General features: G+C 26.8%; 8 protein-coding genes across 8 annotated transcripts in view; 4 read left to right on the plus strand and 4 right to left on the minus strand.

The window, feature by feature from the left end:
• The window catches only part of LOC124929416 (probable E3 ubiquitin-protein ligase XBOS32), a 3,251-nt gene extending 856 nt beyond the window's left edge, over nt 1–2,395 (minus strand). Inside the window, exons 1-10 of the mRNA XM_047469772.1 lie at nt 1,973–2,395; nt 1,665–1,873; nt 1,540–1,599; nt 1,385–1,456; nt 1,128–1,303; nt 887–1,047; nt 747–805; nt 629–675; nt 404–550; nt 238–323 (exon numbers count right to left, since the gene is read on the minus strand). Of these exons, the coding sequence (XP_047325728.1) occupies nt 238–323; nt 404–550; nt 629–675; nt 747–805; nt 887–1,047; nt 1,128–1,303; nt 1,385–1,456; nt 1,540–1,599; nt 1,665–1,859 (1,003 nt within the window). The 5' untranslated portion in view covers nt 1,860–1,873; nt 1,973–2,395. The remainder of the gene's footprint in view (nt 1–237; nt 324–403; nt 551–628; nt 676–746; nt 806–886; nt 1,048–1,127; nt 1,304–1,384; nt 1,457–1,539; nt 1,600–1,664; nt 1,874–1,972) is intronic.
• A 6,813-nt stretch (nt 2,396–9,208) lies between these two features.
• Nucleotides 9,209–10,798, plus strand: LOC124932778 (RING-H2 finger protein ATL13-like). Its single transcript, XM_047473456.1, has one exon. The coding sequence runs from the start codon at nt 9,287–9,289 to the stop codon at nt 10,625–10,627; it is 1,341 nt and encodes a 446-aa protein (XP_047329412.1). The 5' UTR covers nt 9,209–9,286; the 3' UTR covers nt 10,628–10,798.
• A 3,231-nt stretch (nt 10,799–14,029) lies between these two features.
• LOC124929869 (putative EG45-like domain containing protein 1) lies at nt 14,030–14,543 on the minus strand. The gene is made up of 3 exons (XM_047470254.1): nt 14,447–14,543; nt 14,110–14,374; nt 14,030–14,036 (listed from the first exon to the last, which is right to left on the minus strand). Exons 1-3 carry the CDS (start codon nt 14,541–14,543, stop codon nt 14,030–14,032), a joined length of 369 nt encoding a protein of 122 aa, XP_047326210.1.
• A 3,710-nt stretch (nt 14,544–18,253) lies between these two features.
• LOC124929872 (putative EG45-like domain containing protein 1) lies at nt 18,254–18,785 on the minus strand. Its single transcript, XM_047470256.1, has 3 exons — nt 18,677–18,785; nt 18,330–18,591; nt 18,254–18,260 (listed from the first exon to the last, which is right to left on the minus strand). Exons 1-3 carry the CDS (start codon nt 18,783–18,785, stop codon nt 18,254–18,256), a joined length of 378 nt encoding a protein of 125 aa, XP_047326212.1.
• A 5,394-nt stretch (nt 18,786–24,179) lies between these two features.
• LOC124932975 (RING-H2 finger protein ATL14-like) lies at nt 24,180–25,115 on the plus strand. The gene has a single exon (XM_047473696.1). The coding sequence runs from the start codon at nt 24,482–24,484 to the stop codon at nt 24,911–24,913; it is 432 nt and encodes a 143-aa protein (XP_047329652.1). The 5' UTR covers nt 24,180–24,481; the 3' UTR covers nt 24,914–25,115.
• Nucleotides 25,116–25,845: 730 nt separating this feature from the next.
• LOC124931357 lies at nt 25,846–27,271 on the plus strand. The gene is made up of 3 exons (XM_047471805.1): nt 25,846–25,895; nt 26,011–26,076; nt 26,169–27,271. The coding sequence occupies exons 2-3, from the start codon at nt 26,053–26,055 to the stop codon at nt 27,180–27,182; spliced, it is 1,038 nt and encodes a 345-aa protein (XP_047327761.1). The 5' UTR covers nt 25,846–25,895; nt 26,011–26,052; the 3' UTR covers nt 27,183–27,271.
• An 11,205-nt stretch (nt 27,272–38,476) lies between these two features.
• On the plus strand, nt 38,477–42,131 carry LOC124931513 (probable alpha,alpha-trehalose-phosphate synthase [UDP-forming] 11). The gene is made up of 3 exons (XM_047471995.1): nt 38,477–40,596; nt 41,272–41,545; nt 41,662–42,131. Exons 1-3 carry the CDS (start codon nt 38,654–38,656, stop codon nt 41,980–41,982), a joined length of 2,538 nt encoding a protein of 845 aa, XP_047327951.1. The 5' UTR covers nt 38,477–38,653; the 3' UTR covers nt 41,983–42,131.
• A 2,264-nt stretch (nt 42,132–44,395) lies between these two features.
• LOC124929496 (protein SUPPRESSOR OF MAX2 1-like) lies at nt 44,396–47,910 on the minus strand. The gene is made up of 3 exons (XM_047469872.1): nt 46,310–47,910; nt 46,009–46,213; nt 44,396–45,889 (listed from the first exon to the last, which is right to left on the minus strand). Exons 1-3 carry the CDS (start codon nt 47,497–47,499, stop codon nt 44,534–44,536), a joined length of 2,751 nt encoding a protein of 916 aa, XP_047325828.1. The 5' UTR covers nt 47,500–47,910; the 3' UTR covers nt 44,396–44,533.
• Between the last annotated feature and the right edge of the window lie 24,179 nt (nt 47,911–72,089).

Genomic DNA, 72,089 nt, shown 5'->3' on the forward strand with positions numbered 1-72,089 from the left:
AAGTCCATAGGTTGCTTAAAGATGTTCTTAGTGGTAATAGAATTAGAGCCTTGCTCTACAAACATCTACAAGAAATGTCCTAATAATCCTATCTATGTTTGGTTTGTAAAATTTTTAACAGGTCTCCTTTATGGTTCTTCCACAGTTTGTTTAGTTTTAAATTTATCATATCAGATAAAAAAAACAGAAAGAAAAAGTTAGTATACAGATTTTAGTTTTTCTGGTGTAAAAATCTACCTTGTGCAGCAACGGTACACTTCCTCTCCAAACAAACAACGCAGGGATCAACACATCCAACAGAATCACTCCGCCATCCGCATTCCCTACACAAGCAGATTCATACAACAATGCTATCAATTTTAAAGAAACACAAAAACTAAAACTAGTCGGTTATTTTTTTTACCTAGCAATTTTCACAATGCTCGAAAGAGGAAGAGACAGGAAAGGTGAAGGAATAAGTTGTTGAGGCCGAACTTGTGCCCTTGTTGTGCTAAGGATCTGCTCAAGCCAATCTCTATTCCATGAACGCGATACCATCAATGGAGTCCATCTGTTAAAATATAGTTTCAATACACGCGCAATTAAAAATATTCAGAATCAAAGTTTAATCAAGAGAAATCAAACGTACCCATTCACATTTTCATCCGTTAAACTAGCACCCCTTGCAATCAAAATCTGAAATTTGATTGAAAATCAATAAAAATTTCAGTTGAAACATAGAAAAATATGATATGATAAGAACACACCTGACAGCACTGAGCATTTCCACCACAAGCAGCATAGTGAAGTGGTGTACATCCTGCACCTGTGATTAAATCAACGAATAATTCATCTTAAAAAACACCCATTTTGATCAGAATCATCAGATCACGCGTTTTTTTTTTACCTATTAAGTCAATTGTAGTTCCATCTCCGACAGTAACTTCAGAAACAGAAGCTCCCAAATCAAGTAGCAATTGCAAAGTTTCAACATGTCCATTAAGTGCAGCCATATGAAGAGCAGTTATACCTCCATCAGCACGTCTATTGATTATCTCAAACAAGGCACTAAAAGAAATACAAAACAATGCAAATATTAGTCACTAATAGGTGAAAGGTAAATCATTTTTCCACATTTTTACACACACCATTTGTCAAATTCTGAGTTAGAATCCTCTTCCTTTATTCTTCCAGTAAGAACATCCCAAATATCAGGATAGCTAGGAATATAATCTGTTAATAGTAGCCGAATGCATCTTAAATGTCCATTCAGTGCAGCCAAGTGAAGCGCATTTCCTCCATTGAGATAATCTGCTTTGTGAATCTAGCATCCAAGATCACGTTGTTACAATAATCCTAATCCAATTCCAGTACCATGAAATTTGTAAGAAGAAGAAAATCATACATTGGCTTTGAAGAGAATCAAAATCTGAACAACTTCCCAGTGACCATACTGACAAGCTTGCATCAAAGCAGTCTGTTTTAAGCCAATAATGAATGAATGAACGATTTACAGGAGTTCAAACCAGATTGAATGAATGAAAATGAAATAAAGAATACCTGTCCTCTGTAGTTTCTCAGATTAATATCAACTCCAGATTCCAGTAAGAGTGAAACGATCTAAAGAACAATTTACAATCAATGAGCATATTCGAATCAAAAGTAGCTGTTTCAGATTGATATACCTCATGGTGACCTTGAGCTGCAGAGTAATGGAGAGGTGAATTGCGGACTCCAAATGTAGAATACCTAGCAAGGCGGGGATTATAATCCAACAAGGCTTTGGCTTCTTGAAGATCGCCATCTCTAGCAGCTGAAACTAGACGCTCTCCAGATGCAGAACAGCCAAATGAATTTCCCATCAAACTCAAGAATCTCATGTTTATTCTTTGATCTGTATATATATAATTTAGATTAGATAGAATTTCACTGTCAGCTGATAAAATAAACCAGACAAATGAATCCAGATAGAATGTGAAAGCTGAAAACTTACTTTTTAAAACAAATAAGAAAGCCAAAATCTCTCTCAGATTCACGAAAGAAAGAAAGGGTGCCTTCCAAGAAAGCGAAACATTTTCCCAGAGATGAATTTAGCCTGTCAGGCCAAGATCTTCAAAATTTCGAGGTAAACAAGTTAGTTCTATATCGGACGATTGCTGATCGGATCAATCGGCGGCTGAAAAGGTTTTACTTTGGATGGATGGTCGCGATTATCTTGGCATTTATGATTCTGACGGCGTCGAACGGAGACGCGATATTGTTGAATGGATAGAATCGAAGCTGATGGTTTTGTTGGTTTGAGAATTGAAGATAGAATAAAGAAAAGCTCAAGACTTTTCTGTTGATTGAGTTTTGTTGGTTAGACAGCAGCTACTTTCCCCGGCAATAGAAAGAAACCCACAGGCCCCGCCTGCGCCATAGAAGAGATGAAGATGAAGAAGAAGAAGAAGCGTGCAATTCATCATTGATTCTGATTAACATTAAATTATGTTTACAAATTACAATTAACTTGAATAAATTAATTTTATTTTATAAAAATTAATTTTAATAACACATAACTAAATAATATTTACAAAATAAAAATAATTAACCAATAACTAAGATATGAAATCAATTTTTATAAAAAACAATGAAAATATTCAAATGATCATGATAATACAAATGGAACAAATCAATTAAACAGTGCTAAAAAAAAATTACAAAATTTTTTAAGTAATATTTAAAATTATTCTTAATCGAGATGGTATGATAAATAACGTCAAATAAAATTAAGCTAAATTATAATGAATCATATACATGGCCGAAATAATAAAAAAAACTTATATATATGACAGGATGATACTTGTAAAATAGCCTCAATATGAAAGATCATTTACACTACCTTATTGAAAAAATGAAAAATAATTTCAGATTCGATAATTTCGTCTCATTTATTGTTAAGAAAAAAATGAACATTAACACAATCAGCAAACAACTCATCAACGGTTAATACTATTATTCAAATTATAAAATTTTAGGACGAAAAAATCGATGTAGTAAGATGGTGAACCTAATAAAACGCAACACAAACTTAAATTTAAGAGATGAAAAGAAAAAAACAAAATAAAGTCTTATACTTAAACAATAATAATAATAATAATAAAATAAAATAAAGGATAAAAGAAAATTAACTTCTCTAAGTTATTTTTGGTACAAAGATAGTTAATTCATTATTTAGTTTTCTTTTATGAATAAAATATTTTTATGTAACTAATTACAAACTTATTATTATTATATTTATATTTATTTATTTATTTATTGGTTGTGAGCTAAAAGATTCATTGGCCAGCCATATTGTGGGGTCATAGGGAATCTCCATCACTTGATTTTATAAGATTTAAAGATTATAAAGATATGAAATAAATTTTAATTAATATAATGTTTATCTATTTTAATAAATGATCAAATTTAGAATCAAAATAATGTTTTTTATACAGGACTAATATTTTTTTAATTAGAGTCTGCCATTAAACAATCAGTTTTCTCCAATTAATTTATGTTATACTAATACAACATATCTGAAAAAAAAAATATTTTCTTGTTGGTCAAAATTAAGGATATTGAAAGAATAATATGCTTTTTTTTATCCATAAAATAATGTGAATTGTAAATGAGAAAATAAATTTATAAAAATACATTTAATTTGAAATTTGAAATTTTGAAACAAAAATCATAACTGTTATAAATATTAATTTTTATATAAGATAATAAATGAATTAGTAATTAAAATTTGAAAACTGTTTGATGATACTGCTGCACCTTAACTAATTAAATTTTATTTTAAACAAATTAGACATCATGACACCCACCTTTAGGTCTTAATCCGCTAATCCTTTTATTGGTAAAAATTATGCCTTTTGAATAATAATATGATAATAGATTGTCAAAACAAAACTAAACAAAAATTAAAGGTTTTGTTGGACTTGGATTCTTTCATAAAGTAGAAGCCCATTACTATATCAAGGAATATTATTGCTTTCAAGCCCATTAAGAATGTAGGCCTTGTATGTCATGACTCATGACTAAGTCAAACTCAAAGAGGTTATTTGTGAATTTTTATTCAAAAATTATATATCCCTATCATATTTATTTATAATTATCAAATTATTGAATAAGATAAATGATTTAGACAACGAACCTATAACAAAAGTAAGAATATGAATTTTCAAGATATTAAAAATCAAATTTATTTAAATATTTTTATCTTGAACATGACCATGTTCAGAATATTTTTGTCCAGAACATTGTCATTTTTTTGTTTGATTTTTTATTATTATTTCTCTCTTGCACAAGTGAAAAGTCACGTAGAGATTCGTGGTCTTACTTTCATTCACAACTTCTTTGTATCTATCTTGACTCTTGAAATAATAAACTAAAATATCTTTATTTATTTTTATAAATATTAAATATAAAAAAACATTATAATAATTCAACCAATTAAAATTTTAAATAACCTGTTATTTGTTAGAAAAAAAATTAACTCATTAAAAAAAACTCCAAATAACCAATATCAAACAAGCCCTAACATTAGATGATGATTTATTTGAGATTTTTATCCAAAAATAATTTGACATATTTAATAGAAAAAATAAGTTATTTGAATTTTTATATTTAAAAATAAAATAAAATAAAGGTATTTGAGTTAAATATCTTACTATTTGTTTGGAGTTTATTCAATGACAGTATAATAAGTTCATAATATAAATTTAATTAAAGTCAACTTATGTTGACTATGCATATTTTATATGAAGTATTTTTTGTTGTTAAAGTCATCATAGAATATGGTAACATGATATAAGAAATTATCTGGAAGGCACATGTGATGAGTGCTTAATTAGCAGGTAAATGAGATTAGCTTTAATTGTCTTTATTAATAATAATAATAATAATAATAATAGTCTAATTTTGCTTTGATATCATAACAATTCTTCTTAAATTAAGCTAAATCACATATTATGCATTTTTTACTATTCATTTTTATATTGAATATCATAAGTGTTAATTATTTCTTATATGAATTTCAAATTAATGTTCAATGTAATAAAAATTTAACTAAGCTAATTAGGATAATTCAATATAAAAGAGTCTTATTTAAAAATAATAATAATAATTAAATCAGTTTCAGTTTATACAAAGAACACTTAGATATAGAGTAATGAAAGTGTAGTACAATTTAATTTTACAAATAATTGAATCATTGTTTATTTTAAAGTTTGTTACTATTTATGGTTAGGATCCAGATGAGCAAAGTTGTTCGTGTTCGGTCAAAACATGACTTGAACTTGACTTTGATAAAGTTTGATTCGAGCTCGAGCCAACTCGTTTAAAGTTCGAGCTTATATAATCCTTACTCGATGACTTGGGGAGCTTTATCGAGTCTGATAATAAATAATATATATTTTTATTTATTTTAATATTAAAACCTAAAATTTAAAATAAATATTTTTTTTCTTCACAAATATTGAAAAAATAATTTCGGTTCAAGTTTTCGAGCGAAACTTATAGGTAACTAGTCGAGTCAATCTCGAGTTCAAATTTATAAACTCGTTCGAACTCAAGTTCGAGCCGAACAGCCGAACTAATAAATATTTAATTGAGTCGAGCTTAAGCTTGCTTGACTCGTTTACCTCCATAGTTTTAGTTTAGGTTTTTAAATTGATTTTCCTGGCCGGACAAATATCAATTTTCTTAACATTAATGGATAAGATAATGTTAATTGGTTAATTGATATTCATTAGTTAATTAGGTGGTTAATTAAAAATTAACACAGAAATGAAGAAATTGTGAAAATGGAAGAAAATAGTTGATTTGTTAACATGTGGTACAATGTGGTTAAATTAAATTAAATTAAATTAAATATAGACGATATTTTTAAATTAACACACAAGATTAAAATTAATATTACCCTTTTTAATCTTCAAAGAAATAAATATTCTAGCAAGTTGAGTATTTGTGTAATTGGCTTAAATATCCAATAAAAATAGTGACACCTTAGCTATATTAATTAATTAATCTAATCAATGATCGCCCTCTTCTTTATTTTAAAAAATAAACTAATTAATTATTTATTATTTTTTTAATTTTAAAATTCACTGTTCTGATATTGTAAGGGAATAGCGAATATATGTATAAGTTTATCCGACAAGTTTATCCGAGTTATAGCACGTGTAGTTAATGTCAATATCGTACCTAGTTTTCGTGGCTTTAAAAAAGTAATGAGTGATGTTAAATTGTTTAGTTATTGTAAGTTTGATATAATATTAAGAAGGTCATTTTAAATATTTTATTAAATAGTTTTAGATTAATTTTAAAATATTGTCTTAAAACAACTCTATTTTTTTGGATTGTTTATTTCATTTGCACTTATATGTAGTTCAAAATATATAAAGTAAAATATTAAACTTTTATCCCAAATATATTTATATTTAGCTATTAAACTTTTTTTGAAAATAGTCCTTAAATGTTCATAATACTTGTTTAATTATTTTGAAAACCAATTTTATAAACAGAGTTAAGTATAAAATAAAGATTTTTTCATTGGTTTCAATTTGTAAAGAATTATGCCTTCCATCTTTATTACATTATGTTTAAAAAATTTTAATCGCATTACATTTACCATTTTTTTAATCTTAAGGCTGGAAGATGTACGAGTTGATTAGTTGATTATATTATGATATAAATTATATTAAATAAAATAAGTATTTCATTGAAATCTTTCCAAATATATATATTTTATGCTTCTAGCTAACTAGAAAGGTGTTCAATTCCATCCAATTGATTTAATTTAAGACATTATTATAAAACAATTGTGATAAAAAAAACATTTCATAAAATACTAATTAATTTATGATATTGTCTTTTAATTAATGGCGTTAGGCTCTATAATGTGGTTATGACATTTCCCTGAAAATGGGCTAATTGACTCAATGTCAAATTCAGTTCATTACAAAGTCAACATTAATTTTATTAACTTCAAATGTTCATATTGCCATGCATTTTGCACATAGAAAAAAGTGAGAAGTTTATATTATTTAAATATATAATCTATTATTAGATTTTCAATTAAACGTTTTAATTTGAAGTGAGTTTATAATTGTTCGAAATCGTGATATAATATATATAATCGTATTTTGGGACATACAACTTTTTTAAAGTTAAAAACCACATATTTACTCAAACTAGATAAGAATATAATTGTGATATATTATTTTGTGATAATCTACTACAAATTATGAGAAACCTTTATAATCTTACACTTTAGTGAATGATGTCATTCAACTTGACTTTAAACTAGTTCATTAACTTTTACAAAATTAGAACTTTATCTACTAAAGTTCTTTAAATTTATTCATACGTTATGACAAAAAAGCAGCAAATGAGATCGTCATTACGGTTTAACATTGCACAAAAATCCAACTATTAATGAATTTTCCTCATTGTCATCAATTTATATACAGTTGTCACAATAAACTTAGAGATATGTAAGAATTTAAACATCAAGTTTGAATTCTGGTATACAAAATAAGTTGGAGTATTTTAAATTGGAAAGGAGGGTGATCATGTTAAATGGTTATAAAAAATTATTATTATTATTTTTTCAAAAGAAGTAAATTAATAGTTTATGAGATGATGACATGAAGTAATTATAAAGGATAAGTAATTTTAGCAGTAAATTAGTGAACATGTTTGCCACCTAAGGATTAAATTATTAGATCATCGATATTAGTAAATCCCTGATTTGCATACGCACAAATCTCTATATTACATTATTATTATTATTATTATTATTATTATTATTATTATTATTTATTAATGGATTCCATATTGCATCATTAAGGGGACATAACCTAGTTAGGAGACCCTTCTTCTATGTGGCTTGACTTCTCCATTCCATTAAGACCTTGTTTGGTTTGAATATTGTTTAATAACAACTAATCAACAAGAAACCAAGACAAATGGATCATTAAAACAAAAATCAAGATCAAGCTCTCCAAACAGGTCTTACTAATTCTAAATCATTCACCAAAATATAAGGTAATGGAAAACCATTAATGACTATGTATATACAATCCAATATATCCTTAGTAATAGCCATCCAAATATTGTGAATACGTAAAGATAATGTAAGAGAATACGATAAACTAATTTCCTTAAATTATAGTCTATATTTAATCACAATAATAACTCCCTAAGAAATACTCTTTTTATCCTTACAAATTCTTTAAAAATGACATTTTATCATAATTAATTTTAAAATTATCAAAATTAAAAATTAAATTAATTTTATTGTATTTTATATATAAAAATATGATTTAATTGAATAAATATTTTTAGGTAAAAAGTTCATTAGAAGAAAAAAAATCTTTTAATAAATTATGCTAATTTTATTCTGTTACTTTTTTTTCCAAATATATATCTTTCTTTTTGAACTTTTATTAAAGTGAAAAACTAAACAAAATAGACTGTCTGTCTTTATGAATTTATAACTTGCCTTTTAGTAATATAGGAATGGAAGAAATAACTTTTATTTTTATTTTGAAATAAAACTTAAACTCAAAACCCTATTAGATTGAAATCGAAAACCGTCGAAAACGTGATATATTGGTTTTTTAAGTTGATTCTTACCACTAAACTAGTTTAATAGTGTTATTTTTCATTTTTAAACATGGCTTTACATAATCTTTATTTTGAAAGTCACTTAGTCTAGTCAGATTAATAATAATAATAATAATAATAATAATAATAATAATAATAATAATAATAATAATAATAATAATCTATCTCTCTGACTTGATAATTTTGTCTTTACATTAGGTAAAGACTAGTGGAATCAGAAGAAAAAAAGGAAGAGAATAGAACTCTTAAAAGTCTAATAATGAGATTAAAATAATCAAAGCTCTAATCCCCATTAAAGAAAAAAAAACAGGTTTAATTTATTTTAAACAATGTGAATTAATGGCGCCATTGGGGTATGTGCAGATGGGTTTCATTAAGTCAACTGAAGAAGAAGTTGAAGATGAAAGATCGAATTTAAAAAAAAAAAAAATCATCAATTTTTTTTTTTTAAAAAAGCTCAAACTTTTGTAAATTTCTCTTGGTATTACTAAAACCCATTAATGGCTGTATAATTGCATTCCCTTTAATGAGATCCGAGATGCAATTAATGCTTCAAATCTCCCCCTTTTCAAATATCAAACATTGCATTTACTTCCTTCCAACTCCCCCATTTCATAAAGATTGAATCTTTAGGTTACAATTCGTGGAAAATATGAGTTGGGTTTTCCTTCAAATGAAAGACGGAAGCTTTCTCTCGCCGTCGCAACAAGCATCTTTATCTTTCCGGCAACCACCTCCTCCTCCGTTAACTCAAATGTCGAATCTTCATTCAAACGGATTCAATTTAGACCAGAAGGTAAGCCCGAGTATATTACTCATCATCGTGATTCTCGCAATCATTTTCTTTGTTTCCGGATTACTTCATCTCTTAGTTAGATTCCTTTTAAGACCTCAAAATAGAGACCCAGATGATTTTGATAACGTAACCGCCCTTCAAGGTCAGTTACAGCAACTCTTTAATCTTCATGATGCCGGAGTTGATCAATCGTTTATAGACACTCTCCCTGTTTTCAATTACAAATCGATTATAGGTGTTAAAGACCCATTTGATTGCGCTGTTTGTCTTTGTGAATTTGAGGCTGATGATAATCTCAGATTGTTACCTAAATGTAGCCATGCTTTTCACATGGAGTGTATTGATACATGGTTACTGTCTCATTCAACTTGTCCTCTTTGTCGGGCTAGTTTGATTTCTGATTTCTCACCAAACGCTAGCCGGTCTCCGATCGTTCTTGTGCTTGAATCCGGCAGTGGGGAGAGTTCTAGAGAGATTCTTGACCCAGATAGGGAGAATTGTCAAATGGGTATTAACAATTCCATTGAGGATGATTCGATTCAACCGATTCCTGTTGGAACAGGGGAAAAAGTGGTGGCGGTTAAGCTCGGAAAGTTTAAGAATGTTGACGGTGCTTCTGCTGCCGGAGAAGATGAACAAGAAGGTAGTAGTGTTGTTAATAGCAGTACTGTTGATTCTAGAAGATGTTTCTCTATGGGTTCATTTGCTTATATATTAGATGAAACTTCATCTCTTCGTGTACCCATTAGAACTCCGATTAAGAAACTATCAAGCAAGAAACCATCTTTACCGCTGGGCGGCGGCGGCGGCGGTCAGAGATTGGCTATGTCGGAATGCGATTGCGAATCAAGAAGAGATTTCAATGGATTCGAAAGTTCTATAGGTAAGAATTCAAGAGAAGGAGAAAGAGAAAGAGATAGCTTCTCTTTTTCTAAGATTTGGCAAAGGACGACGAAGGAGTTTGATAGATCGGCCGGACGGGCGTTTTCGTTCAGGAATTCGGTTGCCGGAGATGATGATTTTAAACGCAAGAGCGTTGGCGGTGGGAGTAGCGTTTTGGGTTGCGACGAGGAAAACCAGAACCGGTCTAGTTTTGCTTCTCAACCGAGCCAACCGTCTTTTGCTAGAAGGACTTTACTTTGGCTAGTCGGTGAACAGAACAAGGTTGTTCATTCATCTTCTTCCCCAAATGTTTAGTTTTAATTTTAATTATATGTTTTTAATTTTCTATTTATGATTTTTATACATATTTCTTCATTATCAAATCAAACAAAATGTTACAAATATTTTTAGTTTGTGTTGTACCTCTTACTTTCCTATACTCAATTTAATTTAACCATTTTATAAGATTAAAATTTCAATTTCTTATATATTTCTTCGAATTTGTGATTAATATGTCGGTAAAAAAGTCATATTTAAGTGATTTAATTATTTTAAGACGTTTTAAATGCATTTTAAGTTAAATTGAATCAGAGACGGTACCATGATATAAGTAAGTTGGACGAACCAGAATAAATAAGATATAAATGTATTTTATGAGATTAAAATTTCAATTTCTTATCTATTTATCCAAGTTTGTTAATATATTAACAAATTGACTCATTATAAGTTAATTCAAGTGAAGAGACAATTTAGTTCTTTTTAAAGCGTAGTCTTTCCTTCTTTTATTTGACTCCTAATTGGAGGTGACTTTTTATATAAGGAAATCACCTGAACTATTCTTAAGACTGCCAGGCCCTCTCGAATGAGTTCTACTATAGAAGTTCCCTCTCGAATGAGTTCTACTATAGAAGTTTTTAACGTACACCCGGGGACAAATCTTTCACTTACTGAAAAGTGAAAACCTGTGACTAGATCGTCTTGAAGACGGATGCGACGGAAAGAAGTGGCATTTGGCAGTGTTGCTGACTTAACATTTAGGTTTCGGCATAACAAAGCTTGCAGTAATCGTTGTTGTTCATTGGATGAAAGTTGCATTACTTTTTTTCTTTTAATCTCAAAAAATCATACCATTACAAAAGTAAATTGGACAAATTGGGCTAAATAAGTTATAAATGCATTTCAGGAGAATAAAACTTCAATTTCTTATATATTTATTTGAGATTGTGAATATTTTAACATATTGACTCAATAAATTAATTCAAATGAAAAGAATATTGTTTACGAGTCGTTTACTTTCCGAAGAAGCGTTCTAAACAATTGGAAAATTGAGTCACCGACTGTCTTTCGATACCCTTACTTTTTTTTCTTTAATTTAAAATGATCGTAACATTACAAAAGTAAGTTAAACCAACCAAGATAAATACGACATAAATGCATTTTAAGAATTAGATGGTGTGGTCACCACTAGTAGGTATGAAAGGAGTAAAGAGTTTTGGTGTCAGATATCAATTGCAAAATAAATACAGACTGACTAGTGACTACTACATCTAATTAATAATAAGTTAAATATTTTAATATGATAAAAACATTTAGTCTCGATTTAAATATATTAACAAACTACATGTGCTAATTTGATAATTCAGAATTTGCAATTATGAATTATTATTATTATTCACGGATAACAGGCTGTTTTGCATTTAGTGTGAAGAGAGAAGATAAAATACATTTATGAGTGATGTTTTCTCATGTGGTCACTACATTGACCTTTAATGATTATTTTTTATTTTATTTGTATTAAAATTCCATCTTTTTTTAAATAATGTTGTTATATTAGCACATGATATAAATTTTATATGATATCTCAAAATTGATTCTTAAAAATATTATATTAGAGTGAGATCATCATCAAAAAAAAAAAAAAAAACCTTTGATTATAACATATATATCATAGGGCTTAATGTAAAATCTAATGGGCTGGAATCTTATTTTAATTGGGCTGAGTCTGATTTGATAAATGAGGAATCTTGATGCTCATTTATAAATAAAAAAAAAAAAAAAAAAAAGTCCCAACTTAATTCGTTTTTTTGGGTGGAAAGTACGTAGATAAATAAAGTTTTTTTTTTTATAAATTTTTAGATTATACTACATAATTATTTTTATCAATTTTTTAAAATTAACTAAATAGGTTTTATTTTAAATTTTGACAAAAATATAAATAAGTAAAAAATACATACGTAACTGGAATTGTGATCAAGTTAATATTTTGGAGAATTTTTCGGATTCAAATAGAAATGAAATTATAAATTAGGGTAAATATGTATAATAATTAATGTACATTTAATTAAGTTTTAAATAGGACTAAATTTCGCTTCATTTCATTGGTTGAATCTAAATTTCACTTCATTTTATTGGTTGAATAAAAAATATTTATATTTAAAGTTTTAGAATGTAAGGATTTTAATGGAGTGATTTTTAAAAAACATTAAATTCTCGGCCAGTCTACTTTTTTAATTTTATTTTATGTTTCAGGTATTGTGAGAATTATAGTGTGATTTCATGCATATAAATTATTAATGTTCTATTTGAAATGAGTTGTAAAATAAAGAATTAAAAAATAGTAGAATAATTGTTTAAGACTAAATTGAATTTTATTTTTGGTTTGAACTACCTCATCCATGAGTTTGTTCAGCTTATTCTAAGTCGGTTTTAGACATATTAATAAAGGTAAAATTAATGTACTCAAAATTAATAGTCTTAAAATCGCAGTCTTTTTAAATTTTGTATTGTTTATATATTAGTTTTCTATTTCAAATGAGTAGTAAAATAAAGAATTTAAAAAAAAATAATAGAATGATTGTATAAGGCTAAGTTGAACTTGAGTTTCGGTATTAAATACATATAGACTATCCAGCTTATCTTAATCTAGTTCTAGACATATTAATAACGATAAAGTTAATGTACTCAAAATCGAGAATCTACTTAATATCGTATTTTAGTTGTAAACTCATAAAATAGAATTATTCATATATATAATTAAATATTTTATACCCGTCATTTTCAAAAAAATATATAATTAAATATTAAATAAATTATATAATAATAAATTAAAACACCATAAAAAAATACATTTATAAATTAATTCAATTAAAATATAAATTCACTTTTTGGGTCTCGCATAATCGTATAAAATCGTAAAACTAAAATTATTTATAAACTCATAAATCGTAAATAAGTCTATTTTGGCTTTTCTCGATATTTTAACTTGATTGGGTATGGTAGTTGGTTTTGATTTTGGAATGAATACGACACATTTACATATTAAACGAACAATACATTTTAACCAAAACATAAAATTGATTATTTTAGTGATTTAAAAATTAGTCGATGAACATGCAAACACACAAAACATCACATTTACAGAAAAATATATGTCAATAAGTGGAGCTCAAAACTAAAATCTAAATTTTAGTTCTCATACAATAAATATAATTTCTTTTTGATCCATAGCTTGATTTTAAAACTTTATCAAATGTATTAAATAATATACCAAATTGGAGTTGTTGATTCAATTAATTCTCATATGCTTAAAAAAATGTAAAAAAAATACTGAAAGTATGTATCACATGTTGAATAAAATAATGTTTTATTATATGACAGCAATTACATTAGGAGTAACTCAATTTCCACTATTATTTATTCTCACATGTGCAACTCAACTCAAAGCCTGAAAATTATTCACAAACAATCAATTAACAATAATATAACCAATAAATAAAAATAAATAAATTTTAACTTACAATTGGTAATCTATATCGATGATGATGGCTTCATCAATATTAACAATAGACGTGAAGGCAGAATACGAGAGATTGATTCGAGGACCACAACCAATACAATGAGCAATAACCTTAACCGTCACCATTTTCGATCCCTTGCAGCCCTTGGCTGCGGTGCACCTGACTTGGATCTTCTTCCCGCAAATGGTACCATTGTTCCATAATGAGTCACCAACCGATGCTACCATATTCCCTTCTTGTGTTTCGTTTTTGTAGCACGCCGATGCTATTCATCAATAAAAAGAATTTATTACAAAAACATATTACACAAGGAGAGGGGCCGGGGAAGTGTACTTACGAATAGATTTTGTGTAGAAACTCGCTTTCCCTGGTATGGCTGAAGTAGAATAGACTAGGCTCAATGCGACTACGAAAACAATGATTTTATAGCCCATTTTGATTTATTTTAGTGGAGGATGCATCATCGACATAATTTTATAGGGATGAATTGATTCACTTTAGACATGTTTGAGATAAAAACAAGTTTGGTTGGTGGTTGTTGATGGATTGATATTAGTTTTTCTTTTCTTAAGAAAGAAACTTTATTAATAAATTTACATATATCTAGTATTCCAAAACCTACTTTTTATTTGTACTTTTGTTTTAATAATACATGGTGATCACATTTGTGTATCTACCTATTGACATCTATTAAAAAACAGAATATCCCCCAAAACATATAGGGGTAAAATATTTTGTCAAAAATAAAGATTTTTTTTTATACTCAACTTCAACTAAAAACATTTTAGTTAGAACTAAATATGTGTCATTTGAACTCTTAAATAAGATCTTTGTCACTTAAACTATTTTAGTAAGTGGTATCAAAGTTTTTTTAATAGATAGTTAGATAATATTTCATAGGTATCTAGAACCAATGAGATAATATTTATCTACAAAAATGTAAATATATTTTTATAAATTAATTCTTTTGAAAATAATAATAAATATATCTTATTATTTATTTTATAATTTAAATAGATATTTTGAGAAGACTCATGTTTAATTTAAATAATTCATAAAAAAAATAAAAAAAGATTGCATATAATTTTCCTCATTCTCAAAATCTTGTCACATATAATCCATTGTCCTAAAAGAATTATGTTGATCTCGACATTACCCATACAATACACTCAGGGAAAGGACCTAAGAATTCGACTTGGGGTGAGCTTGAATTTAAATAATAAATTATTTAAATATAAGAGATGTTATAGTATAATGTTTAAATAAGTTGAGGCTACCGAGAACTCATCTAAAATAAAATATATATATATATATAATATCCTTAGTTAAATCTCGTTTAACATATAGTGTCAAGTAGTCGATAGTAATTAAAATTATCTTCAATTTTATTGTGAAGTTTCGTCTTCACATTTTAATTGTATTCTCGATGAATTATTTGACACAACTCAACACTTCTTCAAATTCCGCATCATACCAAGTTTATAATGTGGAAACAGTTTTGTCGTTTAACGATGTTCGTAGTTAGAAAAGAAAATTAGAAAAGTTTTACTATATTGATTTTGAATTTTAGAGACCGTGGACGGAGAATTTTCACTAGTTTGAGGATCTCTTTTAAAAATTGAAGATATTAATGTTTTTCATTTATTTGCAATAGGTTGATGTTTCATTTTTTTATTTATCTATACATAATTTATCATAAAATGTTATTTTAATAAATAACTGAATGTTTAACTCACAAAATATGTTTATATTAATTTTAAGATAAACTTAATTACTCAAATTAAATGAGAATTTTATCGAATAATTAGAAGGTAAAGATTACAAAACTAAAGAAAAATAAAATTAGATATTTTTTATCAAACAATTAGAGTGTAATTAGAGTGTGACGAAAATTTTAAAAACAACTAAGTAATACTACCCTGATAAATTTTCAAGGTTGTATATTAATCAAACATGCATAAACACAATTATAAATATCTTATAAATAATTAAGTTGACGATTATACTAAGTAAAATGTTAAATTAGGGAAGAGAATTAAAAAATAAAAATAAAAATAAAAGAGAAGAAAATTCTAGGTCTTTTGAACATTAGTATCAGTGTAAATAATTAATGAAATACGAATTAGTGAAATAAAATAATATTGATGAAAATAATTAGTGAACTAAAATATTTGTTTGGCTGGGAATGAAATGGTAAAATATGAAAACAAATTATAAAGAAATTATAGAAGAATGAAGATAAAAGAATTAAAATTAAAAGAATAAACTATGAAATTATATCTATGGAAACATAAATATATAATATAATGTAATTTTTTATTTGATATGGGCCCACGAGCTCACACGTATGTACGTCAGACCTGAATACACTATGTGTAGTTGTGTACTATAAGATTTTAGACAAAAATAAACAAGTTAGAGAAAAATATTATTATCTATTCTTGAGATTTTTTAAAGTTATATTTAATGACTATCATGTTTGTTTTTTTTATAACTGTCGTAAAGTTATTAAAAATAAATACATTTTTGATTGGGATGACTGATGACCAACTATTGTCAAACACATATTCCAACTCAAGTTCATTAGAATATATAGCAATGAACTTCATTACAATTATTTATTTCTTTGGCCATCACTTAATTGGATGTCACTAAACTACTTTTTCTCAACCCTTTCCATTTTTATTTTATTTGTTTTCTTTTGACAAGCACTTATATTTAATGTAATTATTTTCTTATAAATGAGAGAAATATCATATTTAAATGTATGAACAAAGAACATATTGTCTCCATAAGAAGGTTTTAAAATATGTCAAATTTATTTACAGATATAAATCACAAACGGCATTAAAAAATTATGACTAGTTATGGCGTAACATTTATTTCACGTTTTTTAAACACATTGGCGTGCTTGTAACTTTCTTTTATGTTTTAGTTGAGTTCAAACTCGATTGATATTGGTTTTGATGTGATTTGTGGTTGGAATATGTTAGAATAATAGATCTACACAACTTATTTTATATTTTAACCTGTCTAAATTTCGCTTCATTTCATTGATTGAGTAAAAAATATTTATATTTAAAGTTTTAGAATGTTAGTTTCGGCCAATTTTTGTAATTTATTTTATGTTTCAAGCTATTGTGAGAATTATTGTGTGATTTAATTCATATAATTGTTTATATATTAATATTCTATTTTAAATGAGTAGTAAAATAAAGAATAAAAAAAAAGAGAATGATTGTTTAAGGCTAAGTTGAACTTGAATTTTGGTTTGAATATCTACATGAGTTTGTTCACTTATCCTCCAGTTCTATACATATTAATAGAGTGCTTAAAATCATTTTTAGTTATAAATTGAGAATTTATTTTATAAAAATATTATATTATATATATATATATATATAACTAAGTATTTTATACGTTCATAGTCTTAAAAAATATTTATAATTAAATAATAAATAAATAACACTATAAAAAAAATTATATTTATAAATTAGTTACGTTAATTCAATTCAAATATAAAATCACTTTTTTTTTGTCCCGCATAGTCGTATAAAATAGTAAAATCGAAATTATTTATAAAATCGTAAAATCTTAGTATGGTAAATTTTAAACTTTATAGTTTGCTTAGTTTAGAAGTTTGTTTAAATGAGACTCTTTAGGCTCCTCTTAGAAATTTTAAGATTGAGCTCGAAATTTTATCTTTATTTGGTACAATAGTTGGTTTGATTTTGGAATGGATACAATGCATTAATATTAAACAAACAACATATTTTAACTCAAACATAAACTTGATTAGTGCATTGATTTAAAAATTAGTCTATGAGCACGCAAATATCATAATTAAAAAAATATTTTTATATCAATAAAGCTTAAAACTTTTTGTTCCTATACAATAAGTATAATTTATTTTTTTATCCATACTTAATTTTAAAACTTTATCAAATGTATTAAATAATATATTAAATTGGAGTTATTGATTCAATTAATTCTCATGTTCTTAAAGTAGAAAATTAATCAAAAACTATGTATCAAATGTAAAATGAAATAATGTTTTATTATATGGCATCAATTACAAAATGAGTAAGTAAATTTTCCACTATTACTTATTATTCTCACTCCCAATTTTTCTGATCTATGCAACTCAAAGCCTGAAATATATTCACACAATCAATTAACAAATATAATCAATAAATATAACTAAATAAATTTGAACTTACACTTGGTAATCTATATCCATAACGGCGGCACCAATATCACCAATAGACTTGAAGGCATCATAAGAGAGTTCGATTGGATAATTACAATCAATACAATGATCAACGACCTTAACCGTCACCATTCCCGATCCCAAGCAGCCCTGGGGGATTGCAATGCACTTGACTTTGAGCATCTTCCCGCAAATGGCACCATTGTTCCATAATGAGTCACCAACAGATGCTACAAAATTCCCTTGTGTTTGGTTTTTGTAGCATGCGGATGCTATATATATATTCATCAATAAAAAGAATTTAATTAATACAGAAACATATTTTGCGATCGAGGAGACAGAGAGAAATATACTTACGAACATATACTGTGTAGAAAAACGCTTTGGCTGGTATGGCTGAACTAGAATAGACTAGGCTCAAGGCAACTACCAAAACAATGAGAGAGTAACAAATTTTGCAGTCCATTTTGATTTATTAATTTTAGTGGAGGATGAATAATATGATCCATCTTTGACCTAATTTTATAGGGAGGGTGGATGTTGAGGATTGATATTAATTTTTCTTTTCTTAAGAAAGGAACTTTATTTGTACTTTTTATAATAAACTTCATTAATTAATTTTGCATATATCTAATCTACAAAAACCTACTTTATTTGTACTTTTTATAATAATACATGGGTATCAAATTGTGTGGACATGTCTGTTAATATTTATTAAAAAATTATATATTTATCTCTCACTCTTTAATTAACTCTAAAATTACTTATTTATCCTTATCACTTTTTTATATCTATCTTTTTTATTTTATTTATTTTATTTTATTTTATTATTAAGTTTTTATTTATAAAATATAATTAATTAATTAATTTTTAATATATTTTTTAAAACTTTATTTATTTAAATAAAAATACAAAATATTATTATTTTTATATTATAATTATTAATATATAATATTATTAATTAAAATATTATGATTAGACTAATTATTATTTAATAAATAATTTTATTTATAAAATAAAATGAATCATTTAACTATTGGTTTTATGTATTTTAATATATATATATATATATATATATATAATTAATATAATAAAATATAAAATATTTATATTTTATTAAATCAAGACGCACTTTAATATTTTATATATTTTAAATTATTATAATATAAAAATAATAATATTTTGTATTTTTAATTAAATAAATAAAATAAAAAATATTAAAAATTAATTAATTAATTATATTTAATGATAAAAAACTTAATAATTAAATAAAATAAGTAAAATAAATAAAATAAGAAAGGTAAATATATAAAAATGATAGTGGTAAATATTTAATTTTGGAGTTAATTAAAGAGTGTGTTTCATTTAAAAAAAAAAATACATAATTTGTTAGACAAGACCTATATAGTGTGTACTAAAAGAGAGCCACATATTTTAGACCAATAAAAAAGTAAAAAAAAATATGATTAGTCTATTCCTTATAATTTTTGAAGTCATTAAATTTTTTTTTTTTTTTTTTTTTTTTTTTTTTTTATAACTGTCTTAATGTTATTACCATTCCTTTTTTTTATCTTCAAAAATACACTTTTAATGACCAAATATGGTCAAACACACACACTATATATATATATATATATATATATATATATATATATATATATATATATATATATATATATATATATATATATATATATATATATATATATATATCAATGACCTTCACTAAAATTATCTAGCTATTTAAATGCTCACATTGGAATTTTTTTGGTTAATATTATTTAAATAAATCAAATTCAATAAATATTTTTTCACTTGGTTTTCAGTTACATTACTTAATTAATTAAACAAGATACTTATAAAATACTCTTAAATTATTAATTTTTTATTTATTATTATATATTAATACTTTCTAAGTTTTTTTACTTAAAATAAATAAAAGTATTTAAAGAACTTCTTAATTGAATGTCACTAAACTACCTTTTCTCAACCCTTTCCATTTTTATTTTATTTATTTTTGACAACCACTTATATTTAATATAAAAAAACAAATTATAAGTGAGAAATATCATATTTAAATTTATGAACAAAACAATATTGTCTATATACAAAGTTGTTAAAATCTGTGTATATTTACTTAAGCATATAAATTATAAACGACAATAAAAAAAATCATGACAAGTTTCGTGCAACATTTATTACACGCTTTATAACCCACGTTGACATGTTTATAATTTTCTCTTATGTTTTAGTTGTAATCTATTCGTTTTGATGTGATTTGTGGTGGAAGTATTGAACTTTAATTTTGGGTTGGACTATACTAACGATGAGTTTGGACTTACTTCAATCTTGGCATGTTAATATTTGTAAGGTTAAGGAACTCAAAATAGAATTTTTTTTTTTAAAACAGTGTCTCATTATAAACTCGTATAATTGAAAAATTATTATTATGGTAAAGAAATAAACTTACAACTTTTATAAAATATAATAAATAAATATATTGGTAATTTTATATATTTAATTATGTTTATAGTATTCGGGGCAAAATCAATGTGAGATCGGTGGATCGAGACAAGTCGGGGACACAAATATCATCATCAATCAACTACCGAGGAAAAATCGGCCCAAACAGGATAATTCGGTTCGATTACCGCATAGCGAATTCAAATTGCCATCCTTAGTCACTACGTTTTTGTCCGCCCTTTCCATTTATATTTTATTTGTTTTAGACCACTTACATTAATATAAAAATATAAATTATAAGTGAGAAATATCATATTTAAATTTATGAAAAAAAATGTTATCTATATAAGAAGTTGTTAAAATATGTCATATTATTTAAACATATAAATCACAAACGTCATTAAAAAAATCACCACAATCTATTCATTTTGATGTGATTTGTGGTAGAATGTATTGAACTTTAATTTTGGACCGGACCACACTAACAGATTTTGATGTGATTTGTGGTGGGATGTATTGAATTTTAATTTTGGACTGGATTCTTTCTCCTGAAAACAGAAATGGACGAAAAGCGAGGAGGTATTCTTCAGCCATAAGAGCTTACCCAAAAAATAGCCTGAAGAATGAGTACCATCATTTTACGTCATTCCTCGATCTTAGGTCAATCAGACCTCAAAGGAGCTTTTGATCGGCATCCTACTAACCAATGAGTTTTTTTTTAGAACGCTGGGTTCCGCTGCTCCTATAGAGTGCGATTAATCCCCGCGGGTTAAGTACATAGCCTGCAAACATATTTAACATTTAACCAGGCGCAATACTTGTTGCTTGACGGGCTCGAACCCAGAATCTCATGGAGGCTTGAGGGATATTCATCTTTTGTTGTCACTAAACTAAAAGAAGGGATAAACCGATGAGTTTATTGGTCTTATGTAATGTCAACTCTTGGCATATTAATATATGTAGGGTTAATTAACTCAAAATAAAGATTTTTTTTCTTAAACGGTGTCTTGTTATAAATTCATATAATTGAAAATTTATTTTATCGCGTAATGCAAATGGCACGATCGTCACGCGAAGGGCACGATCATTCTGGACTTTTCACAGGTTTTTCCTTCGCGAGACAATCATGCCCTTCGCGTTACGCAACGGGATAATTTCGTCAGAATATTTTGAAGTGGTCATTTGCGCAACTAAATTTATGCGCCGGTCACCAGCGCATTTATTGGCCTTTTTAGGGTCATTTCGTCAAATTTTCCCAACATTATTAATAGTGTAAATGAGTTGGATGGATTGTTTACGGGTTCATCAATTATTTCGATGATACCCATACAAATTAATTAAAAAATAAGATTAAATATATATGTATATATATTAGTTTTCACATTACAATTCATTATAATTATAATATTCTAACCCAACCAAGGGAGTATAATGGTAAAAGTCAGCTTAAAAGATCAAAATGTCACGGTCCCATTTTATCTTCAAGGATTTTGAGTTAAAGCGGGACTATGCAGGTAAAGTGTTATGCAGGTACAACATATTAGGTATAAACTATAAAGATGTATAAATTGTAAGGAGGTATAAAAAAGTATAATTTATATAAAAAAGTATAATTTATATAAACTATTATTGTTTGGTTGGAAGTATAAGACATTATATAAATTATATAGGTTTATAATTTTTTGTTTGGCAGATAGTATAAAATTTAAGTATAAGAATAAAATATTTTTTTTATTTTTGTTAATTATGTTTTTAATATTATTTTTATATAACCTTTTTGATATTTTAATATTATACTAAATTTATTATAATTATTTTAAATATTACTAATATTATATCAAATAAATAAATAATAATTTAATTACGTTATTATTTTAAATTAATAATATAGAAAATTAAATATTTAGTATTATTTCATAATTTTATTTAAAATATGAATGGTAATATATATTTTTTTAAATGATTGAATTAATATATAATAATTATAATAAATAATAATAAACGTTTAACTTTTTTTTGTAAAAATAAATAAAATTAAAAATTATTTAAAATTTTAAATATTAAAATTGATAAAAATAAGTTTATTTAAAAAAAATATTAAAATTGATAAAATAAGTTTATTTAAAAATATAATATAAAATTAAATTAAAAATAATAAAAACTTAATAATTAAACTTTAATGAAAAATTAATAAAACAAATTAATGTTAATATTAAAAAAATAGAATTAAAATATATTAAAAATAAATTAAAATTTTAATACCTTCTTGTAACTAGTTTGAATAGGTACTATATTATACTTATTTCAAGGTATAATTTATACCTAAATATCACTGTATATATAAATTCAAACTAACCAAATAAGTATTATAATTTACTGTATATACAATAATACTATATATATACAGTCTTATATTTTGTACCAAACATAAACATAGCTTAACTAAGCAACTTAAATTTTATATTTTAAATTTAACAATTTTTTTTATAAACATTCGTAGATAAATTCCTAACATATTTTTATTTTTTTTATTCATTACTTGTATTTTTTTTTACTAGTAGAGGATTGCATTTTTTTTTATTGGAGTGATTTATTTTAAATTATTAGTTATATAAATTATTTAGTTTTGAAAATATAATTATTTTTATAGTGTTATTTATTTATTTATTATTATTTAATTAATTAATTTATATATATTATAAAATAATATAGATATAAAATACTTAATTATATATATATAAATAATAAAAGTTAAACTTCCTATTTAGTTATCAAATAATCGTAATTTCACAGGCTTTGTATGTAAGGATGGCAATTTAAAACCGCCCCGCGAAAACCGAACTGAATTGCCCCGTATGGGACGGTTTTTCCCCGAAACCGAACGGAGATGGGGCGGGGATGGTATTTGTGTCCCCCTCCCCGAACCGTCCCGAACCGCCCCGATCTCACCCCGATTATACCCCGAACACTATAAAACATAATTAAATATATTAAATTTCCAATATATTTATTTTTTCACTATATTTTATAATAGTTGTAAGTTTATTTCTTTATAATAATATAAAATTTCAATATATTATATTAAAAATTTGTTTATATAATTTTTTTTATTTATTTTTAATTTTTTTTAAAAGTATTTTATTAAAACGGTGCCCCGCGGGGATCCCCGAAACCGAATAAAACCGAACGGGGCGGGGATGGTATTAAAAAAATCCCCGAAATAGAAACGGTGCGGGGATGGTAAATGCATTCCCCGCCCCGAACTGCCCCATTGCCATCCCTATTTGTATGAGAACCCGAAGAGTTACAATATTATATATATTATAGTAGAAATATTTTTATTTTATTCTAAAAAAACAAACAAATTAAACCGAACCAGATGATGTTTACGGCGGCCATGTTTAATGATAAAAAAAATCCCTCTTGATCGATCCATTTGCTGGAGTTGTGAATCCTTTGTATTCATTGATCGATCGATCGATCCAGTTCCTCCTTCCGTTGTCTTCTTATCTTTTGACAACCTGATTTGTAATTCTTAGACTTCCCAAATCCAGAAACAATGCCACCGGACGACAACCAACAACACCATCTTTCCCGTCCTTATTATTATTATCATGATTTCTTCAACCCATTCCCCCATTTCTCCAAACCCATCATCCTCCCCAATCCCCATACCAAAACTCATTAATAATAATAATAATGCCTCTCATTATCTCCCTTTTCCTCATCATCCTCTTCATCGCCGCCGTCGCTCTCTTCCATTTCGCCATCGTTGGCTCTGTTAGAATGCACCGCCACCATTTTCACCGTCGTCGCTCTTCTTCTTGTTACGACTGCTACACTAATGGGTATTCCGAGGAGGAGCTACGGAGATTCCTTCCAAGGTTCTCGTACGTGGGCGGCCGCGGAGGCGGAGATGATAATTGTTTGCACGATTGCCCGATTTGCTTGGATTGCTTTAATCACGGCGATTCGGCTTGCGACCTTCCAGATTGTGGTCATATGTTTCACTCGAACTGCATCGGGAAATGGCTGACCAACGTAGCAAGTTGTCCCCTTTGCCGGGGAATTGTCTGCTTGCCTTCTGGTGCAGGCAACTGGCGAATTAACGGCGAGGAACATCCTTTTTAACATAAGCAGTTAGTGATGAAAACCCATCCAAAGTTTTGTTCAGAACTTTCAAGTTCAATTGTTTCGACAATACCCATATCCAATTTCTATTGAGGATTGAAATTGAATATCAAGATTGTGAAATGCCAATGTTCCAAGCTTGTAAGAGATGTGTTTTGGTGAAATATTGCATTTCTTTTTTATTTCATCAATAAGATTAATGTTTCAGAATGCAGGTTTCATCCCTTCTTTGGATTTCTTTCTTAATTTGATGTAGTTCCAGGAAACTGATGACTCCTTAACATGTTATTGTAAAGACAACTAGGAATGTGAATATTCATTGATGTTAAGTTGTTAGGAAATTGTCATTTTAATTACCCCACTTCAATTTAAGGCGTTTTTTTGAATGTGAAATCGGTTTTAAATCAAGGTGTCCACTTGTAATACTTAAGATTTCTCTAAATCTTATCTGCAATTTGTTTGACTATGAATTGTCAATGTATAGGAAATTGATACTTTTCTTCCTATGAAAGATCTTTGAGTGAAAGTTTGAGAATAGGTTTCTAGAAGTGTGTCAAAAGATGTGAGTAGTTTTAAGGTTTGTGTGGTTAATCAGATATACCCACTCAGGGCAGGGCATGACAGTTCAAGTAGTAAGAATTTTGTTAGTGCGGGATCCTTCTTGACTATGAATATGAATTAACGGCCTCTATCTGAAATAACTTTGAGACATTTGTGATGTTTTAGGGTAAAGAACGACGCCAATTTGGTAGGGATATGTTTGTTTTTTTCAAACGAGAATCGTGTCTTCATCTTATTTTATTGGTAGTACTTTCTAAAATTCAAGTATAGCCCTTAATCCTTACATTAATGGGATCTTTATTTCTTAGATAATAAACTCTTATTATCTTTTTTTCTTTCCTTTTTAACCAGGTTTCTGAGCCAGAGCCAGCTTTTCATGCACCAGGATCAATTCACAGTCATGAAATTCGACTTCAATTAGGTAATTTCAATATGCATATATCTAATTAATATGAGTATTTCAATAATATATTAGGTAAATGTTAAAGGATAGACTTTTCATGGTCTTTATTTCTTCGCATCTATAATGATAATAGAAAAAGAAGGATGATGGCAACTTCCAAATAAACTAGTTTTCCATGGAGAATAAGTCAGCTTACCAGGTCAGTCAATGCTTAATAACAATCTTAATTAGGTACTGAAAATTCAAACGATGTGACATCAAAATGAACTATTTCTGTGTATTTATAAACAGGAGATGATAATATGCAAACCACCAAACCTAAAGAACAAAATGGAAATGCCTAAGCTTTCTGGGTTGATTGAGATCTTGAAGGAGACCATCAAAATTCTCCATTCCAAAAATGGAAAGCTCATAGCCAAAATAACTTCAATCTACATCATCATTGTCTCTCTCGCCACGATTTCCTACATCAACCTATCTTCTTTCTTGCAACACGACCTTCTTGCAAAGGAAACCTTTCTGATTCTCAATTCCCCAACACCCCCAAGTTATACTGAAGTGTATGCAGCTGTCAAACCAGATCTTGTGCTCATCCTTGGCTTGAGTTTGTTTCTCAACCTTTTCACCATCTTTCTCTATGTATTCACCATGACTGCAACAATCTTGGCATCAGCTGAAACCTACTCATCCGAAAAAGCCACCATTTCCTTCAAGGAACTGATGATGAAGGTGAAATCATCAATTAAAAGACCAATAATCACTTTACTCTATATATATCTCATTGGCATAGGTTTATCTGTTATAGTATTATTTTTTCTTGGAAGTTTAGCTTTTCTTATCGAAAATAGATCTGTTATATTACCCACAGCCGTTGTTGTTGGGATTCTTGCTAGCATCTTGTGGCTGTACTTGTATGTTGTGTTTCAATTGGGTATGACAGTGTCTATTATTGAAGAAGGGATTTGTGGGATTCAAGCAATTGCTAAAGCTGGAAGAATTGTGAAAGGGAAGAGGTTGTATGGTTTTGTGTTTAACCTTGTGGTTCAAATGGCTAATTTGATCGCAGTAATTCCGTTCATGAAGATGAACACGAATGGAAATCAGTCTATGGTTTATAAAGGGATTGCTCTTGTGATTCTATCGAGTTTCAGTGGGATATTGGCGATGTTTTTCCATATGTTCTATACGGTACTGTATTTTCAGTGCAATAAGATTCATGGCAAATCGGAGACTGGATTGATGGGAGTTTATGAATATGTTAAACTTCCTTATGGTGAAGTAGCCGTTGATCAGGATCTTCCTTGATGAATATCTCACGAATGTACTATATGGTTCTTGCTTTCTAATAATGGGACTGGTTGGACTTGTACCAGTTTCCTTGGGATTTTTTTTTTTTTGGAGGGGCAAGAAGTTTGATGTATGATTTTTGTTTCATGATGTGTTATTGGGAATGGTATTGCATTATTTTGTACAATTGTTTTGAAAAAATAAATGTTTGATATCAACTCTTATTTTGTATTGTTACAGTGGTTATATATCTTATTCAAGTTCAATTGTTTTAAAAAAAATGAGCATTATTAAGCAACTCAGGAATGATTTTGTAAAAGGGAAGACGATGGATCTTTTTTTTTTTTTGTTATCTAATGGTGTTAACTGCTAATATGATCATATAGAAACTTGTCAATGTTTATATGGAACACCATTAGATAGCTTATGTATGAAAATGAAACTTTAGATTAAATCTAATTTTGAAAAATAAGAATACCCTTCATCTTCTATTTACTCAAGAAAACAACTCATTATATGAAGGCAAAAGATTATTCCCATAAAGTGGAGTTGTATTAATTGTTATGTTAAGGTTACCAAAATGTCAAAATCAATTATTTTTTTTAATGGTGTATGGATGTGCGGCTGGTGCTTAACTTCGTTAGAAAAAAGTTGCAGCATGGGTTCGCATTTTAAGACGGTCTCTTAAGTATTTTGAAAATTTGTTCATTCGACTATATCCGATTCATAACTAGAGAGGTTTTTTTTTCCTCTATTAATCGGGATAAAACTCGGGAAATCAAAAATGCCAAAACAGGAATAAGACTAGATATAATATGATCAGCCTTAAATAATTACAATTTATTTTTGAAAATTGTAAAATAAACATGATTTCTCACTTTAATTTAAGACAATTTTTTTGAAAAATCAAATAAAAAATATTTGGATTCAGAAATAGTTGGTGTTAGATAAGAGTAACTAGGGGTAAAGTATCAAAATGATGATGATGGTAATAGTACACATCTTAAGTATCTCATATAAAAGACTTATATTATAATGAGAAGTTATCATTTAAGGTATGATATTTGATTCCTATTGATGTCACCTTACTTAAAATGTTAATATTCATAGAATATTAGATTACAAGTTGTGTGAAAATTGGTTTAGATGGTCTAATTATAGAATGACTAAATTTTTTATAGTGATATCCTCACTCTAACATAAAAACAGTTTTAGAAAAAAATGAATTTGAAATCTTTATTTTCTTAGCCAAAACTTCTATCACTTAAATTAGACTATAACATAATTTTTTTTAGGGTTTATATCAAAAATAGAAAATAATTAGCGAGTTTTGAATTCTTTTTATAAGCAAAGAAATTAGTTGAAAATGTTAGGATAAGTATGGATGAGATGCAGTGAGAATAAAACATATACAATTTTCAACATCTTAAGAAACAATCCAGATCTTTTCATATGATTTTTTTTTGGTTTGTTTTTGCAATATGTTTTTTTTTTGTTCCTTTAAAAGTTGTGGACCTAATTAATCCTGTATTCAACATGTTGTTGTTTATGGTGACCAAATGCATGTATTTGTGAGAAAGAATACCCCTCAATTAGTTAATAAAAAAAAGTGTCAAATTCTTGAATAAAAATGAAACTAATTTAGTCTAGATACACCTTATTTTCAAATATTTTTTATCCATTTTTTAACAGAAAAATTTGTCAATGTCCAAAAAGTATATATATATATATATATATATATATATATATATATATATATATATATATATATATATATATATATATATTAATTCAACCTCATTCTATTTAATATTGCCAAAATTATACATTTCTTTTAAAACACCCATATTCATTGGGTTTAAACAAAGAATAAATGATAAAAAAAAATCTTATTCTATTATTAATTTAAATAGGATATCATTCTTAATTATACTTTATTATATAATTATTACAATTAATTTTGTTCAAACTTAACTTCAATTCACTTTTAAATATTTCTAAATAAAATCATTATAATTTATTTTATGAGAAAGATGTAAAAATACAATAAATAAATATATATATATATATATATATATATATATATATATATATATATTTCTTTCATTCATGGTCATAACAAATTTTAAAAAAGTTGGCTTAAATATATATTTTTTTTATTTTTATTTTTATTTTGAAAAATGATTTACGCCATTAATTGAAAGACTTATAAAAAGGGTAAAAGAAATACGAGAACTGAAATTGAGTTTACAACAATTTGCTAAAAGTCAACACACGATGGTCACGAGGAATCCACAGTTGGCCTAAGAAACGCACACAGACATTAGATCAAAGTACAAAATTGAATAAAGAATGAAATTAGTAATCAATCAACTAAAACAAGACGATAATGGTTGATTTTCTCGGACTCGTCTTTCTTGTCTTTGCCATTGTTCTTTCTTTTCTTTTTTCTTATCACCCTTAAGTCATTTTGGGATATATTTTCGGATAGAGTTTCGGCTTCTTCGTCTTCGCTAGTTTCTCTTGTTATTTTTTTCCTTTTGAGCTTGAGTTTGAAAATGAACGTATGAGTTGTTTCCTTACGGTAATTTCTTTGACAACGTTGCGAAAAATGATAAAAAAATTATAAAAATTTGACAAATAAATTATAAGATAAATAATATATATATATATATTAATTATTTGCTAAGTATTATATATATATATATATTATCTTTCTAATTCAATTTCTAAATCCTTATTAGGAAGAAAATATGTTATTTAAGATTAAATTATTATTTTTAAAATATAAAATATATTGAGACTTAGAAGTTGTTTGGGTATTTGGAAAAATCCAGTTGTTTGATGGAATTAGTAAAAAAATAATTTTTTTTAATTTTTATTCTTAATACACCCTTATATATATATATATATATATATATATATATATATATATATATATATATATATATATATATATATATATATATATATATATATATATATATATATATATATATATATATATATATATATATATATATATTTTTCTTTTAAATGAAATAATGAAATTTTAAAATATTATAAAATAAATAATAAAAAACTTACCTATATTAATATTAACTTTTATTAATAAAAAAAATTAAATAAATACTAATTTTATAAAGAGGAGTGATAAGGGATATAATTTGGGAGAAGGGAGGAGAAGAGAATTAATGATTTATTTTTATTTAATATAATTTATTTTAAATAAAATAATTTCTTAATTTAATATATATTAAAATTAAATTTTATAATTTATAAAATAAACATTATATATATATATTAATATAAAATAAAATAATATATATATAAGTAGACGATAATTTTGATATTTGAATTAATAAAATGATTGATTAGATATTTAAAATATAAGAGTTGTTTTGAGATAAAAGTTTTATTTTATTATAATAATAAAAAAAAATCAAATATAAGTACTTTTGTTATGAATATTAGAATATTTATTTAAAATTATTATTTAGAGTTAGTTTATACTAAATAAAAAATTGAATAAATTTGTTAATAAATAATTAATTTAGATAAGATATATTTATAAATTAATTAATATTTTTTATATAATTTTATTTTTTAGTATAATTAATTATTTATTTAAAATTTAAATGGTATATTAGATAATATAATAGATTATAGTTTATTATTTATATTGTGAATTTACTTTTATTTAATATAATTAATATAAAATAATTATATTAGATAATGAATTTTTTAATTTAATTTATATAAAAATAAATTTTATAATATAATAAAATAAATATTAGATATATATCTATAATTTAGTTAAGAAAATTATTAATTAAATAAGTAAGATAATTATTGAATTTTGAGATAAAAATTGAGTTTTCATAAGTTAAAATAAAAAAGGCTTTAAATATAATAAATAAATAATATTATTTTGTTTTTGTTTGTTTGTATGATATAAATTATTTATATTTACACGTTTTAATAGTCTTCTCACATTTGTGGATAAGAAGCCTAGAAGAAGTGGGGGCCACTAAAAGACCTTTAACTGCCGACTAATCTTTCTTGGATGACGTGCATTATTAACGGCCATATTAAACTATTCGTTACCCTCACCGTTGAAATGGTGACGTGGCTAGATCATAGACCTCTGTTTAAATGGTCATGTTTCTTTTCTGCAACGGAAACAAACCACGTGCCCCTTTCACACTGCAAGCACGTGACATGTTCCACAAGGTAAAATTAACCCTGTTTCAGGCTATCTTTAAAATAAATTTTTAACTTATTTTAATGGTTAGTATGGTTTGATTAAGATTATTTCTTCCAGTTTATTTATTTATTATATTTGTAATAATTTTTAATATTTAATAATATATATATTTATATTTAATATTAATCATTTTAATAATTTATTTTATAAACTATTAATATATAACTCTCTATTTCATTATATATTGATAAACTTAATTTTTTTATTATTGATTATTTAAATTTTTTATTAACTAAATTTTAAATATTAAAAAATTACTAAATTAAAAAATAAATTAATTAAACAAGTAAATAAAAATTAATTATTTTTATATATATTATTTTTAATTGTTAATTTAAATTTATTATTAAATTTATTCATTATAAAAAAAATTAATCATATATATATATATAATATTGTTAAAAAATATTAATAGATTAAATTTTAAATAAATATATAAAATTATAATTAATTATTTATAAAAATAATATAATATTATATTATTTTAAATAACAAATATAAATAAAGTGAATATATATTTATATTTAAATTTGTGTATTTAGATAAATATTTTTTTATAAAAAATAAAAAAATATATACATTTAAATTTTATTATAATAAGTTTTTATAAATAATTAGATTAATAATAAAAGAAAATTATATAAATAAAAATTTAAAAGAATAAAATTTAAAAAAATATTATATTGAATAAATAAATGAAGATTAAAAAATGTGATGAGGCAAAAAAAAAAAACTTTAAAATTATAAATTTAAACATAATATATATATAAAGGATGGAGAGAGCAAAATTGGCTTAAACTAAAATATGTTTTATTATAAAAAAATTATTATTAATTTATTACTTAAAATTAATGTAATATATTATTAAGTAGAGGTAGATAAACTACATTATTTTTAAGTTGAATGAAACTAAGCATAAAATCATTAAATCAATTTTAAAAAAGAATTTATTTGGGTTTAAAAAAATTATATTGGAGGACACAGTTTATAGTATATTTTTAAAAAGTATTTTTTTTATGATAAAATTATATTTGCATATTTATATATAATTAAATATATTAAAATTTTATATTATTATAAAAATATACTTAAAACTCTGTTATATTTATTTATTTTATTATTGTCAACCACGATACAAATGACATTCTTATCATATTTCCGATAAAAAAAAATCAATATAATTAAAACAATTCAAATTGAAAATGCTAAGCAAATTATAGTTATGATCCAATTTACCAAATATGAATGCATCCAATTTTTCTTTCCTTTCTTCAATTTTAGGAAAGGAGATTCCAGAAATAATAAATTATCCTATATTATCATTTCCTACTACTATATTAGATTAGACATAGATAAATATTGAATTTATTTAATTAATAATATTTTTAATCAAATTATAACTAGTTATGTCATTTATAAAGTAGTTAATTTATTTTGAAAAATATATACAATTATTATTTAGTATAAAATGTTATAGTTTAAGCTAGGTTTGTTATGGGTAGGTGTAGGAAAAATTACCGATATTAAAGGTATATCGGAGATACCGTACCGCAATATATCGAAAATAATGATTTTTAAGGTATACCGAAAAAAAGTAAGGTATGATACCGATACTGAAATTATTGGCAAGGTAAATGTATGAGATTTTTAAAATGTTGGTATATCGAGATATACCGAAATATCGAAATAGTATTTATAAGTTAATATATATATATATATATATATATAAATATAAATATATATAATACTTATAAAGAAATATTTAAAAAGATTTGATGCTAATTTAATTATAGAAATATAATTTTTGAATAATATCAAAATATAATTATACTGAAATATTATTTAATATATGCAATCTCTACCTTACCAATAATGGTAAGATTGATTTTTTTTAAGTTAATTTGTTTTTAAGTATCAAATGTACTATAATACTGATACCGTACCGAAATCAAGGTAAGGTAAATGTATGATTTTTTTGTATACCGAAATCAAGGTATATCGAAATTAATGTATGCCGAAATCAAGGTAAGGTAAAATTACTGCTTTTAATAATGATAGTTCGAGAAGGATTAGAAGCATTGTCAACAGTAATTGTTACAACTTTATTCTCAATACCCCACTCTTTCATACATTTGAAAATAGCATCAGAAATCTGAAGACCCCCTCTTGGTGGTGGAATATTTGCAAAACTTAGAACCCTTTTTTGTAACTTCCAAGAAAAATCAATCCAATGGCCTGTAATAACCATGTATTCAATTTTTTGATTTCCAACAATCAGTTGTCAAACTGATTGTATGAACACTTTCCAAAAGTTTTTTCAACTTATTTTTTTCAATCTCAAAAATCTTAACGCAATCTGCCTTGCATGTAACTCTACTAATTTTTTTCCATTCCGGCATCCCTCGTTTCATAATCAAATTAAATCCTTCCTCATCTAAAATGGTGAATGGATGTTCATGCATCATAACCCAATTAGCAGCTGCCTCTCTTATTTGTTCCATATCAAATTTTCCAGTATGTAAATAAGGGAGAGAATTTGAACCTGAGTCACTTGGCAAATAGTTTAGCTTCATTTGTCGTTCGGCTTCTCTCAAATTTATCTTCTTTTTTATGCAGTTTGTACTGTGTCGCAAAAGACTTGTTGTAGACCCTTTGCATATTGATAAAAAAGAAGAGCAATGCTTGCACTTTGCCTTATTACTTCCATCCGCCACTGTAACAGATTCAAAATCATTCCAAACACTTGAAGTTTTTCTTTTTTTATTGATACGGAAACCTTCTTTCTCATGTTCTTCTGGATCTTGATTTTTTTGTGATTCTTCCCCAGCATGCGAAACAATTGTTTCATCTTGTTGAAGTTCATCACCAATTTCATTGCTCTCAATCTCATCTACAACTGCTACACCATCTACGGACATAATTGATCTAAAAGCCACCAAAAAATTCATAATATATGATGAGTTAGAATTATATCATATGACAAGGACGTAATGTAAAAACATATTTTCTAACTGTAAATATAAACGAAGCAGCATGAGAGATTACCTGTTGAAAGATCGAATATCTGTAAAAGGAACCTCACGAATGGTGTAAAGATTCTTATCTGCGTAATATTAGAAAATTTCATTAAATGCAGTATTACAGACCTTTGATTTGGGACAGTATTACAGTATTACAGTATTACAGAAGTGGTCTTTAGGGATTTAGGTATTACAGAGTACAGACTTAAATGCAGTATTACAGTATTCATATTAGCAAGATTCCTAAATGCAGATATTAAATTGAAGAGAATTTAGTTCTTTGTTGACAGATCAGAAGTATAACATATCGAATCTATGCAAGATCGAAAGAGAATAAAAAAGAAATTGAAATGAAAATAAAAAAGGGGAAAACGATGAAAATCTTTCGGTGCTTTGCATTGAGCTCCTTGGTGACGTTTGCTTTCTCGTTTGATGAAAACCTAGTTCTTTGTTGGCGGCTGTCCGAATGAACTATGGAGGAGAAGAGGTTAGGGATTTTGGAGGAGAAAAGTTAGGGTTAGGGATTTTAAACTTTGGAGGAGAACTGGAGAAGAATGAATAGGGAGGGTGCCCGTTAGGGATTTAGCCATTTAGGGTATAAATTTATATTTTATATTTTAATACTCATATTTTATATTTAATTAAAGTATTACAATTTTTTATATTATAAAATATAAAATATAAAATATAAAATATAAAATATAAAATATAAAATATAAAATATAAAATATAAAATATAAAATATAAAATATAAAATATAAAATATAAAATATAAAATATAAAATATAAAATATAAAATATAAAATATAAAATATAAATTAAAAAATATATATATAATATAAAATATAAATTAAATATAAATTATATTAATATAAATTATATATATTCGAGTAGCTCGTCGAGTACTCGAGCCGAGTATATAACTACTCGAACTCGGCTCGATTATATAACGAGTCGAGCTCGAGTTTGACCGAGCTCGAGTCGAGCTTTGACCGAGCTACTCGCGAGCAGCTCACGAGCAGTTCGTCTCATTTTCAGCCCTAAGTACACCTACCTGCATTTAAGCTTAAAAATAATTAATATAAAAAATACATGTTATAACAAATAACTAAAATTTAACTTACTTTAAGGTTTAAGGGTAGATACGGACAAAAACAAATTCAACCTATTTTTTTATTAAATATTATTAAATATAATTAAATTATTTGGGTACAAATATAACAAGAATTTATTGACTTATTTATAGAAAGAATCTATTAATTTATTTATATATTACAATATATTATTAATATTATAAATTCATTTTTTCTCTATATTATATATAATATATACTAACCTTTTTTTATCTCTTCATAATATATAAAAAATATACACTAACATTTTTTTTTATCTTTTATTATATATAATATATTAATATTTCAATATTTCAATATTATATACAATATAATATTGTTTAAGTATTTTTCTATATAGATCTATGATCAATATATATTAAAAATATTTTTCTATATAGATCTATGAACACTATTAATATATATTATAGTGTTTTTCCATATAGATCTATGAACAATTAATATATATAATAGTGTTTTTCCATATAGATCTATGAACGATCTATATAAGCATAAATTTCTCATAATACAAAAAAAATCAAAGTTATTTAAAAGTATAAGCAATAACTATAGTAGAAATAAAAATATTTTTTAATTTACCTGTAGGTTTTTTGTGAATGAATGAGAGAAATAGTGTAGATGAGAGATAACATAAAAAAATGTATTAACCTATGAGTGAAAGTAATGATGAAGACGAAAGAAGAAGAAATGATGAAGAAGGAAAAAGAAGAAGAAATGGTGAAGATAAAGGAAGAACAAGAAGAAAGAAGAAATGGTAAAAATGAGGAGGAAGAAGAAAAAACGATGAAGACGAAAGAAAGAAGAAGAAAAAGAGATGAAGAGTCACTTATGATTGATATATTAGAAATTTGGGTTTTGTTTTATGACAATATAATATAATAATGTGGATTATGGGCCTTCTATATGGTCTTTGAAAATAGAGATTTTTTTTTTTAAAATTTTAAGTTTTTTTATATTAAATAAATAAATAAATATATTATATATTATCATGCTCGAAAAAGCTCGACAAGCCGTCGAGCAAGCATTATATGAGCTCGAGTTCGGCTCGAATATTAAACGAGCCGGCTCGAGCTCGGCTCGAACTCGATCAAAGTTAAGCTCAAGCCGAACTTTGATCGAGCGGCTCGCGAGCAGCTCACGAGCGACTTGACTCATTTGCAGCCCTAGTTAGTATTGCATTATTAATATATGTAAAGTACTCACTGGACCACCATTATTATATATATCTTCAATAAGAACATAATTGTATCAAATTGAAAGCATATAGACAGCTGCATTACAACTGTGAATTTGGTGGGAGGTGTTAAATAATGTTGCTTTTTTAAGGTTGAATATAAATGTGATCTGGTATGGATATACATTTTAGTCTTTCTTTTTTTTCTTTTTCAATTTAAAATTATTAACTTTGGTGAATTGATCATTCATGTTGAAAATGCCTTTTCAAAATAAATAAAATTTGACAATCTCATCATGATGTTATGTTCATTATATTTTCTTATAATTTATGATACAATCAGAATATATGAATTGGGATTTTCTCATAATTTTTCTAACAATTTTTTATAGTCAATTAGGGAGTTGATTATCTTTTTTTTATAATCTTCTTATTTGATAATTTGATTTTTATTCTTTTTTTTTTATTTCGGCTTTTCATTCTAATTTATTAGAGTAATTTAAGTGGTAAGATTTGATGCCTAAAATATAAAAAAATATTATTGTTTCGATTTTCTCTTAAAACGTCTTAAATGAACTTATTTTTAACTTATTGAAATTGTTTTAGAATCGTGTTCATCTCAAAAATTAAAAAAAAAATAAAAAAAATATTTAAATAAATAATTAAAGTAATCATAATTTTATGATAAAATTAAAACAATTATTTTGTTTGATGTATAAATAACTTTTTAACAATGATCTTTAACTTTTTTATTTAATATTTTTTAATAATCATTTTGATTATAATATTTAAAAATTTGTTAGTTAATCCTTTTATTTAAATATATTTTCTTTTAACTTGATAAAATGAAAAATATATATAACAAGTTGTTTTATCTTAATATATATATTTGAATTTAGGAAAATCTTACAATCTCTGTAAGGGTGTAAGTAAATTGAACTGAAACCGCTAAAACTAAATCGATGATCAAATCGAATACATTAAGTATTCATTTTTACCCAATCATACAAACGTTCAAACTGATCAAATATTTAAATAAGACGAAAAAAAATTAAATTTTAATCCCATAATAATAATAAATAATATATTATAACTATTAGAAGTTTAGAACATAACATTTTTTTTTAAATAATAACAATGAGAGAATATAATGAATGTAAAAATTTATTAATACACTATTAAATATATTAACTATTATTAAAATAAATAAAATACGAAGTTGTCTAATTTAATTTCAAAATTTTTGATTCATTTTTAATGTGATGTTTTGTAAATATATTTTTATTAAATGTATTTGTGTTTTAAAAATTATGCTAATGATTAATGAATTATATTATCAAATTTTATTTATATTTGTTTATATACATTGGAAACATATATTTGTTGCTATTGATATATATTTAATTTATTTTAATAAATTATTTCAATTCATCCAACTGATTAAATCGATAAAACCGATTTTCTAACCCATCAAATCGAACTAATGAAAACGACAAATTGACGATTTAAAATTTAGTAACGACAAGAGTTTACCTTGCATAAATAAATCGATCAAACCGATGGATATATATAATAAATAAATAAATAAAAAGTCAATCCGGTCAATTATAGGAGTTCTATTCTATCCATTGAAAAGTAATATTTTATTTGACAAAATAAATAAAATATAAGATATAAAAGGAAAATCTTTATAAATAAATTAAAAATGGAAATAGTATAAATATCAAAAAGTCAGTATCTCTTCTTCTTCGTTCTTATCCTCTTGTCATCAACGCCACCTTCTCTTCTGAAGAGAGTTTCCATGTCAAATTTCTTCACATTCAAAACGTCTCTTCTGTAATCAATCCTACCATAACATCATCTTCATCTTCATTCAAATAATAATAATAATAAATATGCTTTCTAGATCCTGCTTTAATCTACTCAACCTCGACGACGACGACGATTACTCCACACTCCTCCATCGGACACGGATCCCCAAGCTAATGACCCTTCCCGGCGTCATTTCCGATTCCGACGCCGTACCCTCCTCGTCGATTCCTCGGGAGAGACGGATTGTCGTCGCTAATCAGCTACCCATCAAGGCCAACCGCGAAGATGAAACTAGAAAATGGTGTTTCGAATGGGATAAAGACGCCCTTGTTCTGCAGCTTAAAGATGGATTCTTGCCAGACGTTGAAATCGTCTATATAGGTTCTCTCCGGACGGAAATCGATTCTTCGGAAGAACAGATCGAGATTTCCCAATTTCTCTACGAAAAGTTCCGTTGCGTACCGACGTTTCTTCCACCCGATTTACAGAATAAATTCTACCATGGTTTCTGTAAGCATTATCTCTGGCCTCTTTTCCATTACATGTTACCTTTAAACCCTAGCCATGGCGTCCGGTTCGATCGGTGTCTATGGCAAGCTTATTTATCAGTTAACAGAATCTTCGCTGATAAAATCATGGAAGTGATTAACCCAGATGAAGATTTCATTTGGGTTCATGATTATCACCTCATGGCATTACCCACTTTCTTAAGAAAGAGATTTCACAGAGTTAAACTTGGATTCTTCCTTCATGTCCCTTTTCCCTCTTCTGAAATTTATAGAACATTGCCTGTTAGGGATGAAATTCTTAAAGCTTTCTTAAACTGCGATCTAATTGGCTTTCACACGTTCGATTACGCTAGACATTTCTTGTCATGTTGCAGTAGAATGTTGGGATTGGATTACCAATCTAAAAGGGGTTATATAGGTCTTGAGTATAATGGAAGAACAGTCACCATTAAGATTCTTCCTGTTGGGATTCATATGGGTCAATTGAAATCGGTTATGTCAATGCCTGAAACTTCTAACGAAGTTGAAACATTAAAGGAACGATTTGAAGGGAAGATTGTAATGTTGGGTGTTGATGATGTGGATATGTTTAAGGGTATTAGCTTGAAGATTCTAGCATTAGGTCAATTGTTAGAAGAACACTCTGAATTAAGAGGAAGGGTAGTTTTAGTTCAGATTTTGAACCCCCCTAGGAGCAGAGGAACTGACATACAAGAAGTTCAAAACGATATTAGTAATGTCGCGAGCGATCTTAACCTAAGATACGGGAAACCAGGTTACGAACCGGTCGTGATCGTAACCGGGCCCATTTCGACTCAATTGAAAGTCGCGTATTACGCTATTTCCGACTGTTGTGTAGTGAATGCGGTTAGAGATGGGATGAACTTGATGCCCTACACTTATACAGTTATTAGGAATGGCCTTGGTTCGGGCACCGGTACGAGGAGTAGTGTGATCATCTTGTCCGAGTTCATAGGTTGTTCTCTTTCTCTGAGTGGAGCCATTAGAGTCAATCCTTGGAATATCGAGAGTGTAGCCGAGGGGATGAATTCGGCGATAACAATGTCGGAAGTGGAGAAACATATGAGGCACGAAAAACACTATAAGTATGTTAGTTCTCACGACGTGGCGTATTGGGCTAGGAGTTTCGATTTGGATCTCGCGAGGGCTTGCGGGGACCATTACGAGAAAAGGTGTTGGGGAATTGGTTTGGGATTAGGATTTAGAGTTGTTGCTTTGGGTCCAAATTTTCGAAAACTTTGTTTGGAACAAATTGTGTGTGGTTATGGGAAGACGAGTAATCGTTTGATCCTGTTGGATTACGATGGAACCATGATGCCTATGGGTTTGGTTGATAAGGCTCCTAATGATGACGTGATTAGGATTTTGAATTGTTTGTCGTGTGATAATAAGAACGCGGTTTTTATCGTTAGTGGTCGAGGAAGAGATTCGTTGAGCCAATGGTTCTCGCCGTGTGAGAAACTTGGCATCTCGGCTGAACATGGCTACTTCACAAGGTATATGATTATGGTTGTTATTTTTTTTCATGTGAAAATGATTTAAAAATTTATATAAAGAAAACTCCATACCATAAAAAATAACTACAATTTAGATAATGATACAAAAGAATAGTTTTGGATACCAAATATTAGATTCCAAATAGATGTTACCAATTATTTTTCAAGTTGATTATTATTTGAAAATTTTACATTGTTATGTTTGTTAACTCAAATGATCTAGATAATGAAAAAAAATAATAATATCAATTTAAGTAAATGAAAAAACTAAAAATTACTCAATAGTCTAGACATTAGCTATCAAGTTTAGAATATCCTAAGTGATAATTCTAAATATATTTGGTGTATTTTAAGAAAAAAAATTGAGATATATAAAGTTATAACAATTATCTACAAAATAGTCTAATCACAATTGAAAAAATTAATAATAATGAAATTGGTATACTAAATGAAACAACTGATCCTTCTTTAAAGAAAAATGAGAATCATTCCAAATATAATTTTATCATGATCCAAAAAACAATAAGACAAAAATATCTAAATCAATTTTAATTTCAAAATTTTCTAACAAGATTGTGATTGAAATAAATTTTACGGAAAAAATACAAATTTCCACATAAGATAGTCGATTTTTCTTTGGATCATATCTCGATATGTGACTAATTTGGATTGCAGGTGGACGGGGAATTCTCAATGGGAATCTTGTATGGTTTCAATGGACTTGAATTGGATGAAAATCGCACTTCCGGTTATGGAACACTACACAGAAGCAACTGATGGTTCGTCTATAGAGCAAAAGGAGAGTGCTCTCGTTTGGCACCATGGAGATTCCGACCCTGACTTCGGCTCGTGTCAGGCAAAGGAGCTACTAGACCACCTCGAGAGCGTTTTAGCGAATGAACCTGTCCTCGTTAAAAGAGGACAACATATTGTCGAAGTCAAGCCACAAGTATGTAAAAGTGTTTTTCGTCACAATCACATTTTAAAATTGTCAAATAAAAAGTGAAATTGTTAGTGGTTTAAAATTATTATTGAACTAGACAAAAAAAAAACTTTTTTTGGCAGGGTGTGAGCAAAGGAGTGGTGGTGGAGAATCTGATTGAAACAATGAAAACAAAAGGGAAGTCGCCGGATTTTGTGTTGTGTATAGGCGATGATCATTCGGACGAAGACATGTTCGAGACGATATCGAGATGTGTTGCCAATAAGAATTTGGCCGAAGGGGCAGAGGTTTTCGCTTGCACGGTTGGACAGAAACCGAGCATGGCAAAATACTATCTCGACGATACTTTTGATGTTATTAGAATGCTGCAAGGCCTTGCAGATGCTTGTGGGCAGCCATCTAAACCAACTCCTTTTCAGGTCTCATTTGAAGAGTCTATCTGAAATCAAATTTACTTTCACAATAACAGTAATTAGACAATAGTAAATAGTAAATAGTAGTAGTGGTAAATTTATTTAGTCACAGCCAGTGTAGATGGCAAAATCAAAGGGGTATTCAAATAATGGTGAAAATCAGTTTTGTACAAACCATTTTTTTTAATTTTTTTTTTTAGTCAATTCTTTTATGTTGTGTCGAACTTTGAAGCTTAAGATAAGACGTTTTAGGGTTTAAGATTTAAGGTTTAGAACCACTTAAACACAAACTTAGTACAATTTTTTTCTATTACAACAAAAGGTCTTAAAATTAGTTGCCAATTTTCCTAAGAGATAAATATTTTGCAAATAAATATTAGTGTAGAAAATGAAACTATAGGTTGCAAAAATATACATTACAAAATCAGTTGCAAAAGATTGTAAAACAACTATTTAAAGTGTAATTAGTTTTTGCAAAGACAGTGACAGAGAGTTTTATAATTTTTTATAATTCTCACAAATGAAATGAAAATATAAAATGACATAATAAATATGCTGGTCAAGCCAAACGAGGAAAGAAACTAACAAAAATGAAAAGGAGATAAATGATGATGTATAAAATCTCAAATAGTTTCAGAAAGGTTTCAACTTCAATTGATGGTGTAATGGATTTATATTTAGGAAATCGATGAAACAAAACTTTTGATATTTTGAGCATATAATATAATTCACATGTTAATTGTCGTTGTTGAAAGAATGTCATGCTTTTTGAATGATTTTTTCTGTATGAAAAATATTTCTAATGTGTTGCACACTACAATTGCAGCCGTTTCTAAAATTATTTGAAAAACCCTTATCCAAAAGGATTAGTAGTTGTAGTTCCTTAAGAATGTTAATATGTATTTTTGGTTAATTTAAGGTAGGGTTCACAATTTCTCACCTGACATGCGGTAAAAAAACGGAAAAAAAATAAATTTCGATCATTTATTTTTTAGGTTCGGGTCGAAAACAGATAAACTTGAAATAATTTAAAATAGACTCGTCAATCCATTTATAATTTTCTTTTATAGGTTTTGTGTGTCATTTTCTAACTCATTCTCTTGCTTCCATTCACAAATAGAAAGCATTCCTTATGTTTGAACTTGACTCTACATTTTTTTATTCCCTCCGAAGTCTTCCATCCCTTTTTAGAATTGGTTCGTCGTCCTTCAGTCGTCGGCTCATGCATAGCCATTGTAGTTGTTGGTGTCATTTGCAGAGTCACATTTATTTTTTCAGCTTAACTTGTAAGCCAATTTATTATTTATCTTATTATGATTTTATGTTAATATAATTTTAATATAAGATAAGAAATATGATATTAATTACATCGGATTAAATCGAGTTGGGTTTAAAATGAGTCAAGTTAATTGAGTCGGGTTCATTTACAAATAAACAGACATGTTCATGTTAGAGATTATCACACTTCGTCATAATATTATCGTTCAAATCGCAAACTCAAATTCGATATGAATTGTCACCCTACTTTAAAACATAACCTTGGGCATACCTTCTTTATAGTATATTTTAGTGAATTATTCTTGGATTAAATATCTTCCCAAATCCAATTACTTGAATTTTGTGGTTCTCTTATAATCATGAACTTTTATTTAAAAAAAACAAAATCTTTGTAATCTCATGATGCATGTACAGATTTGCAATTGATCTCACCACCGTCCTCCATCCCATGGTTAAGATCTCCATGCATTGACTTAACTATATATATTATCAGATATGAGAAAGAATCATAATCACACAAACTTATACAAATTAAGATCATGATTATAAAATAATTATCAACTAATTAACTAACACAAATCCATCTCTTGGCCCTCATATGCCCACATCCTTCATTTTTGATTCATTGGATTTAAATTGACTGATCCTGATGCTGATTCAATGGAATTAAATAATGTAACAGGTCAGCATTGTGCTCCAAAAAGCCTGCAAAAAGATATTACCAATTTGTTTGTCATCTACTTGTTTCAATCCCATTATATTATTATTTCTAGTGTACTTACATTCGATTTTTGACCTAGTTTAATATCTTCTATTGTTTATTTAATTAATGGTCCCCCCCCCCCCTCGGTCTAACTAATCTTCCATACAATATCACATGTTTTATTTTAAATTAAATAGTGACCAATAAACAACCACATATCCATTCTATTATAATAATGCATTTAGGGAGTAGAGACAACTATAACAATATGATATTGGTGACCATCATTTAGAAAATCACACTTCAAACAGATCTTCAATGAATATTTATTCAAATTTAACCTTAATGTCTTACCCTTATTATATAAAAAAAACATGGTCAATCTAAATAAACAAAAGTTTCAAGATTAAGACATACTATATCAAATTCTAAATTTAAATAAATAAAATAACTATAACATAATGATAGATAAAAAAAATTCAATATGTATTCTAAACATTTGTTCTTAACATTATAAGTATTACTATTTGTAAACAAAGAAAGTTTTAAACCTTTTTTATCCTCAAACAATTCAAAAACATTTCCTCGTATTTACACAAATCAAATCTTATGCATAACCCTAATTTGATCAGGCATCAAACAATCCGATCTTTGCCTCCTTTCACCATAATCTTCTTCCTCATTATCCAGTTCCAAGCGAACAACCGCCCCTTCCTCCGACAATCGCTCCCTCAACTGCTCGAAACTCGGACACAAAACCTTCTCGAACCACTCATCTAGACCTCCTTTCCCCAGCCATAACGCACCAAAAACCTTCTCGAGAACCGAGTCTTCCACTTCTATCGACACCTTTCTTTCCGACATCACCTCTAGAAACCTCTCAGTTATCCTCCTCTTGATTTCCCCGCATATTGTACCAAAGTTCAATGACTTAAAAACAATTGTTTCGTCAACATTTTCGATCACCTCACCAGGAACAGAAGTGACCGAGAAGAACTGCCTTCCCTCCGATTCGTGCTCGACAGTAACATCACTCGAGTTGTGAGACCCGTCTGTCCTATCCTCATCCGCCATCAGATTGAGATCGAGCGATAGCCTCGGCTTCTTGATCCTTTCTCCTTCGTCGGTTAGCCAGCTGGCACGACGCTTACCGCCCTTCTCCTCGTTAACAGAAAGCCTCAACTGCCAATTCCCACTGGCTAGAGAAGAAAACCTAGCCTCCTCCGAATCAAATGTGTTTCTGTTATTGTCCGGTTTCACGGTTAGTATAAAAACAACATTCCCAAGGTTGATTTCGCGTCCGTGAGAATCAGTTAACCGACCCCTCTCCATCGCACGTCTAATGCTCAATCGAATAATCGCGTCAGATTCATCAAAATCCTCCAACAGTATAACTGAAAACGGATCGTTCCTAACTGCCTCCGCTATTCGATCCAAGGCGGTTTTTCCGCGGAAACCCATCGTCGTGTCTGAATCTCGTCTCGACCCGAGACATATAATGATCGGGGTTTCACCTTCGGCGAGAACCGACGCCATTTTCCTCTTGGCGATCCTGTCCGGGCCTGTAAACAACAACCAAACATCTCCTTTCGACGAACCACTTCGTTTTTTCCCATTACCCATTCGACATCGGGTCAAGGCGGTGGCTAAGGAAGAGGCGGCCTCTTGTTGCCACCACGCCTTTTCGGTTAATCTCTTTAGAAGCTTCTTAAAGGTGACGGTATCGGCCGCTTTCGCAAACTTTTCTACCTGAAAGTCAGTCGAGAAGAAGTCTTTTAATCGTTCCTCAGTGAAATTTTGTGTCTTCTTCTCGGGAATAGCTGGTTGGGAAAGGGCGAGATCTGTTCTAACCCTAACCGGGTTACTCAAACCGAGTGCAGGTTGAAAATTTGGATGAAGATGTAAACATTTGTCGCTCCATTTCTTCTTAATAATTGCGTCTTGATCATCCTTGTTCTGAAAATATATTTACAAATGGAAAAAACTTAATTGAAAGTTCGTGACAGCTTCCTCTAGGAAATAAACCCTGGAATTCAATTCATTCGAAATGGAAAGAAATCAATCAATTTATCTACCTTTGTCGGATCCATGTTATCGGCTTTGGCATTTTGCAACCAACGCGGCAACAGTGGGCGAGCAGATGCTGATTCCGCCACCTCTTTCTCGTAGCTCTTGGTGCAGTCCGGACAGCATCTGGTTCCACGGGAAGCAGCAGCAGCAAGAGGCTGTGGGATTCGGTTAGACTCGATCGAATTGCCAAGAATTCCAGTTCTTCCAGTCCTGAGAAACTCTCATTTCATTAGCCAACAGATAAATATTGCATATCTTTAATCCTAAAGAATGACATAATCAATCAAACAGTGAAAAAAGAAATACCTTTGAAACAAGCCAGGAAGAGAAGGAAAAGGAGGAAGAGATGAAGCTGTAATTGGTAAAGCCTGCAAATCCCAATCATTCTCCATTGAAGAATGATAAACTTGGCATCTCAAATAAGTTTCGCAAGTTGCAGTTCCAATCAGCCAAACACCATTAACGAAGCCATGGCGAAACCTTGACAACAGGCGAGCCATCTCAGCCACAGCCACCCTTCCTGATTCAGAAACCTGTTCCACCAGCCATTTCAAATCGCCCAAATCGATGACAACTCCAGCCGCTCCGTTCAATCGAACCTCGATTACACCGCCCAATTCCTTAATCTTTGTGGCCATTTCTGTCTCCCTCCCTAATGTTATCACACGGGCGTTCTTTAACAGGCTTCCTTCACTCACTTCTCCTTTCTCTATTCTCCTAATCACCTCCTTCACTATAGACTCTGGTTGTGAATCACCAACCAGAACTGGGTTCCTTTTCTTGCTTTTAAGCATTACATCAAACACCTTCTTTACATCATCTGTTTTCAGCTGCCCTGTATTACCCTGTTGTTGTAACCGTGGATTCAGATATAAATTCCTGTTGGGAACGATTGAGGATTGAATTGGGATCGGAATCGGACTGGGATTGGGATTGGGTCTGAACATGATTCCGATTGGAGATTGATTCGATATCTGCGTTGGTCCAGATTGAGAATTCATCGATTGCTCAATTATAACCTTGACCGCCGGACTCGAAAAGCTAGCCTCTCGCATAACGCGGCTGACGCTGGGATCATCGAGAATCGAGATGATTAGTTGCTCAAGCTCAACCTTAACAGCCAACAAAGGCTGTTGCTGTTGTTCAGGGCATCCACGTCGTTGATGAGCCTGTGCCCGTTTAAGCGCCGCCATAAGAGCGTTTGAAATTGGCGGTTCAGTCCCAACAGCCATGTTTTGAGCGGTGGGTAATCGTTCTAGGGCAACACTAAAACAGAGTTCAAGTGCACGACATTGAAGAGGATGAGAAGAGTTAGGATGAGACCTAATACATGCCTGTCTGAGAAATCCAGACGGTGAAGCCAGTAGAGTCGCCGCCACATGAAGCGGCGTCGTCTGGCCGTGATTACGACGTCCAGCCTCACCGATCGAATGATTAAGTACGCCTGCCGCTTCCGGCGTAAGGGTTTGCTGGATCGTGCTTAAACCGGCTCTCATCTCTTTAGAGATAAATCAATCTCGAAATTCGAATTGAATCAAAATGATAAAAAAAAAAAAATGTATTTTATCTATCTATCTATCTATATAGGGGGGAGATGGAGATGCTTGGAATCGCAGAAAAGGCCAAAAGGGGAGCACCGAAAGCTAGAAATGCGTTTTATTCCTTTGCCCTTTTCTTCTTCTCTGGATCAAAACCTAGAAAGGAGGGTAGAAAAAGTTCACCTGAAACTGAAGATGGGTATTCTTTATAATCTGAATCTGGGGATCTTTAATGGAAGTTCTTCTTCTTCACCGAGTAGACTCTCTTTCTATCTTTCTTTCTGGGTCTGACAGAGATGACGATAAGAGAGAGAAAGGCGATGTCTTTCTGAGAAATTGAATAAGAAAAAGAATCCCTGGACAAGAATGAAGAGACGGAGTAGAAGAAGAAGAATGAAGAAGAACACAGTTGTTTGTTTGCATATACAAACAAAATCTTCACTTTAAGCTTTAAAGATTGTTTTACAATTACTACTCTTTTCAAGTCAAGCCACCATTATTTTTTTTTTTATTATTATTATAATATATTCAAAAGCCACCATTACTTTTTCTTTTCTTTTCTTTCCTATTTTACTATAATTTCACGCGTTACAATTAATTTTGTCCAAAAAAACTAATATATTTCAAACATTTTTAGAAAATTAAATACCTTCTATTTTTAAGATGTACCAAAAATTATATATATATATATTTTTATGTTTTTGTTAAGAAATTTTGTTTGAAATTATTATTGTTACTATATTTATAAGATTTTGTTAATTGTTATTAGATTTGATTAAAACATGTGGATTACAAAATATTTTGATATGTATAGCTAGATATTTAAATAATTATCAAATTCACCAAATATTTGATAAATCCAATTTGTCGTTTATACGGTCGATTGTATGAATAAAGTATAACCGAGCTAATAGAGTCGCATTTACTCAATTTTATCTACGGTGAATCATAATTTAGATATAGTTTTATTATTATTGCTTATATATATTTGTATTATTTAGTAACATATTGGCTAACTAAATCAACCAAAATAAATCGAACAATAAACAAAATTTGTCGTATAGTTGTACAATTCGGTGTATAAATCAACTGAATCTAATCGCTTATAAATTTGATTCTTTTTTAAATAAATAATTAATTATATGTTGGTTAGTCATTTTTTTAGAAAAATATCATATAGATTGGTTAGGTAATTTTTTATATCTACTAATGCACAATGAATAATTTATTAACTTCTGTCATTTTTACATTGCAATGGGGTTAGTTGGATATTTGGATCTAGTTCTCTATTATATAATATATATATATTTTTTTTATAATAAATAAACAATGTAATAAAATAACCCAAACCAAAAGAAGAAAAAAATATTTTAAAAAAGGTATAATATCATATCATAATGAGATATAGAATAATCCCAAACAAGGCTTAGCTAAGTAGTGAGTAGGGGTTGTTTGTTTTCTAGGCGACAATCATAGTGCTTTTTAATAATGATAACGACGCTATTGGAGACCAAATGTGTCTTTACAAACGATCCTTTCTCTCTCATTTGTGAGTACTAGGCCTGGTTTGATTTGTGTTTTTTTGTTATAATTTTTTTTTTTTAAATTTTTTAATTAAAAAAAGAACTTACATGACACCTTACAATCATGACCATACTTAACTCAAAACAACCCGTTTCAACTCAAAATTCGTGACTTTTTTATCTCATAAACCAACTTTCAATAATGTGCAACGATAATTTGAAATATGTTTTAACAAAAATAAATAAAAATAAATAAATAATAATAATAATAAATAAATAAATAAATGAATCATCTAAAATTATTTAAGTTAAATTATATATATATATATATATATATGATTTACATTAAATCAGATGAATTAAAAGTAGTAATAATGATCGTCATCACTTCATTATGGGCCTGCGTTTTGAATTATCTTTTAGCGACGCACGCCCTCTCTTCCCTTGCCTTTTACGCGTTTTTCGAGTTTTCAACTATCTATTGTCTTCCAAAATTTTCACCATTTTTGTCTTTGTTTGATTTTTTTTATTATTGCAAATTAAATAAAATAAATACGTTTAATTACAAATAACGTTAAGTTAAATGTGATTAAATGTACTTGATCAATTATCGCATAAACCAAAAATAAATCAAACCAAAAATAAATCGAATCAAATTAACTCTTTATTCCGAAAAAATAAAGATTTAAAAGAAAAACTTTTAAAAGTGTATTTGGTGCCTTTTATGTATAGAAAATTATTTTAGGATAAAATTACTATTGATATTTCACTTTGAAGTAATTTATTAGGATAGTTGAAGTGAATAAAATAATGTTTAAGAGAGTATATAATTAGTTCGATTTTCAATAAAAACGTTTTAAATTGAAATAGAGATCTTTTTGTTATATTCTTCAATAAATTTATTATATGTTATAATATATAAAAAAAAATTAATAGTTGTAATTCAAATATTATATGAGATTTTGTTTTTTCACTTCAAAGTTATAATAGATATTGAAAATCACACTAAAAATCAATTCAAGATAAGGAGATGGACATGGCTTCCATTTAAAGAAACACAAAGTCACCACCCACATAATCTTGAAGGATGATGACCATTTATGAAATCTCAAAATCATAATGATGTTCAAGTATTTATAAATTTATTTTACTTCAAAAAAACTCATCATCCTCTATTTGCCTATTCATAATTCATCCATCCTCATCCTCTCCCTTTACTTTCCACATTTTTACTTCAAATCTATTTGTAGCAATAAAAAAAAATAAAAAATCACCCATCTAGAATAAAGAGAGATGAAAATGACATTACCTATTACATTTAAAGTCATGACTTAAAAAGTGTGAAAAGATTTTGAAGATATTATGAAAATATCAATAAAAAAATGAAAATAATATAGTCTTCAAATTTGGTATGAACAAAAAAATATCCAAACCAACTTAATTAATAAAATTTGAAATTATTTGGTTATTAGATTTTAACAAAAATATTCATATCATATAACTCCATGACAAAGATATACTGACAAATCTTTCACTATTGAGGAATATATATAAAATTAAGTTGAATTGTTAGAAACCAAATCAAAGTAACAAAATCTCAATATTTTTAAAGGTGACTAAATTTAGATTTTAAAACTTGAAAGGTCAAAACTTTAATAAGGTATAAATAAGGATACAACATTCAACATGAAATCAAACTAAGCATAAACACCTCTAAAAAGGTTGGAACGATTGATTCTTCTTGCACTCAAAGTAAGTAGACTTTAAAACCCTACTTTTTAGGCTTTTCAATCCCCATCCACTTTCCTCCTTTTTTTTCTTGCCTTTTTACTTAACTTTTTCCATTATGATTAAACCTTAACTTTACTTTACTTTGTAATAAAATAATTAACTAATTGATTAAGCACCAATCATCCAACCAAAAGATGACAGGCAAAAGGAAAAAAGTTTTTGTTAAAAGTACTAAGTTACCCTTTAACTTTAAGAGGTACTATGATACACTTTTTTTTCCCTAAAAGCATATATTAGATGTGAGAAGAAACAATATTTATTTTTATTTCAAATTTAGAGGTAACAATAAATAATGTCAATTTAATTGTTTTCAGACAAGTTAAATGTGTAATGTCTCACTTAAAAAAAAATGACATCACGTCTCGAATTTTCGGATTTGATTCCAATAAGAACGTTTTAAGTTGAAATGACACCAAATAACATCCTCCTTATAATTAGTATATTTATCTTATTATTTACCTTTTTAGTGTGAGTTGTGTTATCTTATTTTTTTATAACTTATTTTTCATTTGCACATAGAGATGATAATTTCATTATAGACTAATCCAATTGAAAACAACTGGTTTATACTAATTTCAAACATAAACATGTTAGTATTGAAATGGATTAAAAGGGACCAAAATCCTTAAAGGATTTCCTAGTGTTAATTAGGGTTGGAAAAGGGTCCTAAAAAGTGATGGAAATCCTTAAAAGATTACAAAGAGTATAAATTAGGGTAGGGGAAAAGGTTCTAAAAGGTACTTTATTTCACACCACCAATAGTGTGGGAACTTGGTATTTGTTTGGCACTAACTAACCAACCATACTTTACACACAAGCAAGCAACTTTCTAAAGGAAAATTACAAGAACATCTTTTTCTAGGATGCTTACTTAAAAGCTATAGAAAGACACTTTTCATACTATTAAATCACACATCACTTGTTTGTGTAAAGTGCTTAGTCACTTGTTATATTTGATTAATAAAGCCCTTTTAAATCAGTACTTTTTTCATAAAAAAAATCACTTTTTTTTCATTCAATTCAAAATTAGAACTCATCTATGTTACATTAAACTATTTCAATAAAATGACCGAAAAGTAGAGTAAATATAGAAGAAAAAAATGTTGATAATGAAAAATAGTGATTTAGTCGCTTAAAATAGAATTAACCATTTATACGAACATTGCATAACACATTTATATCTAGACCAAAGATGAATTGGATTATGTCTAGATCACTTTGGGAGAATTGAATTGGAACATTTAAATATTTTCCTTCTATCAAGAAATAATTTGTTATTCTTGTGATTTTTGATACATTCAATCAAGAGAAATAGAAGAACATTTGAAAGCATGACCTACTTAGATTTGCTTAATCTTGAGTTCAATTTTCATGGCTATGCCCAAAGCTTAGAATTGGTCCCTTGATGTTTAATTTGACCCTTCGATGTTATTGGACTTGTTTGGAAACAATTTTTTAAATTTAATTGAATTTGTTTAGAGTTTGTATCCGAATTGTCAATAAATTTATTTAAAAATTAATTGTTTTTGTTAAATATTTCTTTTAAACGTGAATATACATAATTATTCTCTTATTGGAGGCTTTGTATGTATTTTTGTCAACAACAATATCCATACAAATAACAATTTGTTCAATATATATAATATATAATATAACACTTAAAATAAATTATATATATATATAGCATAAAAAATAATTAGAAATGTTTTTTTAAAAAAAAATCTACATCAACAAGCTCTTGATATATAATAAATTAATAATGTAACCCAATATTATTAAATGCTTCCCATCTATCATAAAGCTTCCACCTTTATCCTTCTTCTTATCTATCCAATTGAACTACTAGGCTTAGTTTGTTTCCAATTTTAAATGATTCATCTCAAATTCTAAAATTTATTTTCTTGTGTTAGTAGATAGAGCTTAAATGATCTATCTTTCTGAAGTTGTAATTATTTTTGGGTGAGACCATTTTTTATTCATTCAAAATTAATATTTTAGTTTTGAATCAAACTAGACCTAAATCTCACCCGCATATATAGACATAGATAAAGGTTGATATATATCTTGGAGTAGGTGACAGATTCAATGGCCAGAACCTGAATGTCCCTTAATAAATGTGACCACCTTTTATATTCATTATTGGACATATGGATCTGATTTTAAATATATATATTGTTAATATTTTTGTTTTATCTGAATTTAAATGAAATATGGTTAGTTGTTGCATTATTATTATTATTATTATTATTATTATTATTATATGGAATTGAATAAGTCATAGACTATGATTGATTATGAATCTATTTATACAAATGCACTAGATTTTAGAAATTTGAGTTAAATACTATCAAGTGTCATTTTATTATCAAAATGCCCTTTGTAATTATTTACATAATTCTTAATATAAAGATCTGTTTTAATACAAATTAAAATAAAATTTGAAACCAATATCTTTTATTTATATTATGACAACATTTTATATGTATTTTTATGTCATAAGAAATATAAAAGTAATGAATTAATAACAAATGCTTTAAATCATGTATATATTATTAATTATCCCAATATCTCAATTCTTATTAAAACATCATATTAATAGATTTCTTTATATTATGATGTTTAGAAATTAGTTAAAAATAATAACTAATAAAGTGCTAGATTTTTCCTCTCTTAAATTTGATTTTCTTAAATTTGATTTTTTTAAGTAGGTTAGTATGATATTTTATTAATACTGTCCACTTCAATTTAAGAGAGTGTATGAGAATTAAATTAAAATCTTTAATATTAAAATAATTTTTTTTACGTGTCGTATTTGGTTAAAAGTTATTTAGATTTTATTAAATTTGTTTTTATCTACTCAGAGCACGGTACAGTACGGTAGAAAATATATCTGGCGGTATAGGTAATACCAAAAGATTTCAATAAATTTTTCGGTAAAAGCTTTACCAAAGGATTTTCTATATATCTTTCGATAAAGTCATTTTCGAAAGATTTCAATAAATCTTTCCCTATTTATCTGAAAAAAGATCAAAGAACCTATTTGGTTTTCATATATCCGATTTGTTGTCAGTCTAATTAGAAGAAATACGATCTATATTAAAATGTCATTTTATAATTAATATCGATAGATTTAATCATATTTATCGAAAAAGGATATACCGAAAGATATACATAAATCTCTCGGTATAGCTCTACCGACAATTTTGTAATATGTCGTCTAAGGCATCTACACCTTTACCGACAAGAGTAATGCCGACAGATGCCGATAGTTTAATGACTTGTCGGCAAAAAAGTATTACCGACAGATATAAGGCATTTATCGACAGATTATACTTTCGGTAAAAGGCCCATTTTTACTAATGCACCTTAAGTTGAAGTGAAGTTTATGACGGTGAGATAAGTCAGAACACCTTAAGTTGAAATGGATGTCTTAAGTTGAAGTGAATGTCGGTGAGATAAAGTTAAATTCCAACATTTAATGACATTGATATCACGTTAGATTCCAACATTTAAAAATAAATAAATTATTTTTATAAATAAATTTGTTATATATATTATTAATCCATATTTACATATTTTTAAAGGGATGATGAAGTGAAAATTGACACTAAACATGGATGGCCTACATATAGAGAAAAAGACAAAATAGAATAGTGTAAGCAATTAAATAGAAGAATGGGCCTCTAACAAAATGGAAACATGTTTTTCTACATATTCTAATTAAAGATAAGATAATAACATACTAAAATTAAGATATTTATTATATTGAGAGGTCTCCTCTATTTTCCTTGTGGGTGGATTATTGAGGTAACAATTGTTGTGATTAGTCAAGATGTCATTAATGAATACTATCTTCAAAAAAAATATTCATAATTTATAATCAAATCTATAAAAAAAATATTATGTCAAACGATAATATAAAATATAGTAATTTAACTTTAATGTTTTTTTAATAAAATTAACGTAACCATGACACGACAAAATATCAACCTAAATCATTTTTAAGACGAACAAACAATAACTATAATTGTAAATAAATTGCTATGAATGAATAGTTCTAAATAAGTTAAGCTAAAGAAATTAATAATTTTTTTAAATCTATATCACTATAGCTTTAAAGAAACCCAATATATATATATATAAAATATTTAAGTTAACTAGTATGTATCCTACATTTATAAGTTTTTTCATTTTAATATATATATATATATATATATATATATATTACTTTTTGTATTTGTAAATTCGTGAGGCCTTTATGTTAATAATTAAAAATAAAATTTTAATTTTATGACTCAAAATATTCAATCATTTTTAGTTATATTTTTGAAAAAATATATTTATATTAAAAATGATAAAAAAAAAATCATTTATGACATGAAAAGAAATATGACATGAAAAAAAAAAAAAACGTTACTCAATAGGTTATTGAGTTTGATCGTAAGTCTTCGAGAAAACCGATTAACTTCCTAACAGATTCTACCGATTTTTTAAAACGAATCTCAGAAAATATCATAATAATAGCATTATGAATGATACGCATCAGACGATCATTAAAAGTTTGACGATTTCTCTCAAACCAGATAATCCATCAAAAAATAATTGGGATGGTAACTCAAATATGTAGGTCTGTCATATCAGTCGCATCAATCTAAATTTCCTAACAATTACCCAAAGACTTGAGCATCACCCAATGAATCTCAGTGATACTCCACAAAAGACTCTAGATAGTACTAGTCATCCCTCGACAACGCAAAAATAAGTGAGTTGTCGATTCAACCTCCTCGTGACACATACGACTAAACATAATACAACATTATTTTCATGCACATTCATCGGTAAGAATTTCACTATGAATAATGTTACATCCAAAGAACGAGATCTTAGATGTAATATTTGACTCCCAACAAAAAATACATGGAATCAACTTAACAAACAATTTGTAAAAATGTCTCATATGAAAATTATTCATATCTTGTCAACGCATAATGTCTTGTTCAGACGAGAACACTTGATTGCGTTCTACCAAAAATATTTACTCTATTATAGGAAGAACTCTCCATAATATTTAATCTCATTTTATATCTAATTCAACTAGCGAAACCACCATACCGAGGATCAAACATGTCCATAACAGTGAAATTTTACATATAGCAATGAAATCAAGTTCATGATACGTCGTAACTATATTTTTGACACCAAATGTCGTCCCAAAAACTAATCGAAGACTCATCCCCCACAATGATCTAGAATGCTCACGAAAACATTTTCACATAAAATAATTCTCCTCCAAATGCTACATCTCGCTGAATAATTAGACATTCTTGTGAACCAACCAGACCAATCGTAATCGTACTTACATTTGATCAACGATGCCCAAAGATTATTCAGTTCCGTAGCACATCTACTCCACCATTTTGATAGAAGAGCCTTATTAAATGAAATAAAATCTCGAATATCCAAATCTCCTTAATTTTTAAAACATTTAACGTTATCCCAACTAACTAAATAACAAAACGATGAGTTAGAAGATCCTCATAAAAATTTACACATTATTCTCTTAATTTTCACTATCACACTTTTGAGGAGAATAAATAAAGACATCATATATGTGGACACAAATAACAATATACTCTTAATAAAGATTAGCCGACCTCCTTTGAAGATTATTTTATTTTTTCATCTAAATAGTTTAGATTCAATTTTAGTAAAGACATAGGAAAAAAGTATTCTATAATTGTAAACTGAATTTATTTTTTATAATTAAGTTGTCCATGCATTAACACGTTGACTTGTTAGGATTACCGGGTAGTTTAAATTTATTAGGAATAACTAATATTAACTAATTTCTCTTTCCGGACCATTAAAAAAAATTGTTATACTAATTTTGAATGAAATAAACTGAATCAAAACTAATTTAATGAGAACAAATAAATGGATTAACAAAATTTTCCTCTAGAAACACCACATTGAAGAAAATCAATAAATTTGGCTTTATATAAAAACAACAAGAATGAATGAATTAATTATAAATTTATTTGATTAATTTTTTCAATATGAATATTATATAAATTAAAAAAATCTAATGTAAAACAATTAAAAGTAGTTAACGTGAAAAAGGTAGTCAGAGCGACTTAAAACACACGCACGTCATCATATTCATCAATATCATAATAAAGCCAATATGTTGGCTGCCTGGCAAATAAACGTGTGTGAGAGACAAATAATTAAGAATGAAATTAATTATTTTTTTTTATTTTAATTCAAATAAATAAATAATTATACAAAAATCATACTCAAAAAATTATGTAAAAAAATATAATTATGCTAAACAAGATGTTGCACTGTGCAAAACCCAATTCATATTTAAATTTGAATGGTAAAAAAAAACACCTACTTGATCTTCCCAATAAAAAAAAAGAACATTATAAAATAAAGACTTATTTATATTTTTATGTAATTTAAAATAACATAATAATAATAATTAGAATATATATTAAAAATGATGAGACATTTTTCTTTTTACTACCGACTTTCCTTTTACGACTAAGACTGAATCACAACCACAAGTCATAAATCATGATGTTAATGGTGGACTGCTAGTGCTACTTATAAACAACTGCTAAATCATTGAATCTAATCATATTATATATATATATATATATATATATATATATATATATATATATATATATATATATATATATATATATATATATACCCAGTTTTAATTTCATAAATTTATTTTTTTTAGGGTCTACCAATTCTTTTGACCTTGTTTGTTTGTTTTTTTTTTTCATAAAAATCACTCATTTCAAAATATTTTAAATTATATATATTATATCTGGGTCTAAATTATTGTCAATGAATTTAAATCCATTCTGATTAATTTGTATATGAATCAGACGTTTGAAACACATCTAGAAGTAGAATTTTTGTGTTTCAAACTTGAGGTATTGAATTCACACACCAAACATGTTAAATTCACGTGTTTTATAAGTTATAGTCCAAAGTGGTGGGGGCCTTAATTAATAATAATGGTCGGTTAGGGTTTTGAATTTTGATACAATGATGATGACCTTATTAGTCTAATCACACTTTCGCCATTGGGCCGAAACCTTACCCACTGGATAATAAATTGTAAAAACTAATCCATTAATATATATATATATATATATATTACATTTGAAAAAAAAAAAGGTTTTTTTTGTCTTTCTTTATTCTACATATATTTTAGACTATCAACTCAACTCGAAGCTCTTTCGGGTAAAATCCCTACATTATTTTATTTCTCAATAACAGAACTAAAACTGCTATAAGTCAATAATGACATTGAGAATTGGAGTATCCTAAACAAAAAAAAATTATCGATAGCTATATTTAATGTTTTATTTAATATAATTTAGTTGGTTAAATATTTTGTTAATAAATATAGTGACTTAATAATTAAACTTTTTTTTTTGATGATTTTAATTTTAATTTTTCTGATTTTATGTACCTATGTGAGAGGGCCTAAAAATCCGTCTAACTACCCTTATTCTAGAGCTGACCCTAAGTTTAATCAATCAAATTTTATATACATATCCAAACATGTTTGACAAGAAAATTGTGAACAATTCAGTTAAAAAATTACATCTTATATTTAAATTTACAAGATCTTAAAATTTAACTATTTTATGAAATTTAGTGAGTAATGTCTAGTACTTCCTTGGTTAGTATGAAGTTTAAATTGAGTTGACATATTATGATGAGCCTGAATTGTTGGATTTATTATTTTTATTCTTGTTGGAAATTAATTGATGTAAATTTTATAATTTAAAAGTTTACACATGGTGAATTTAATAAATTTCAACCATTTATTATTCATGGTATTTAAATTGTTTTATTAAATAGTCATGATAGAGACTTATCACACACTATCTCTATCTGAACATGTCCTTAGGAAAAAAGTTGTCCAACTTTTGTCGGAAAAAACATCATGTAGCTTATTTTGTACATTATTCTTTTTCTTCCATTTATAAAAAATCAAAACAAATTATATTAAAAAACAAGTCACTTTTTATTTAAAAATATTTATTTCATTTAATCACCTATTACTATATATATAAATTATTATTTTTATTAAAATATTTAAATTATTATTTTATAAATTTAATTATTTATATTTTAATATATATTAATTATTATGTTTATAAATTTGATTATTTATATGATATATATTTTAATTTATTATTTTTATAAATTTCATTATTTATATTTTGATATATATATATATATATTTATTTATTTATTTATTTATTTATTTATTTATTTATTTATTTATTTATTTATTTATTTATTTATTTACATTTACATTTACATTTACATTTACATTTACATTTACATTTACATTTACATTTACATTTACATTTACATTTATATTTACATTTACATTTACATTTACATTTACATTTACATTTACATTTACATTTATATAATATAATGAGTAATGATAGGGGGAGCGAAAGTTTTGTAGGGAATGTGTAAGAGCATCAGCAGCGCAAATGACCTCTGCCCTCTTATTTTGTCAAATTAATGTTCCACCTCAGCATAAAGCGGGCACATATTGAACTTGGACAAAACACTCCAATGCTTCTGCCCGCCCTCTTATCTAAATAATTTAAAAGTGTTTTAAATAAATAACTAATTTATACTATTATAACTAATATTCCTATATTATAGGAAAATTTAAGAATTTAAACTTTAAAACGTGTTAATATAATTAATAAAAAAATATTAATTTATTTAAAATATATATTTATTAATTAAATATATAAGTAATTTAATTTAAAATATATTATAATATTAAAAACTGAAAATGACCTACATAAAAACTGAAAATGACATACATAAATAAAATATTCCATCATTCATTTGAAATATAATTAATTAATTAAATATATACTAATTTATTTGAAATATATATTTATTAATTAAATATATACATATAACTAATATTAAATAAATTGAAATATAAAATATTTTTATAATTTAAAATATATTATAATATTAAAAATATAAGAATAAATTTGTGAATATATAACTAATATTACTATATTATAGGAAATTTGAGAATATATAACTAATATTTCTATATTATAATAAAATATAAAATATTTTTATAATTTAAAATATATTATAATATTATTATAATTTAATATATAATTAATATTATTATAATTTAATATATAATTAATATTCCTATTTTATAGTAAAACTTTAAAATATATATTTATTTAATGTTATTATAATATTCCTTAAAAATAGTAAAAAAAAAATATTATAATTAAATATATAATTAATATTCCTATATTATATAATATATTATATTATATAATCATGAAAAAGTCAGAAGAGGGCATGACCGGCATAGAGGGCACTGCCCTCTTTTTCCTTTTATCTACAATGCAAAAAATGAAAAAAACCAATGACCTGTCCTTTTCCACGCTGTCCGATGCGGGCACAGGTCATGCGTTGGAGATGCTCTAAGGGCATTTGTACCAGCTTCCCTATTTTGTATTCCTAAAAGTAATATAAAATAATAATATCTCTATTTTAGAGAATCAAAATATAAATTATTCTACATCAGCTTCCTTATCCTTATCCATATATCATTTAAATATTCATTAAAACAACCAACTTTTCAACCACATCAACCACTTAATTACTTACTCATATATATTTAAATATTCATGAAAGAGAAAATATATTATTTTATTATTTAGTGATGCTACAGTAATCCATAAATATAAAGATTTACTGTTCATCATCCCTAAAAAATAAATTGATGTGGAATGATCACTAAGCATTTTAAGGATTCTGCTACAAATGCCCTAAGGAATTGATGTGGAATGATCACTAAGCATAAATTTAAATGTTTATTTTCTCTCTTATTCATTAATAATTTCTCTCTTTTCCTTTATTAATAATTTATTTTTTTTTATCTCTTCTATCTTCATATTTATCTATATTATTAATTTATAAATATATATTTATATATTTTATTATTTATCTATAATAAATCAAATAAATAAATAACAAAAAATATATATTTTCAAATATATATTATATTTGATAAATATATATTTAAGAGAATAATAAAATAAATATAAAATTCTTAATTTTTTTAATTAATTATTTCTCTTTATTAATATATATATATATATATTAATAATTTATTTATTTATTTGTTTTTAAATATTTATTTCTTTCTAAAATAAGTTATAAAAGGAAAAATAAAAATTGGTTAAATCTAACTAAAATCATATATACTAATATTTAAAATAAGTATAACTCAAACTATCAACTACGTAAATAAGAAAACACTTTATAATAAGAACCCAATACGATAATATAAAATGTGATAATATATAACTGTTTGAGTTAATTGATTAAATTTAAAATATATTTTATAAAATATGAAAAATAAATTAAAGAAAGTGTGAGAAATAATTAATTAAAAAATATAAAATATATATATAATTTTTTATTCTCTTAAATATATATTTATCAAATATAGTATATGTTTGAAAATATATATTTTACTATTTTTTTATTTGATTTATTATTATCCCTATTAATATTTAAAATAAATTATTAATAAATATTAAAGATATAAAATATAAATCATTAAATAAGAGAAGAGAGAGAAATTATTAATGAATAAGAGAGAAATAAACATTTAAAATTATGTTAGTCATCCTGCATAGTTATCATTCCACATCAGTTCCCTACACACATTAGCTGGTTTAGTCACCATTCCACATCAGTTCCCTACACATTAGCTGGTATAGTCACCATTTCACATCAGTTCCCTACACATTAGCTGGCATAGTCACTATTTCACATCAGTTCCCTACACATTAGCTGGCATAGTCACCATTCCACATCAGTTCCCTACACATTAGCTATAAAACTTTCGCTCCCCTTAGTTATCAGAATGATAGAGTAAATATTTTTTTTAGAGGAATGATATATATCTCTGCTGGGAGACATGTGAAATGAATAAATAAATAAAAATATAATAATAATTAAGACAAGCTTGTAGAATATTTTAAAACTCTTATTAATTAATTTTTCTCTCCTCTTATTAAATAATTTCTCTCTCTCTATCTCTACAAATTATTTTATCCCATTTATCCCTATTCTCACGATTATTATTTTACTCATTTTTCTTTGATATTTATTATCTCTCATTTAACACGGTTAAAATAACTCAATAATTTACAACAAACTCTCACATTAAATATTTTAATAATATGTTCAAATAAACTCTAAACTCTAAACACTAAACCCTAAATCTTAAACTCTAAACCTTAAACTTTAAACCCTAAATCCTAAATTCTAAATTATAAACCCTAATTAATATCATTGATTAGTTGAATTATGAATTTATCTCTTTTATTTTTATGATTTTTCAATTCCTTTATTTATCAAATATTTTTTATTTATTCTTTATGGACTCTTTTTTCTTTTTTTTATTATTTTTTTATATTGACTTATTAATATTTTTTCACGATTAATTTTTTTTCAATTTCACCGCTAGGCCATTCGCTGGAATTATATGATAGAAATTATTTAATAAGAATAGAGAGAAAATAATTAATAAAATGAGAAAAAATATTCTACCTGTCTGTCCTCCCACGCATTGCTGGATCATTAGCTGTCCCAAGTCGTGCTCTATATCATTTTTCATATTTTTATAGAGTAATGAGAATGGGAGCGAAAAGTTTTGTAGCGAATGTGTAGCGAACTGATGTCTAATGATACTAAACATAATTTTAAATGTTTATTTCTCTCTTATTCATTAATAATTTCTTTTTCTTCCTTTATTAATAATTTATTTTTTATCTCCTCTATCTTCATATTTATCTATATTATTAATTGGTAAATATATATTTATATATTTTATTATTTATCTATAATAAATCAAATAAATAAATAACAAAAAAATATATATTTTTAAATATATATTATATTTGATAAATATATATTTAAGAGAATAATAAAATAAATATAAAATTCTTAATTTTTTTAATTAATTATTTCTCTTTATTAATATATATTTATTTACGTTAATAATTTATTTATTTATTTGTTTTTAAATATTTATTTTTTTTAAAATAAGTTATAAAAGGAAAAATAAAAATTTGTTAAATCTAACTAAAATCATATATACTAATATTTAAAATAAGTATAACTCAAACTATCAATTATTAATATTCGTAAATAAGAAAACACACTTTATAATAAGAACCCAATATGATAATATAAAAGGAGATAATATATAACCGTTTGAGTTAATTGATTAAATTTAAAATATATTTTATAAAATATGAAAAATAAATTAAAGAGAGTGTGAGAAATAATTAATTAAAAAATATAAAAATATATATATAATATTTTATTCTCTTAAATATATATTTATCAAATATAATATATGTTTGAAAATATATATTTTGCTATTTTTTTTATTTGATTTATTATTATCCCTATTAATATTTAAAATAAATTATTAATAAATATTAAAGATATAAAATATAAATCATTAAATAAGAGAAGAGAGAGAAATTATTTCTAAATAAAAGAGAGAAATAAACATTTAAAATTATGCTTAGTCATCCAGCCTAGTCACCATTCCACATCAGTTCGCTACAAAACTTTCTCTCCCCCTATCATTTCTGATAAATAATCGATAAATACTAATAAATTTCATTATTTGAAAAAATTGATGAATTTCTCGTTTTCATATATACAGAATTCATTTATACAAAATTATAATAAAAAATTAGATAAAATATATTATTTATATAAAATATATTTTTCCCTGTAAAATAGGAAAAAAAATAGAAAAACTAACTTCTTTGTGGACAATAGTCTTCATAGTTCCTAATATTACCGTTCAAATTTCGTCTAAAATAATTCCTAATTTTTTTAAAAGAATAAACCCTAATTTTTTCTTAAAATTTTTTTATTTGAGGCTTAACTCGTGAAGATGTGTTCATCCGAAAATAAGTTAGGATTCCGCATTTATTGACGTGAAAAGTTTGAACAGCTTGAATTTTGTAGATTGGTATTGGGATTCGTTGGTCTTTGTTAATCGACTGATATATCAGAAGAAAAATGATAAACTCAACGAAAGATTTAATGAAAGTAAGTCCACGAATCAACGTGACATTACATGTGGGTAGGAGAGAGAAAATTTTCAAAATATCCCGAAACGGTTTCATAATGTCCTGAAACGGTAATTTCGGGTCCCGAAACGGCCATTTCGGGACATTTTTTCCTTCTCGAAATGACCGTTTCGGGACCCGAAATGAGTGGTTTCGGAACCCGAAATGAGTGGTTTCGAGACCCGAAATGAGTGGTTTCGGGACCCGAAATGAGCGCTTTCGAGATGTAGGGACAACCTGGCAAGTCAAGTTTGATTCGTGGACCTGATTTCGTTGAATGTTTCGTTGAGTTTATCCTTCTTCATATCAAAAATAGAAAAAGAGACTAAAATTAGAAAATGGAGAAATGAAGCAATAAAAAAATAAACAAACTTAAAATTTTATTGTTAACTAAATTATAAGAATACTTGTCGTTTTGTTATTTTGGAACATAATAGAACATATTTTGGGACATGTGATCTGAGCCCGTTTATAAATGTTAAGTGTTTTTTCAATTGTAAAGAGGCACGACACAACATAAGAAACCGTTTAATCTAAATTCTCGGTCTCTATCGTTACGTTTAAAAAAAAAAATTTCAAAATTTTGTTGGTTGTTAACTTTCTTGACTATCTTATTTTATTTATTTATTCTCAAATCTTATTTTGTTTATTTATTCTCAAACTAATTTACTTACAATTCAATGACTTTAAAATTTATTTATTTACATTTAAACTAATTATTATTTTTATTAAAATATTTAAATTATTATTTTATAAATTTGATTATTTGTATTTTGAGATATATATATATATATATATTTAAACTTTTTTTTAATAAATTTGATTATTTATATTTTGATATATTTTTTAATTTATTATTTTTATAAATTTAATTATTTATATTTTAATATATATATTTACATTTCAATTATTATATATATAATATAATATAATAAATATTTATTCCTACCATATGATAAATACTAATAAATTTAAATTATCTTAATCATAACAATATAATAATTTTATAATTCGTAAAAATATTACATTTGTCCTTCTCTAATGATTTGTTTTAAAACGTTCTTGATTACGTTTTGAATTATCTTTTTGGCCATATCTTTCACAAATTATGGTCTTTCATGAGTTATCCATTTCATTTTGAATACGTTGACTTTAATCTCGTTGTTTTTTCTTCTTTCTCAATTTTTTTTTAGTATATTTGAAATCGTTAATGCTAGATTGTATGTTAGGTTTGTTCATTTATGAACATTTGTGGCTTATTTTTTTATATCGTTATTATTCCACTTTATTTGGTAACATTTTGAATGATTATGTTTTTATAATGTTTTTGTCATTATATTTAAACTGTTCTTATTTATATAATATTGGATAAAAATTTAAAATAAAAAATTATATAAAATAATAATTAAAATGTAAAAATATATATTAAAATATAAATAATCAAATTTATAAAAATAAATAATTTAATAATTTAATAATATATATATATATATATTAATGAGTTTAAATTTAAATAAATAAATTCATTAAAAAATTGAAAAAAATAAGAAAGAGTAAATTAAAGTATATTAGTTTGGAATAAATGTATAAGTAAATTGATTTGAGAATTTGAACGAAAATAAATTTATTTTTGGAATTGGTTTTTAAAAAAATTGATAAAAAATCTATAGAAAATAATAATGTACAAGTTATTAATAATAAAAAAAATTAAATACAATCAAATAGTCATTTAAACCACAAAATTAGTAAAAATGAAAAATCATATACAATCAGTAATTATTATTATTATTATTATTATTTATTTAATATAGAATTTTAATATTATTTTGAAAAATGATACTAGAGCGATTTGGGGTAACGGAAGTCGGATCAATTGTCCCTCTGGCTGTCTATGAGAAAAATAAAGTACTTATATTATTCTATTTTATTTTTATTTAATATTTTAATATCAGATCTTCTTCCGTTTAAACTGTTCTATCGCCTGATTCCCAAACTGTCCACCGATTGCCGTCGCCGTCCACCGTCTCCGACCATCGATCGCCGTCCACCGTCTCCGACCATCGATCGCGGTCGCCGTCCACTGACCCGCTGTCCACCAGGTTTGAAATCATTTTGCGACAGAAGTGAAATTTTGAATGAAATACTTAATTTGATATGAAGTTTAGTTACTATAATTTGATATTTAAGTGAGATTTGGGATCAGTTACTGTAATTTGATATTGATTTGATATTAATTGGACTGATAGTTCTCCTATCAATGTGAAGATATTGCATTAGGGGAATTAGTATTTGTTTGATTGCATTAATAGTCATACTAAAGGAATTAATTTTTGTTTGATTATATATATATATAGTTCACACTATTTGGTTGGTGTTGTTTTATTTTAAGAATAATATAATTTAATAAATATGTACAATTTAAAATAATATTATATATATATATAGATTTCATGACTGCTATCTCTTCATCAATTTCGTAGTTTAACCGAAAACATATGAATGACGAATAATGAGCAATTTCACATATAAAATGGTTAAAAGCATCTTTTTAAACAACGTGGAAGAAAACTAATTAGAAAGACGTTTTTTTTCATGTTCAAAATTTAAAGTAAGATTTTTTTATAAGAGAATATTTCAAAAGTTTAATTCTTAAGTATTCATTAATTTTATTGGATATTCAGAAAAATGGATGTGGCTTTTTCTTATGGCATGACTCGGAATTGTCAGATAGAACTAAAATAATTATCAATGATCTCAAGATGAATAATAAAAAACTGCAAATGAAGATAAATGAATTGAAGAAATCTATTAGTTGTCAAAGAGGATTTAAGCAACTGTGATGATTGGTAAATGGTTGATATAATTTTATTATATATGTCTATTTATAGGTTTTGTTGCGTTAATTTATTACCTCTATTTAGTAATTAAAATTTTGTAATGTTATGTAATCTTATATTGTTTTAAATGACATATGTTCATGAAAACTTCTTTTTATTAAAATATCTTTGTTCAATTAAAAAAGTATTAGGTATGGATTATATTTCTTTTCTTGTTATTTTATATTAATTTATGTTTTGTGCAAACCTATTTTTTTTAAAAAAATTTAAATAAATTATAAGTTGTTATTAAGTATTAATTATATTAAGTATTTACTAAATTTATAAACTTATTGAAGAATTTATTGTATTTATAAGAAATTGTTCAGTAAGAATTTACTGTATTTATAAGCTTACTCAATTTATATTTCTTAAGATGTTTTTATTAAAACAAAACATTCATTACATTAAACAAAGAAGGTTAAGTATTAATAAAAACAAAACATTCATTACATGCAATTAAATATTTTCTTATCATTAAATAAAAACAAATTTGAGTATTCATTATACTTATAACAATACTCATTATTCTCATTATACTCATTATTCTCATTCTACTAACTAATATATATTACATCATTATCATAAGTTTGAAACATAATCATAAGCTAAGCCATAAAAAGGTTGTGAGCTTCCAACCAAGTCTTGTGGATTTGAACTTCTTGTATCGACCACCTAGAATTGTGAAATAAATAGAACACAATACTTTCACATTGATTCAATTTATTAATAAATATTTCTTAATTAAAATTATGAGTGCACCTGAGAATGTTGAGTTGATAAAAGATCTTCAACTTGAATTATCATCCGTTCACATTGTTTGCTGGACACGTTTGAAATTGTTTCACAATGCTCTTCAATACCCTATTATGTGGAGAAATAAGTACTTGAATTAATTGTATACGATTTTCAAATTTAAAAAGATAAATAAATTCAAATATACAACATATTGAAAAAAAAAATGATGATACCTTGTCAATTGTTGAAGTTTGATTGGTTTGTCTTGATGCCTTCTTTTTCTGTGAAATCTTCTCTATGCCACGTTTCAACTTTCTACATGCAAATGTTTTCTTTCTCGTTCTAATTCCTTTCACTCCAAGAGGGTTACCTCCACCAATTTGTACATTTTTTCATTTAAAACATTGGTGTCATTTATCTCAAGAGTAACTTCCAATCTATCAATTTTAACTTATCCAAAATACCATCTTTAACAACTTTGTAAGTATCTTCCCTCTCAGATGCCTTGGTAACCAATTGAACATACAACCACACAGTTCTTTATATCAAATATTTTGATGTACTTTTGGATCCAAACTATCTTTGTTAGCATTTGAATTATTAACTTCAAAATATTCAACCTTAGCTTCTCGCGTCCACCTTTTTAAAATGTACTCTTTTGGGATACTCATGATATTGGTCACCGTAAATATTCTCAAAATATGAGAACAGAGAATCCCACCAAATTCAAATTTTCTATAGCCACATTCAAAATTTTCAAATGATGAATCAACTGTAACTATATGATGATATCTTTTCAGGTGAGAAGTAACTTTTATATTTTTGAAATGATCCAACATCCTCACAAATTTCAACAATAAAATTATGAGATTTGCACCATTCCATTTCAAAACACTTGTATGCCTCAGGAGTATAGATATTACTTGCTTGCTTTAAAATCACAATTGGATACAATAGACTTTAAACACTTGTATTTGCCCGAAAATCTGCTTTTAACTCCTAATATCGACGATCATCGAGCAGTCTTTTAAAATGATTGAAGAAGTCTAAGAACTTGTGTTTATAATTGACGTACCTTTTTACAAGACTGTTCATACTCTCACTTCTTTGAGTTGTAGTCATATCTGCGCAAAACATGTGTCGTCCATATACTAAAGCCCATTTTTCCTTTATTTGAAACAGATGCCTCAACCAATCATTGTCTTCTAATGCATAATTGTCCAACATCAGATTCCATGTTGAAATAAAATCGTCTTCTTCATCCAAAACATATACACAAGATGAAAAATCTTTGTCAAACTCTTTGAATTGAGAAAAATCTCCACTCAAATGTATGGCGACATTCTGATAAATATGCTAAATGCACAACCGATGATGTGTTTCAGGCCATCTTGAAGCTAAAGCCTTTGCCATTGCTGCATCTTGATCTGTCAGAATAGTTGTTGATTTTTTCCCACCCATAACTTCGGCAAATATATCAAATAGTCATTCAAACGTCAATGAAGTTTCATCATATAATAAAGCTGCACCAAAAAGCACTGATTGTTTATGATGATTAACACCAACAAATAACGCAATTGGATGTCCTTCATTGTTCTTCCTGTAGGTTGTGTCAAAAGAAATAACGTCTTTGAAATTGGCATAATCATCTCTCATTTTAGCATCAGACCAAAAAATATTAGTTATCAAGTCATCTTCATCAACTTGAATAGAATAAAAAAACTAGAATCATTAAACGGCATTTTTTGCAAGTATTCCAATACACCTCCAGTATCTCCCACCATATTTCGTGTCTTTTGGAACGTAATTAATTTTTGTAATCTTCAGGAATAAACCCTAAAAACTCTCTCTCACCCATTTGTATCTCCATATGATCATGAGATACCCACTTACCATCTCAATCTGTATCGCAGTAGAAGAAGATATCTTTCTATGACATCTATGGAGGTGCGTTTTGTTTGGATTAGAAAGATAATGATTATGATTCTTTACAAATTGAATCACACTAAATTTGTCATTTCTTCAACTACAAACCTTCATTTTAGCCTCACAACCAAGTCTTGTTTCAGGACGACTATTTTTCACATTAAACTTTCGTCGTTTATCTTTTTCCCTTTTACCTTGAGCAGAACAACAGAAAATTCTATCTAATATTTTACCACATTTATCGCTGTGACTTTTATATCTTTTTATTCCAAACCCAACTCTTTTAGCATATGACAAATAAAATTGGTAGGCAACTTCTTCAGTCTCAAATTCCAAACCAATATGTGGTTCATCTTCTATAATAAATGCATCAGTATTTCCCAAATCTTCTCGATAATCTTTATTTTTTCAAAAATTAACTGACGACAAGTTATAGATTCACCTTCCATTGTTTTATATTGATCCTAAAAATAAATCATCAACAACAAAATGGTGTGAAATGTGTGTATATATAGACAAATAATTAATTAATTAAAGAGATAGTTAAACAATAATAACAATAACAAAACGGTATGAAAAGTCAAGTGGATAAAAATGCCACGGTGGACTAATAAAATAAAATTAATAATAATTACTTTTAATTTTTTTAACCTTCTCAATTCTCTCTTTTTCTCAGTCTCTCTTGCTTAGTCTCTTCATTTTTTATTTCTTTCTTTGGCTATCTTCTTTCTTCTTTTGAGATTTCGGCTTTCTTCTTCCTTCTTCCGCGACTTTGAATTTCGGCGATTTCTTTTTTCTTCTGAGTATCTTCTTCAACAAGTTCGAAAATAGTAAGCCTTCAATGATTAATAGAACCTTAAAAAATCATTTTCACTTTTTACTTTTCAAGAGAATCAGTTTTCTTTAACTAATCCAAATCCAATACTAATAGAGGGTAAGTTTCCGAACATGATCATCTTGTAGTTAGGGTTATCCCGAACATGTTCATGTTCTGAAACTTTATTTAATGTTTGGAAACTTTTTTTTATTTCTTTTTTTGGTTTTTGTATCTGTATCCATTTACAAAAAATTTAGTCACACATTTAGAAACAAAAACCTAAATATTAGAATAGACCTAATTATACTACACATTTTAAGCATGTTTGGTTTCTAGATCTGTATCCATTTACAAAAACCTTAGTTTAGTATAGGGGCTACTAAAACTATTCTTAGTCACACATTTAGAAATAAAATTTAAATATTAGAATAGATCTACTGATATTGTGCTACACATTTTAAACAAGTTAGGTGTTTGTTTTGGTAATTAGGTTAATGATAGTAACAAAACTGAGTTACAGTGAAGAATCTTAAACTAATTTGCAAATCTGGCCAAAGTTGTATAAATTTTCAAATCTGACCAAAGCTATCTTAAACTAATTTCTAAATCTTAAACTAATTTTTACATTTTCAGTTATATAAGTCTAGAAATGACACGGATATTGAATTTGTTGTTGTATAGGTTTAGACATTTTCAGAAATGTTACATATCGTTAGTAGACATTAATCGACATTCTAGAAAAATTGATTGTCCACGATGATTAACACCGATAAAAGAAGCAAATGGCATATCATAGTGGTTTGTCAAATATGTTGTGTCAAATGTGATGACATCCGAGAAGTACTCGTATGTTGACATGCATCTTCCATAGACCAAAAGACATTCTTTATCGTTTTCCTCGTCCACATCATATACATAAAAAATAGTAAACATCTGCTTTACATTCGGTAGAAATACTGACATAACGCTTCGACATCACAATTTCTTAATCGCAACCGTCTAACTTTTGAAATATAGTTTCTGCAGTTTCTCTCATCAAAATTCATATTATTATATACATCAGCTTCAACTACAAGTGATTGATATATTTTTGACAATGTAATTACAACTTTGTCGTTTAAATCCAATCTCCTCTTCGTAGTTGGATCTAGAACCTCATGAGATCTAACATGTCTCGACTTTCCCGGACTCAAGATATGGTTATGGTAATGGAAGACACTATTTATCATCTTCATTCCTAACCGCAACATTTATCTTTCCATTCCGATTCGTCTTGGTGGAGGTCTACAATGTAAAATATTTTCCCCTTTGTAGAACATGCACCCTTTTGGCACAAGCAATGGAGAACCACTTCGGACCAGACCATTCATTGCTCCTAACTTAGAAATGTCAAAACCATTTAATTGGGCATAGGCGTTATAAAATTCGCGAATCTCCTTCTTAGTTTGAAAATTCATTGCAACACTGGGGATTTTAACATCGTAAATTTGAACTTCGGGATCTATGAAGCTACATAATAAGAGAGAAATTATATTAACACAAGAATAATGAATAAAAATTACACTATTTCATCCCGAACATGTCCATGATGGGAACGAAATGGTTCAGAACATGACCATGTTCGGGACCAATTGGTCTAGAACATGATGTTCTGGATTATTTTGTC

This window comes from Impatiens glandulifera, chromosome 3, assembly GCF_907164915.1.
Source record: "Impatiens glandulifera chromosome 3, dImpGla2.1, whole genome shotgun sequence".
Classification (NCBI taxonomy): domain Eukaryota; kingdom Viridiplantae; phylum Streptophyta; class Magnoliopsida; order Ericales; family Balsaminaceae; genus Impatiens; species Impatiens glandulifera.

What these genes read in the sequence shown, in the direction of transcription:
- LOC124932778 (XM_047473456.1), top strand. Translation starts at nt 9,287, where the DNA reads ATGAGTTGGGTTTTCCTTCAAATGAAAGACGGAAGCTTTCTCTCGCCG.
- LOC124929869 (XM_047470254.1), bottom strand. Translation starts at nt 14,543, where the DNA reads ATGGGCTATAAAATCATTGTTTTCGTAGTCGCATTGAGCCTAGTCTAT. An exon ending in TTTCTACACAAAATCTATTC is followed by an intron (nt 14,375 to 14,446) that starts GTAAGTACACTT and finishes ATTGATGAATAG; the next exon opens with CATCGGCGTGCTACAAAAAC.
- LOC124929872 (XM_047470256.1), bottom strand. Translation starts at nt 18,785, where the DNA reads ATGGACTGCAAAATTTGTTACTCTCTCATTGTTTTGGTAGTTGCCTTG. An exon ending in TTTCTACACAGTATATGTTC is followed by an intron (nt 18,592 to 18,676) that starts GTAAGTATATTT and finishes ATATATATATAG; the next exon opens with CATCCGCATGCTACAAAAAC.
- LOC124932975 (XM_047473696.1), top strand. Translation starts at nt 24,482, where the DNA reads ATGCCTCTCATTATCTCCCTTTTCCTCATCATCCTCTTCATCGCCGCC.
- LOC124931357 (XM_047471805.1), top strand. Translation starts at nt 26,053, where the DNA reads ATGGAGAATAAGTCAGCTTACCAG. An exon ending in AGAATAAGTCAGCTTACCAG is followed by an intron (nt 26,077 to 26,168) that starts GTCAGTCAATGC and finishes ATTTATAAACAG; the next exon opens with GAGATGATAATATGCAAACC.
- LOC124931513 (XM_047471995.1), top strand. Translation starts at nt 38,654, where the DNA reads ATGCTTTCTAGATCCTGCTTTAATCTACTCAACCTCGACGACGACGAC. An exon ending in GAACATGGCTACTTCACAAG is followed by an intron (nt 40,597 to 41,271) that starts GTATATGATTAT and finishes TTTGGATTGCAG; the next exon opens with GTGGACGGGGAATTCTCAAT. An exon ending in TTGTCGAAGTCAAGCCACAA is followed by an intron (nt 41,546 to 41,661) that starts GTATGTAAAAGT and finishes TTTTTTTGGCAG; the next exon opens with GGTGTGAGCAAAGGAGTGGT.
- LOC124929496 (XM_047469872.1), bottom strand. Translation starts at nt 47,499, where the DNA reads ATGAGAGCCGGTTTAAGCACGATCCAGCAAACCCTTACGCCGGAAGCG. An exon ending in CTTCCTGGCTTGTTTCAAAG is followed by an intron (nt 46,214 to 46,309) that starts GTATTTCTTTTT and finishes AGAGTTTCTCAG; the next exon opens with GACTGGAAGAACTGGAATTC. An exon ending in ATAACATGGATCCGACAAAG is followed by an intron (nt 45,890 to 46,008) that starts GTAGATAAATTG and finishes ATATATTTTCAG; the next exon opens with AACAAGGATGATCAAGACGC.